Source organism: Ochotona princeps, chromosome 23 (assembly GCF_030435755.1).
Source record: "Ochotona princeps isolate mOchPri1 chromosome 23, mOchPri1.hap1, whole genome shotgun sequence".
Taxonomy (NCBI): Eukaryota; Metazoa; Chordata; class Mammalia; order Lagomorpha; family Ochotonidae; genus Ochotona; species Ochotona princeps.
In genome coordinates, this window is record NC_080854.1 from 17,620,013 (window position 1) to 17,691,647 (window position 71,635).

At 45.0% G+C, this 71,635-nt stretch overlaps 2 protein-coding genes across 7 annotated transcripts; both read right to left on the bottom strand.

Annotated features, from left to right (window-relative positions):
• Window positions 1-16,503: 16,503 nt before the first annotated feature.
• ZNF131 (zinc finger protein 131) lies at window positions 16,504-48,303 on the bottom strand. 6 transcript variants are annotated; one of them, XM_058680213.1, is made up of 8 exons: window positions 47,705-47,840; window positions 47,008-47,146; window positions 46,119-46,220; window positions 38,343-38,487; window positions 25,640-25,997; window positions 25,315-25,537; window positions 19,057-19,187; window positions 16,504-18,280 (listed from the first exon to the last, which is right to left on the bottom strand). In XM_058680213.1, exons 2-8 carry the CDS (start codon window positions 47,129-47,131, stop codon window positions 17,597-17,599), a joined length of 1,767 nt encoding a protein of 588 aa, XP_058536196.1. In that variant the 5' UTR covers window positions 47,132-47,146; window positions 47,705-47,840; the 3' UTR covers window positions 16,504-17,596. The 6 variants fall into 6 exon arrangements, with proteins under 6 accessions (XP_058536196.1, XP_036349693.2, XP_058536195.1 ...); XM_036493800.2 differs by lacking the exon at window positions 47,705-47,840 and adding an exon at window positions 47,427-47,704; XM_058680212.1 differs by lacking the exon at window positions 47,705-47,840 and adding an exon at window positions 48,222-48,303 and having other exon boundaries at window positions 25,315-25,997.
• A 20,854-nt stretch (window positions 48,304-69,157) lies between these two features.
• On the bottom strand, window positions 69,158-69,892 carry LOC101517475 (serine/arginine-rich splicing factor 1-like). The gene has a single exon (XM_036493778.2). The coding sequence runs from the start codon at window positions 69,890-69,892 to the stop codon at window positions 69,158-69,160; it is 735 nt and encodes a 244-aa protein (XP_036349671.2).
• Window positions 69,893-71,635: the final 1,743 nt, after the last annotated feature.

A 71,635-nucleotide genomic window follows, 5' to 3' on the forward strand; every position in this document is an offset into this window, starting at 1 on the left:
CCAAAGAACAAACCAAGGTGCTATCCTGGGCTTTTCTCTCCCTTCACCTGAGCCTTCCATTAATCCATCCCTAAGCTGCCCTGTACTAGGCAGGGCTGGATGACACACTGAGTAGAGATATATAAGCTTTTGAGTACCAACATACCAGGGGAATCAAGGAGGTAGAGAGACACAAGTTTTTAAATGTTTTTGTATGTAGTATGTTTTGAAATGCACCTAAATAATCATCTTGAAAAAAATCACTTTATTTACGTTTAAGATTTGTCTTGCTTGAATTTCATTTCAAATTGCTTGTGGAGGCTTGACAGCTTCCCTGTTTTGCTTTGTGTTGTTTGCGTTTTTGGAGTGGAAAGGGGACTTGGAGAGAGTGAGATGAGAGGGGAGGAAGAAGAGAGATAGAGAGAGCTGGTTTGCTCTGTGAAAGGGTACAACAGCTGGAACTGGGCCAGGACTGAATCCAGAAGTTGAAAGGTCAGCCCAGGTTTCCCAAACGGGTGGTAGGAACCACTTATCTAAGCTGTTACTCCTCAGTGAGAGCATTAGCAGGAAACTGCAGATGGGCACCAGAGCTGAGCATTGAACCCAGCTATGTGATATGAGACATGGGCATCTTAGCCACTATACACACTGTCTCTCCCAAGCTCATCCTGTGCCTAGTTGGCAGAAACAGGCTTCTCACAGGTTTTCCTACGTCTTGCCTTGCCCAGCTCAACTTTATTCCCTTGAAAAATCACCTGTGTCATTGCTTCAAAATGTAGATTCCATCATGCTCTGCTTAAAATCCTTTTTCAGAATATCTACAAGTCACAGTTTGATTGTGGCCTACAAAGCTCTTCAGAATATACTTCTTGGTTTGATTTCTGACCCCAGTTCTCATTTCCACTGCTCCTACTTGTCTGTCTTCCATGTACCCTCTCCTTTAAGCACATCAAAATACTAGAGGTCCCACAGACACCCCAGGAGGGTTTAGATTCAGCGCCTTTGTGGAGGAGTCTCTGAGCCTGGCCTGTTCTCAAACCATTTGCCATGGAGCCTCAAAACTCCACATGCCTCTGAAGCCTTCTCTGATGCTCGTGTGTGGGATGCTCCCGGAGCGTTCTGGGCTCTGTTGCCAATCATGTCTCTAAAGCATTGTTCTTTGTCCTCCTTCTAAGATTGAAAACAGTCATGAGGGTAGTGACGTTCTACTCATCTCCGGCTCTTCAACAGTGCCTGGTGTACGCTAGGTAGTCAGTACTTGTTTAGAAAATAGACAAAGAAATTAATTCAAACCAGCTGTACTTTGTTGCAAAGTACATACTCCAATCATTTTTTTCATTTTCAAGAGATTAATTTTGCTCATTTTCTTAAGTATCGAATGGATAAAATTCTACCTATTATTTAAGCCCGGCTCCAGTTATTCTTTCTCTTCCCTTCCTTTTTCATCTTTTTTCTTTTACCCTGCCATCCAAAAATCTTTAAATCCTGTCTGATGTTTGAGTTATTTGGGTACCAGCTTGCCTTTTCTATTGTAGAATTTTATAGAGCAGGTCCGCGACCTTTTTCATTTCAGGATTCAAGACACCCAGCACCTAAAAAAATGAGATCCTAAATTGCAAGCTGAATTGCATTTATTCCCCTAAATAATACAGATCTTTTATTTAAAAAATAGCCTGTAACTTAAAAGATACAAAAATAAAGATTTCTCTTGTAAACACCATCTTTTCCCTTGTCTCCAAAAAGAAAAAGAAAACCTGTGACAAACAACTGTTGCATGATTTAAAAAAGAAAAGGCAAAATTTTAAAAAACAACCAACCTTAAAAACAAAAGCAAGGCATAAAACCACTTGTAGTCCTCTCTGCTGAAACAAGGAAGTGTTATTTTACAAGCATCCCTCAACAGAGCTTCTCTGGCTGGAAATGTCTGCAGCATCGTGAGTTGAATGAGAGACACCACTGTTGCTTTTGCCCGACGTTTTTAAAGTTCCCAGGGAAGCCTGTCGCAAATGCGGGTGGACATTCCTAGGAAGGTTGTTTGAATTGGAAGCATCAAAATATTTACAGAGCAGCATTTGCTCCAGCCCTGGGACAATAAGAACAACCCATTTGTGGTTTACTCTTGACCACTGCATGCTAAGAGTAAAATAAAGGGCTCCATTTTCTCTCTGTATTTTTATGCTAGTGGCCTCAGGCAGGAATGTGTTTTATTTTAAAGCACGAGGAGTAATCCCTCCTCTGTTTTCAAGACTGTGTTGCTCGCAGAGTCCCCACAGCCCTGCACTTGCCGGTGGCCTCCTCCCTCTTTGGTGCCTCTGTATTTACTCTTCTGCGGGACAGCCAAAACCGACATCAATTACCAGTGCAGTAAATCTCACTGCTACTACACTAGGGGGTCAGGGTTTACCCAGCATTCCAAGGCGTCTCGAGTCCCTTTTACTCCAAAGAGCAAACAGAGTCAAGCAGCAAGTCTTGAAGAAAAGTTCTGAGGCCTGCTTCGATTTATACAACCTGTTCTTGCAGTTTGGCCTCCCCTCCGTTCTTGCCTAGGTAGCTTTACGTAGACAGTTTTTCTGAAGTGCACTTCTTTTCTCATTGCACCTCCAAGCCCCTCCTAGCACATCACCTGCTTGGCATTTCCTTCCCTAGTCATGCAGAGTTCCACACTCCACACTTGGTACTTGCCCTAGACTCCGCTCACATCTTGATGATGGCAGTCCCCCACAGCCTCTCTGGGACTGACCTTCGTCTGTTCATTCGTCCTCCTGTCCTCAAGGCTTCCTGACAGTTAATGCAACCCAGGACATGCTCTGTGCTAAATACATACTAGTATAAAGTTTACAGAGCTTGAAGAATTTGTCTAAACTCAGACACCAGTGAGTGAAAGGGTTGGAACGGGAGTGCGGGTTCCTGCAATCCTCCCTCCAGCTGCATCCATTTGCAATGCAGTGGGACAGGCCACCACTGTGAAGGCTGACTGCTGGGTGGCCAGGGAGGGCAGGAAAATTGGCAAAGAGTCTTTTAATGCTTGATTTCTGACAAAAATCTCTGGGATTGATGACATCAGTAATACGCAATATTCCAATTCAATTACCCTTTATTCTGAACTTTGTGATGAAGTTGTTATACCCACTGCAATTGACACAGTTCTGGACAACACATGGGGACATGACACAATAAGCTCCACCTGCAGCACTGGCATCATACGGACACCGGTTCACGTTCCAGCCACTCCACTTTCAATCCAGTTCCCATTTCTGTCCGGGGAAGGCAGCAGAGGATGACCTGAGTCCTTGAGCCCCTGCACCCACATGGGGGACCTAGATGAATTTCCTGGCTCCTGGCTCTGGGTAGGTCCTGGGGAATTGAAGGGAGACTGCCTGACAGACCTTTTTTTGAAGCTCTGAAGTAGTAAAGGAGCTACCATGGATGACAGGTGCAAAACAGAAGATGGACAGAACCACGAGGGTAACAGCACAATGAGGGTGCGAGCGGAGCTGTTACAGGATCAGTAACAGACTGTGTCAAGTGATTGGCCCTGCAGGGTGCCAACAGATCATCTCAGCACACAAGCTCTGCAATAGGTGAGCTAAGTCTGGCTCTTGGCTTTCTGGAGATTATAACCATCATCTCTGTTAGATCATTGAACACAGAAACTGGGGTGTGTGCGCCGGGGCAGAGTGTCTTTCTTTTCCTTCAATCTTCTCTTCCACCCTTCTAGCATTCCATTTCTTTTCACACTGATCTTTCTTCCATACTGTTTAGGAAATACTTTCTCTCTGTCACAAAAATAAATACATAAATAAACAAATAGAAAAAGATAATTTGTTTAGCTGGCCTTTCTGGTATGCAGCATGCATTGAAACATTTTTTAGATTTATTTTATTAAAAAGGCATGTTTACATAGAGAAGGAGATATGGAGAGAAAGATCTTCCATCCACTGGCTCACTCCCCAAGTGGATGGAGCTGAGCCAATCTGAAGCCAGCCATCAGGAGCCTCTTCTGGGCCACCCACATGGGTGAATATGTTGGTTCATATTCACTTCTCTGCCTTGGAAACTTCCCACACCTCCTGCCTGCACCACTCAGGCAGTCACCACTCGGGAACTTGGCTTGTTATTTATCATGGTTGGGTTCTATGTGTCTTATTAATAAGCCCTATGTAATGTGAACTTGCAATAAACAGCCAAGGCTCAACAGGTAAGGAGAACATGGCACATGTCATCCAAACCAGGACATTTAAAAGAGTAAAATGGTGTGGTGAATTATCACTATGGAACAACAGGTGTAAACCGGGGATGCCCCAACAGATGAGGACAAACAGGTGCCCTACCATTAAGTGACAGGGTAGCAGGTGTTTTTGAAGACTGGCTCACTCAGGAGTTATACTATCTCCCTTCTCCTTTCCCTGCCTTGTTCTGCTATAGGACGAAAGGCAACTCCAATTTTCTTTCTCCCAGATGGGGTGACCATGAGACAAGAGTTTGGCCAGTGAGGGCTAATGAGGGATTTCTCACTGCACATTCTCTCCTGTTGTAAAGGGACAGTTGCAGCTAGCATCGCCCTTTCCCTTTCTTCCTGCATGGAACTGGCTGGAGAGGTAGCAGTCAACTAAAGGTCAAAAAGAGAGAAATGCTAGGACAAAAGCAAGGAGAGCAGCAGAGAAAGATACATAAACCGAGTCAGTGATGTCAGTGGAAACAAAACTGTCAATTGCCTATCCTGACCTCTTCTGCAAGAAAAATAAATCTTTAACTAATTAGAAAAGTTCTTTGGTTAGTCTCAGCCAGAAACATTTCTAAATGAGCCGAAGGACCCAGTAGGTAGAACACAATCTGTACAAAGCAAATGCGTACTTCAATGAAATTCTGTTAGGCAAGGGTAAAAAGCTATAAATTCTACAGAAAAAAAAAAAAAAAGAAAGGAAGACAGTAAGAAAGAAAAAGAATTAGAATGGAATTGAATGTTTCAGCAACACTGGAAGCCAGAAAACAATGAACCAATCTCTTCAGAAGTTTGTGAGAATTAATTACCCATCTAAAATTTTACACCCAGGGACTGGCATGATGGCTCAACTGGCTAATCCTCAGTCTCCAAGCCCCAGCATTCCGTATAGGCATTAGTTTGTGCCCAAGGTGCTCCACTTATGAAAGCAGTAAAGGATGGCCAAAGCCTTGGGATCCTGCACCCCCGTGGGAGACCTAGAAGCTCCTGACTCCTGGCTTCAGATTAGTTTAGTTCTGGCTATTGCGACCATTTGGGGAATGAACCAGCAGATGGAAGATCTTTCTCTCTTTTATCTGTAAAATCTGCCTTTCCAATAATAATAAATAAATCTTTATAAAAAAAAAAAAAAGAAAAGAAAATTCTTGCAACAGCCAGGGCTGGGCCATGCTGAAGGGAAGCAGCTGGACCTCAGTTTGGGTCTCCCCCACAGATGGCAGGGACCCAAGTTCTTCAGCCTTTGTATGCTGCCTCCCAGGGTGTCCAGTAGTAAGAAAATGGATCAGAATTGGAGGATGCAGGCATCTCAATGCTGACAAGCACCTGGCCACCATCACTTTTTTTTTTTTAAAGATTTATTTATTTTGATTGCAAAGTCAGCTGCAATGACCAGAGCTGAGCCAATCCGAAGCCAGGAGCCAGGAGTCTCTTTTGGGTCTCCCACGAGGATGCAGGGTCCCAGCTGCTTTGGGCTGTTCTCAACTGCTTTCCCAGGACACAAGCAGAGAGCTAGATGGGAAGCGGGGCTGCTGGGACAAGAACCGGCACCCATATGGGATCCTGGCAAATTTAAGGTAAGGACTTTAGCCACTAGGCCACTGCGCCGGACCCACTATCACTTTTCTTAGCTGGCTATCCAAAACTGCACAAAGTGAGATAACAAATCACAACAAAAGGGAAATCATAACAGGGAATTTTCACAGCAGGAAAAATAAGGGAAATCTCAGAATGTGAATGTGCATCAGGGCTAGAAGTCGACCGGGACTGCAGACTGGAGACTTCCTTGTGGCGTGCTGGGGGAGGGGCCTGGAGGGCACCAGGGGCCGTCTAGTGCATTTCACTGTGAGGGAAGCACCAAGGAGAGGTGCGTCTCAGATCCATTAGGATATTTAGGAAAGAAACAGCAAAAGCTTCCTGAAAAATTGAGCCAATAAAAAAGCAATTTCTTTTCTCAAAAACATTGCACAAAGAAAGACAAAAAATAAATAAATCACACTTTGCAGTGAACAATAAGCACACATTTGTAACAATGTAAAGTCAGCACTGATTTAATCAAAGTTGCGGTGTGAGTTATAGGAGACACTGAAGGGCTGAGAGTTTCCTAGTGTGTCCTGTGCAAGTCCCTGTGTTCCCTGCAGCTACTTCCCCTCACTGTCTAGCACACAACCCCAGCATCCAATCCCTTTGGAGAAAAATCTGTTACTCAAACAACAGCTGCTAATCTGCAAGAACAATTCCTCTCTCTCCTAAGAAACATCCATGAACATCTCCATCTGAAGCCAGCTGAACTTTGGCTGCTCTGTCTGACATCCTAGGAAACACTTCGCCCACTAGCTACATGCTCAGAAGAGCTTCTCCAGGCTGGGCACTGGATAAATGGTTTTTGCTAATAGTGCATTGGCTGATTTCCTGTCACAAAGTACACTGCAAAAATGGGCAAAGGGGATTGGAAGGAGTGGAGGAGAATCACGCATCATGCCCTCAAGTATGACAAGTTAGCAGTCTGTCTAGAATCGATAAATCAAGAACCAATAACATATGCTAAGTGTTTGGAGTTAGGGAAGTAAATGATGAAATAATAATAGCTGAAGGTGGTCGTATCTGGGGAATGGAATTGTTTTTGTTTTAATCTGTTCTAATTTTAAAAAAAGAGGACTGTTATTCTAATAGCAATGTAAACATAATTTTAAAGTAAAAAAAATTAGAATTTTTGGATACATCATTGAACATAGGTTTCACATTATGGTATTAAGATTTAACTTTGAGAGCCCTTACTGTGGTGTAGTGGGTTAAACCTGCAATACCAGCATCCCACTTGGGTGCCAGTTCAAGTCCTGGCTGTTCCACTTCCAATTCAGCTATCTGCTAATGCACCCAGGAAAGCAGCTGAATATGGCCCAAATGGTTGGGCCCTGTGCCCATGTGCGACACCCAGATGAGGCTCCTGATTCTCTGCACGGTGGCCTAGCAGCTAAAGTCCTCACCTTGAACACACTGGGATCTCATATGGGTACCGGCATCCATCCAGCTCCCTGCTGTGGCCTGGGAAGGCAGTTGAGGACGGCTCAAGGCCTTGCGCTCACTTGGGGAGTGAATCATTGGACGGAGGATCTTCCTCTCTGTCTCTTCTCCTTCTCTCTGTATATTTGACTTTGCAACAAAAATGAGTAAATCTTGGGCCCAGTGTGATAGCGTAGAGGTTAAAGTACCCACTTTGAACACGCCGGGATCCCATGTGGGCACCAGTTTTAATCCTGGCAGCCCTGCTTCCCATCCAGCTCCCTGCTTGGGAAAGCAGTCAAGGATGGCCCAAGGCTTTGAGACCCTGCACCCTCATGGGGGACCAGGAAGAAGCTCCAGGCTCCTGGCTTCGGACTGGCTCAGCTCCAGCTGTTGAGGCTGCTTGGGTAGTGAACCGTTGGACAGAAGTTCTTCCTTTCTGTCTCCCCTCCTCTCTGTATATCTGCCTTTCCAATAAAAATAAGTAAATCTTTGAAAATAAATAAATAAATAAATCTTAAAAAAAATAAAGCGAGGGGTGACAACATCAGGTGCTTGGAGAGTCTTGAAATAAAGATGAATCACAATGCCAGAAACACTCCCTCTGCAGCTCCGCCTCCCAAAGGAATGCTGAAGAAGTCAAGCGACTTTACTGAAAAGAGCAAGCAGGTACCTGGCATCGCTGGAAAAGTTGACTTTGTCCAAGGAAGAGGAAGAGGAAGACTTTTGAGTTTCTTCCACAAACTGTCTTCTTTGCAACTCCTTTTACACTCATGCTTTCCTTCTTGCTCCCTTTCCCTTAATCTATTGAGATGCTTGTTCCTTATTATATAAATTCCGCTATCCCTTACCCTGTCTCTTTTCTCACTTTGGCTTGCTTTCATTAAAGATTTATTTCTTTGTATTAGAAAGGAAGAGTTACAGAGAGAAGGAGAGACAGAGGAAAATCTTCCAACTGCTGGTTTTCTTCCCCGAGTGGCTGCAGTGGCTGGAGCTGAGCTCATCTGAAGCCAGCAGCTTCTTCTGGATCTCCCACATGGGCACAGTGGCCCAAGGACTTGGGTTATCCTTCACTGCTTTCCCAGCTTTCCCAGGCCATAAGCAGGAGCTGAATGGGAAGTGGAGCACCTGGGATGTGAACTGGCACCCCTATGGGACACCGGTGCTTGGAAGTGGACGATTAGCTCATTGAGCCACAGCGCTGGACCCCCTAACTTCTTTTAAGGCTTGACTGATCCTTCTATTTGCAGGCCTGCCAAATGATTTAGATTTTCATCTCCTGCTTTTCAGAGTGATGAGCTGCAGTCACTTGTGTTGGAATACAACTTCCCCATCAATAAAGCTGGCTCCTCTTTTTCAGTGTGCTGAATAATGGCCAAGCTAAGCAGAAACCTTTAAGAGTAAGCACTTTAAGAATATGCGACAAGTTTAATTCAAGTGGTAGGCGAGTCCCTTCAGAAGATTTTCTTCTTCTACAATTTATAACTTCAATCTGGGGAAATTTTTCTAGACTGATAGTAGGAAATAACTGGATATAGATGAAAGTCAATTTTATATGCAACCTATCTTAACAAGTAAAATTCAGTCCATGAATTAAAGTTTTTTAATAATCCCTAAAGGAATATGAGGGCCAGATTTAAAGAGTAAAGTTGGATTTCATATTATGCTTTAATTTGGAAGTTTCTCAAAATGGAAGCATTTCAGCTATTAAGAAAACACTAACCTATTAAGATAAAAATCTTTGATTTTCAAACCACATGCTAGCAACATGTAAAACTGATGTATAGGATTCAAAAGTAAGGAATTACGGGGGTCTAAGAAATTGTGGTTCTGTAAAGACATCAATATTTCCTGGTGAAAGTGTCTGAGATGGTACCACTGTCTGCTCCAAGCACAGCTTCTAACCTAGGATTAGCCAAGAACAGAAAGGGCCCTGAATGCTGAAGAATTTAGGTTTTTTCATACAACCCAGTCTTTATTTTAAATGCAGTTTGATTATTAAAACACACACACTCACACACCCCTCAAACCAAATATCCCACCCGCATTTTTTCTTACACAGAAAGAGGCCTCTCAGAAGGTTTTTCCAGGCTTACCACTTACCAGTGGTCAAGCCAAAAATAAACCCATGATGGCTTTACCAGACAAATTCAACAGCACATCAAACATTAGGCCTTGGAGGGCTGTGCTAGCCTGGCTGCTTCTCCAACTCCCTCTTTCCAAGACCCCCCACTCGCATTTCCCCATCTCCCAATGCTGACCCCCGAATGTAAATGCTAAAGGAAGGGGGGGCTCTGGTCCAAGGCCACGACTCCAGGAACATCAAACACAGCACAGACAGCTTTGCAAGGAACTCTCAGGAGAACGTTTCTGAGAGGGTAGATTTGCCACACAAAGGGAAAGCTCTGAAAAGAGAGAGAGAAAAAAAAAAAAAAAAAAACCAAACAGCTAGCCTTGGGAGTCTTTAAAGAAACAAGCTTTAAAAAAAAAATTTTTTTTTTGTAAGCTCGCTTATTCCCATGGTGATGCGAGGGGTTAGGGGGAATCCCCTCCACAGCAGTTCCTGGTTCCAGCCAGGCTGCCACTCAACAGTGTGGGGCGACTTCTTCAGTTACCATGGCAACCGGAATTAGGAGTGCTTTTGCAACACTAACAGAGCCCATCTTCTGAATCACATTGAAGACTGATGATGCAAGCTTGTGCGATACATATTTCTCAAGCATTTCGTTAAACACATACACAGTGCCATAAACAGAGGCTTGTTTCAAACTTCCACTTGGAATGGATTTTTTTTTTTTTTTGGCGTGTGTGTGGTTTTGTTTGTTTCCCGTGGCATTCAGCGCCAATAGCACTTGTTTAATTTGCAAAGTTGTCTGAATTACACGGGTGAGAGCTCCGAATGAGAATCATTCGCTCTTATTTTGAAGCAGGAGTTGGGGAGGTACGGAGTGGGGGAGGGAGAATGGGTTCCAACATAGAGCCCTCTTGTCTGCTAAACTCGGAGGACTGAATAGGGCAGGCAAAGGGGGAGAGTTCAGGCTTTGCGGTCCTCCGCAGGGCCAAAGGCACCTAGACTGGGCCTCGCTGCCTGCCTAGCATCGGCCTATGCAAGACCCCGCCCCTGGTGGGGTCGCCGGGTTCTCGAGCTCTCTCCTGCTCCTGGAGGGACCTCTGGGAAGAAGAGACGAGGCTCTTGCTTACGCCGCAGCCCCAGGTCCTGGCAAGCGCCGCGCGGTGGGGCGTGATGGGAGCGTTTGTTCCCTCCCGGGTCACAGCGGTGAGACGCCAGCTCCTTACGGCTCTGCAGCCCTGGGCGGGCGACCGCGAAAGAGGTCACCCAGGTCCCAGGCTAGCTGTGGTCCAGGGCGAAGCCTCTCTCTCCCGGCTCACGTGTGGGCGCGCACACACAGAGGACACACGGGGACATGGGGCACACACGCGCAGCCACGGGGCGTCAGCCCCACGCGCCGGTGCGCTCCTCGCCCTGGCTCTGCCGGCACCCCAAAGAGCCCTTCACCATCTGTTCGTAACTCCTTCCCGGGCCCACCCCCGAACCCCGTGGGAATCCGTCCTGTCCTCCCTTCCGCCTCACACGGCTCGAGGAAAGGACACGTCCGCTTCCCGGCCATCCAGGTCTGCAGCCTTGGTCCAGGAAAGGTGGGCGGGTGGCGAGGCTGGCTGCCTCCTCGCGACCCTACGCTTACCTCAGGTGCGCGGCTGCCTCGCGGGCTCCGGGATGCCGCGCCCGGGCCAGGCGCTCCCGGCTGCAGGCACTGGAGCAGGCGCGGTGCGCGGGGGTCCCCGGGGCGCCGGAGCTGTCAGAGGAGACCGACCCCGCCTGCCGGCCTCTGCGCGGGCTGGGCAGCGGGGACCCGAGCGCCCCGCAGCGGTTCCCGAAGGACCAATCGGGAGCTGGGGGCCGGCCCCGGGGAGGGGAAAGAGGGCCGGCCCGGCTAGGCGACGCGGGCCTGGACCTCCCAGGCCGGTTACTATGGCAGCCGGGCGGGAGCGGCGCGGGGGAGGAGCGCGCGGCGGCGGGGACACCCATTGCAGACGCGCGGGAGGGGGTTGGGGCCTGCGGCCCAGAATATCTCTCCTGGGCGAGACAGCAGACGGCGGGGAACATTCCTCCTTGCCACTTCACCCCGGCGAGCTCCAGGGTCAGGGTTTCCTTGTTCTCCGAATGGAAACGAAGTTTACAGCAACACTCCGTGACCGCTCCTCCGGGTGAGTCCCGCAGGGTCCAGCCTCTGCGGAAAGAAGCGCTGGCGTTCGTCCTCTTTAGGTTCCTCGCGTCCATTGGCTCTGGTTCCCCTGATGCCGCTTGGACAGAGGCTCCCGATGGACTCCTGGCTGTGATTCTTTAGGGCTAACTGGTAGATACCAAATGTTGTGCTTCCCAGTTTACAGACAAGGAAGCTTAGGCGGTTGGTGGAGTACGGAGCTGGGAATGTGGTTCACGAAATAGAGGCAGAGAGGGTGTTTGGTGACGTGTAAGCCCTTCATTCTACGGAGGAGGGAACGGTTGAGACAGGTTTCGAGAGGGTCTCACAGCCACGACTGGATGCCCTGACTCGGTTCTGCGACTGATCTTTGCAACTACTCACACTCCTCATCCTGAACAATACTAATAAAGGCAGAAATGCTGAGAAGAAAAACATCCTGTATGAAATCCTGTTGTGGTGGAAATTAGGGAGCCCGAAGACACTAGCTCAGTACCCTCTCCCCTCCCCTTTATTTTGGCTACTTTCACCAAGTCACTGTTCAAACCCACACAATCCAGGAGTCAGGAATTGTCACCCGGAGCTAGAGGACTTGCTTCAGACCCCCAGCTGTGGCATTCTACACTCTGTGCAGCACGTCTGCCCAATCCACGCGCTTACTACTCTGCTGTTTTCCTGGTCCTGTGATTCAAGGGCTTAGGGAGAGCAAGAAGTAAAACCTTGGACAGCTCCATGCTCTGGATGCTGTATTGGCAAGAAAACAAAACCTGTAACGGGTGCCTCCTTAGTTTACCAGAACAGTTATTTATGTTAGATAGTTTATCTTGAAAGGGAGGGCCTCTCAGAGATAAAAGAAAAAAACATTTTTTAAAAAGATTTATTCGTTTTATTACAGCCAGATATACACAGAGGAGGAGAGACAGAGAGGAAGATCTTCCGTCGGATGATTCACTCCCCAAGTGAGCCGCAATGGGCCGGTGCGCGCCGATCCGATGCCGGGAACCTGGAACCTCTTCCAGGTCTCCCACGCGGGTGCAGGGTCCCAATGCATTGGGCCGTCCTCAACTGCTTTCCCAGGCCACAAGCAGGGAGCTGGATGGGAAGTGGAGCTGCCGGGATTAGAACCAGCGCCCATATGGGATCCTGGGGCTTTCAAGGCGAGGACTTTAGCCGCTAGGCCACGCTGCTGGGCCCAAGCAAAAAACATTTTTAATCTTAAGATGTATTTAGGTCCTTGAAAGTCAGTAGTCCCATAGAAAAGGCAAGTCTTTCATGTGATGGTTCACTCCCCAAATGTCCACAACACCCTGGGCTTGGCCAGGCCGAAGCCAGGAGTCTGGAACTTTTCCCAGACCTGCGCAGCTTTCCACTGCTTTCCCAGGCACAACAGCAGGAGCAGGACCCAAAGTGGAGCAGCTGGGTCTCGAACCGGCACCCACGTGGGAGGTAGGGACTTGTCCTGTCATGCCACAGTGTGGGTCCCCAGAGAACTTTTTTGAACCTTCTTTTAAATGATGCCACGTGAATTTTCTTTCTAAAATAAACCACAGGGTAAAACTTGAACTTCGTCTTTTCAAGATATAGAAGACTCCTTGAATTCTCTAACACAGTAATACAAAGATTAAAGCTGCATAGGAAAATTGCCTACAAACCAGGAGCATCAGACACAGCCTGACACGGTCTGTTGTACAGGCCCTCACATCATGCTCCCACAGGGACTCATGCTGTTGTGACTCTAGCGGCTCAGTAGTTTACTGAATATTAGAAGTGCTTTTCATTCACTCACAAGTGATTTAAATTATCTTAATATTCTCCACTGCTACAAGGACCAAATGTCAGAGAAATTTAATGCCAGAAAAAATTTCTTGGAAAACTCCTGAAGATGGAAAACTGAGATGGTGTACGTTGTTTCAAGGTCATTAGGAAGCTTCTGAAGACCGAATTTTCAGTGAATTCTCAGCATATTGGTTAACAGGCTGGGCTCCTGGCTGCTGTGCACATTTGGGGAGTAAACCAGCATGATGGAAGCCCTATTTTCTTCATTCATTCTTCTTATTAAAAAAAAAAAAAAGATTTATTTTATTTGGAAATGAGATATACAGAGGACGAGAGACAGAGTAAGATCTTCCTTCCATTGATTCACTCTTCAAGTGGCAGCAATGGCCAGAGCTGTGCCGATCCAAAGCCAGGAGCCCAGAGCCTCTTCTTTCTGGGTCTTCCACATGGGTGCAGGGTTCCAAGGCTTTGGGCTGTCCTTGACTGCTTTCCCAGGCCACAGGCAAGGAGCTGGATGGGAAATGGGGCCTGACAGGATTAAAACAAGCACCCATATGGGATCCCAGTGTATACAAGGTGAAGACTTTAGCTGCTAGGCTACCATGCTGGGCCCTATTCTTTTTAATTTTAGGTGATGTTTACATAGTCGGTCAGGAGGGTCTAGGGTTAGGAAGAAGTAGGTGTGATCATTGTTTCCAATCTTTCTTCTTCCCATTTCTAGGAGGAGGGGAGAGATAAGCTTCCCTACTGTCGCAGTACCCAAGGATAGGGAAAGGCCACCCAGTATCAACCGAGGGTCACAATGGCACATGTTCCAAAGGTTCTGTCCAGGTGGATGTGCTAGTTTCAAAATGCTGTTGACCTTGATGATCTGTGCATGAGGAATCTTTTACAATGCCCATTGGCTGACACAGTCGACCTTATGGTCTCCATTTGCTCAGATATTTGTTGTCATCGTTTGGCTGGGGTAGTTGTCCATATGTCCTGTTCTCCATTCTCTTGTTATGGTATCAGATGTCCGCTGCAGGCCCCAGTGAGGTACCATGTCCTCCATGATCTGCTGTCCAGCACTGTATTCTGGGGAGAATTGGTTCTGCTATGTAGGATTATGGACCGGGCAACCTGGGCTATGCTGGACCCCTCAATGCTGGGTCTCGCAGATCCAGCCCCCACCACGCAGGCGGGCTCACTGACCTGGATCAGGAGACTGAGGCCCTCCCCACCCCTGAGGCTTGTGGATCCAGCACCCACAGCACAGGAAGGCCCAAGGACCTGGGTCAGGAGACCCAGTATACTGGATCCTCCACCCCCCCCCCCCAGGGGGGAAGCCCTATTTTCCAATGAAAATGGAAAACAAAAACAAAAAACTTTTCGTAAAAGACTTCATTTGAAAGGCAGGATCACAAAGAGGACCCAGATCTACCCGCTGGTTCACTCCCCAAATAGTTGCAATGGTTAGACCTGGGGTGGTCTGAAGCCAGGAACCCAGAGCTTCTTCCATCTCTCTCAGGTGGGTCCTTCTTGGGCCATCTTCCACAGGCGCATCAGCAGCAGGGCATTGAACTGGTGCCCATACGGCCCCACAAATATGCCATGTCACACTTTCCATCTCCCAAATTTCTTGTTCTTTCTATACCCTACCCCCTGTGTTGGCAGGGAGGAAATGAAAATGTTCTTAAACAGATGATTCTAATGCAGCAGAGATTCTGTGCTTTGAGAAACATTTGACAGTGGCTTAAAATTCAGACTTTTGAATCCCAGAACTGACCCTTGCTTTCCAGTACCACCAGTTATGGATGAGTCCCATGACACTGCTTTCAGGCATCTCGCAGCCCATTTCCTCATCTCTACTCCAGGCGTATTGACGAGGACCAGTAAGGTCAAGTTTCTGATAATTAGGAAACTAGATTTTGAGTCTGGGGTCAGTGAGATGGGGGTGTTTGGCTGGGACCCAGAGATGGTCAGAACCCCTCCAGTAAGTGCTTGTTCACTTGCATGTAGAGGCAGTCTTCTCTAGTTTCCTCATGGCAAGTGTGCTGTGTGTTAACCCGTGTCATTCACAGCAGGGGTTCCCCGACAGCTCCAAGGTGAGGGACAGCGTGAGAACTCAGTCATGAGTTAAAGGACAACTGGATAGAGGCTGGAGATGTGTCATCAAAGGCCAATGTGTTCATCAGCCCAGGTTATGAAGACTCCAAGTTGGCGAACATAACCTGCTGAGACTGGTATGCCAAGAGGGCATAGAACCTCTCTCCAATGCTCACCTTACCCAATGCTTCCTCTATGTGGCCGTTTTTGAGTTGTATCCTCTGTAACAAACCTAAGGATAGTGCTTTCTTGAGTTCTAGCAATTACACTTGAGTAAAGGATGTAAGAACCATGACTTTAGTTTTAAGGTGTGGGTGACAACAAACTCCACCTATGGCTGGTGTCTGAAGTGGGGGGATTTTGCAGAACTGAGTAAATGTACCTGTTTATTCTACATCTGGGCCGTGTCAGAATTGAACTGCTGGGCACTGAAAGTGACGTAGAAATTCAGTGTTGGAACAACAGGACACATTCTTCATTGCACCTAGGATTTGTATCTGTGAGGATGAGTGGTGATTTCTACTGCTCAACAATTCTCATGAAAGGAGACCTAGCTTAAAAACCCAGGAAGAATTTAGTGGGAGAGTAACTATTAGTTACCAATATACAGCAAATACACATCAGTTTTTAACAGCTGTTTTTAAAAGTGCGTTGTCAACTATAAAGTGTTATTTAACAAAGGTTTATCATCAGTAGTTTTCCTCTTCTTCATAATCAAATTTACCAGCATTCCAAGTGAACTGATGGTCTGTACTTTTTGAAAACAAAACAAAACAAAAAACAGGTCCTTCAGTCATCTGGAAGGCTTCGCCAAATATGAAAATTCAAATGACAGTTCCAGCCCTTTAATGTGCCTTCATCTCGATCTCTGCATTGGGGTCAGAGCTCTTCCAAGATTTTGTTTAAAAGTGAACCTTGTTTCACTTGGTTTAAGGGCACTTCATGAACTGTTTTCAGCATTCAAAATTCCCTAGATCCTAGTAATCTGTAGATTTGAGATCACTGATTGTTAAAACACCAAAAGCCCACAGATTTACCAGGGGCACAGACAACCTAAGGAAAACCAGAAAGATAAAGATACATGACAAAACACCTGACCATAAATCAACTGCACACTGATCAAAAAAAAAAGTCATGAATACAGAATTTTAACGTTTACTTTAAAAAGAGTAAATATATCCCAGTACTTAACAGGTAAAGAAAATAACATATTGGTTTATTTGTATATGGTTGTTATATTTTATTTTCCAAGTAATACTGATTAAAAATATTTACACACCTACTTTTCAGCCCACAGTTTAGCACTCTTATTTGTATGGCTTTAAAAGTTATAGCACAAGATCTTTACATTAAAGATTGGGGGGAGGGGAAGATTCTATTCAAAACAATGCCTGATATACTATATACATGTTTTTCTCTGTACTTTAAATACATTAATTTTTGAAGGATGCCATTTTTTCATCTGGTGGTAAAATACTAGTGCAACTTTTTATCAAAATAAAGTTTACCACAGATGCAAACAAATTTTCCAATTGAAATGGCCCTGCAGCTGCCAATAAATGAAATTCTCAACCTAACTTAAATGAAAAAGAAATGGTGGTGTTGGTGTAAGCAAAAATACGAAGTGCTATAGATCACTTATACTGCTCCTGTTTATAACACAAACTGTGAAAGAACCAGATATGCTTTATAGAAGTTTTAGTTGGTTTTGAAAGGCACATGGGTGTGGATTTTTTTAACATTCGGTAAGTTTTGCCACCATCATTCTGTTTCTGATGCAAACAGCATCTGTGGCTGCTGGGGCAGACAATGTTCAAACTAAAGAAAGCCGGAGCCAAACGTTGACTGCACAGTAACAATGCACTTTTCTTCATGCAGCTTTGCTTCCTATATATTCAGTTTTCTAACATTCATTAGAATACACAAACTTGTATTCTAATGATTTTATGTATGATTTATAACATGGAAAAAATTTGAAAGAGGACATGACCTGGAAAAAAAGGGAGAACCCTTGCCACAACGAAAATAGATACATTCATACCCAACTATATAATAAGAATATAATTCATTTAAGGTTTTAGAAATATACTTCTCAAAGCTCCCCTTCACTGATGGGAAAGATTCTCCTTTTGTGGCATTAAGTGGGAGGAAAAGAACCAGAATCAGTCTGTTTCAACAGAAACAGCTCAGCACAACAGGAAAAAATTAACTTTGGTCCGCACGTCTGTTAGCTTAAGGACAGTCATACTGCCCATCATCAGTTCAAATGCTTGACATGTAAATTTAAAAAATATATTCATTTGTTATTTCACTCTAAAACGGGCATAGCTGTCGTGTCATCCGCTATGTCTGCAGCTTCGGACTCCACTGTTGTTTTGGTCTCTAAACTCTCGGCATCTCCGTGACCTTCCCTGGCCTCCTCTGCAGTATCTGTGTGGTCAGGCTCACTCACTTCCGGGTTCATGATTTCAGGGGCTACATGATCCAAGTCCGCTTCTAGCAGCTCAGTTTGTACTTCCATCGGCATCTGATTGACCCGTTCAACGTGCAGCTCCTCCACATGTACTTCAGTACCTTCTTCAGTCTGAATCCGACCTACTTCTAGATAACTCACTTGGACTTGGTCTGGAAGCTCAGTGATATGTGAGTCGTGCACCTGGCCATCCTGCAGCAAATCTGGATGGACTTGTTCCACAGTCACTTGTGCTGAATCCACCTGGACTTGAAGCAGTGGTAGCACATGCACTTTCCCAACTTGCTCTATGATAGTCATGGATGCCATAGGTTCCGTTTGCACACGTGTTTCCACTGAAAGGACTTCTTCCGTTACTAGCCGCTCTGAAATATTGTGAGCGTCACTGAGATGCCGTCTTAACTCATTTCCTTGCATAAACCACAAGTCACATAAAGTACAATGGTTGGGTTTATCTCCAGTGTGTATTACCAAGTGATCTTTGAACTGGTCCCAGCTGTTAAACACACTATTACAGACCTAAAATAACCAAACATGATGTTAATATTAATTATATTCAAATTGGAAGTAGTAAGGATGCATTTATTTTGTGCAGAATATATTCATAACAAACTGAAGGTTTGTTCTGAAAATGTTATGAATATAGTATCTGCAATATATTCTAGTATAAAAACCTTTCATAATCCTCTGGATCAGCTGATTATGATGAAGAAATATATTTTGGGAAACACATCAATATTGCCTGAAAGTATCATGAATGTTTTGGGTACACAAAATGACACTGTGCTTTCTGTTAATACCAGCTTTCAGAATATTACAGTATTTGGGATAAAAATACACTAATCATAACTGCTCTATGTTAGTAACTATGGTTTCATGCTGTTACTTAGGAATAATTCCTTTTGAACCGGTATCACCTAAAGTTAGGGGAAAAAAAAAAAAATCCCAAAACCCGTGAGAAAAAAATGAAGAAAATGATGTTCTTTATTCTCATTTCCACATTGAATAAATTCAAGCTATTTAATATTGCACATTAGCAACACAGAACATGGTAGAGTATCAGTTACTCTCGTGACCACCTGCCTGCAGTGTCCTCCCAGTGCCGAGTGCTGTGACAGTAACCTACTCAACACGGCGACTCTGGGGGAAATACTCTTCCTAGTAGCGGATAATGCTTTTGTGGTGTTGTGAAGTCAAAAACTTCTAAGCTAAGCCATCCTGACTTGACTTTCACCCCTCTCCTTTTCCTGTGCATTTTGTTTTCTTTGGGACTACAAAAAAAGAATATGACATACCTGGCATTCATAAAGCTTCTTTCTTCCTTTTTTCGCCCCCACTCCAGTCTGGCATGCAGTGAGGTGACATTTGAGGGTACTATTTCTAGCAAATCGTTCGTGACAATTTGGACATTCAAAAGGTTTTTCCCCTATTAACAGGAAAAAAAATTAAGAAAACAGTAAGAATAAAGAGGAAATCACAACTTCTAATTCAGATGCTCTCACCACATCTAAAAAAAGCTTTTCTATGGTAGAAGAAACAATATTTAGTGATTATAATAACTATGATGAAGAAATAAAATCTGGATGAGTTCTGCACCCGAATGTATACGAGTACTCAGCATAAAGGAAGCAGACACCTGAGCGGAGGCAGCTCTGCAACAGGATGTCCTGGGAGAAGACTGCATGTTCAGTTTTGTGTCTGCCGGCCTGGAAGCACGGAGTGCAGCTGTTGGAGACAGTTACAGAAACAGCTCTGGAGCCAAACAGAGGGTGGATTGCTACATGCAATGGGGCAGGTTGAGTATTTTCAAAGGTGATGAGAACTTCTGGTGTGTCAGAAAATGTTGTGTAATACTACATCAAGATCAGAACCTAGTGAAAATATCGGGTAAAAACAGCAAACAGGTGAGCTATCAAAACAAACAGAAATTGGATAGAAGAAAAACAAAAACAAAAAACTATAGTAGTCAGTGGTATCAGCAGTCAAACTCCTCTGTTGATGAGAGAAAATGAGTAAGAGGTTCGTAACAGAATAGTCAGTACTCCAGTGAGACAGGTGTTTGGCACAGAGGTTAGGACGGCCATTGGGACACATGGACCCCATACTAGAGTGCCTGGGTTTAGCTCCTGCCCCATTTCTGATCCCACCTCTTTGCTAAGGAATATTTCCTTCCCCCACCCTGACTCCCTCAGAGGCAGAAGCAATGGCTCCAGTAGTTGGACATCCCTCCTCCAAGCTGAGACCTATACTGAACCCCTTGCTCCTGGCTTGGGCCTGGCCCAGTCCTCATGGCTGCAGACACTTATGGACTGAACCAGTCAACAGCGCTTTACTGTCTCTAAATTTTTTAAGAGTTGGGGCTGGTGTGATGGTTCAACTGGTTAGTCCTCTGATAGCAAGCGCTAGCATCCCATATAGGTATGGGTTCATGTGTCCAGCCGCTCTATTTCCCATCCTGCTTCTCGCTTATAGCCTGGAAAAGTAGCAGAGGATGGCCCAATGCCGGGGGACCCCGCACCCATGTGGGAGATGCAGAAGCTCCTGGTTCTTGTCTTCAACTGGCTCAGTTCCAGCTGCTGCGACCATTTGGAGGGTTGAACCAGTGGACAGATCTTTGTCTCCTTCTCTCTGTAAATCTGTCATCCTAATAAAAATAAATAAATAAAAAAAGGCATAGATCTAGAGGGGAGCAAATAGGTCTGTAAGCCATGGAACATCATTATCCATCTGCTGAGGAAATGGGCATAGAGAGGGAAAGGGGTAGGAATGCATGTCGAGGAGGACACAGTCTCTGGAGACATCCAAGCACGGGATTCAGGACTGGCTTTGGAGAAAAAGGAAGTCTTCCTCTGGAATAAAAGACAGAGATGTTTGCTGTTGCAGGTGAGTTGGGGTTAAGAAGATGGTTCTGTGTCCTCTGCTAACAGTGCTTGTAGGGGTTAAGAGTCTTCTTGAGTGTTGTAGTGAAGATCTTGTAAGAAGGAAAAGTCAGACAGCAAAGGGCCAACCTAAGGTCTTACGATTAAATATTCTCAAATCGCACTGATTCTAGGATGGAGGGCTTCTTAAATCAGGTAGGGTTCCTGGGAGCAAGCAAAGGTGCTTAGAGTAAAAGAAAAGATGACTCAGGCTGCACACAGTGAAATTCAGGTAAGAACGAGATGTCAACCATGTGTACTAACAAGGTACAAGTGGGTGTAGAATGGCAGGAAGGTTAAGTGAGGTACAGTAGATATGTAGGAAGACAATGAGGGAAGTCGGGGCAAGGATGATGCTTGCAGGTTACAGAACCGAGATTTCTAAGGGGAAAAAAAGCCCAGATCTAGTTACTAGGTTTCATGTTGATATAGAAATTAAAATAAAAATTAAAAAAAAAAAGGGTGAGAGATACCACTCAATAAGATGTCTATGATTTATGGTTTTACTAATGCATACTTTCCATTATCAATGAATCCTACATATAAATTGGCATAGCCTCTTTTAAAGGGCAATTTGATAATACTTGCAAAGATTTAAAATGTAACATTCTTGAAAGTAGCAGTTGTGCTTCTAAAAAAAAAAAAAGGTTGAATAATATTGCAGTATTTTGTATTCCTAAAAGCCCATCAAAAAGACTAATTAGTAATTATGGCACATTGAAACACTGAAATATGGGACAATTACAGTAAAATGAAATGAAACAAAACCAAAAGCTAAATATTCACAAATGATTTACATTTTTTTTAAAAAGATGACTCTAAGATGGGCCTGGTGTGGTAGCCTAGTGGCTTAATTCCTCACCTTGTATCCACAGGGATCCCATATAGCTGCCAGTTCGTATCCTGGTAGCCTTGTTTCCCATCTAGCTCTCTGCTTGTGGTCTGGGAAAGCAGTTGGGGGGGGGGGGGGCAAAGCCTTGCAACCCTGCACCCAGGTGAGACCTGGAAAAGGCTCCTAACTCCCGATTAGCTCAGCTCTGGCCATTGCAGCCACTTGGGGAGTGACTCAGGAGACAAGATCTTTGTCTTTCCTCTTTGTAAATCTGACTTTTCAATAAAAGTAAATACATCTCAAAAAAAAAAAAAAGAAAGAAAAAGAAAGCACTCCTAGATAAACTAAATGGCCTCCCACTATGCCACCACTCCAGCATGCATTGTTCTAAAAGCTTGCATGCTCAAGTGTGCGCGCCTGTGGCTGCTTGGAGATGCAAGGAACGTGTCTGGAAGGCAAGGTAAGAAAATGACAGCAGGAGCAGTTGCTCTGCAGAGTACTCAAGAAGGAAGAGCCTCACTTCTTTGTAGGCCACTTGAGCTGTTCAAAAACTAGCATCACACACTCAGTAAAATCTAGAGGTAGCAATAAATTGACTATTTCCGATGTAGGAAATATGTTTTATGTGTCACAATCTCCTTATTTATGCAGAGAAGAAGTATGATGGTGAAGTGATCAGTCAAGCTGATCTTGCTGGAAAATGCCAGAACTGGAACCAGAACCGAGTCCTCACTGCCAGACCTGTCTCTTATGATTCCACACTATCTTGGAAACTAGGAAACTTTCACATCACCTCCAGTTTCTCTGTCACAGTAAGAAAAGTGGAGTCAGGCTTGGAGCTTTACACCTTGACCTATCACCAAATCCCTGCTGACTTTGCCTGTTTACCTACCATTGCTCAAATCTCTATCCCTTTTACACAATCTTCCTTAACCTTCCAACAGACTCCATATTACAGCTGGCAACTTTCATCTTATGCTCTCTTGCCAGTCACCGCTTTAGATTTTAAATCGGATTAGATCTCTTCCTAACTTAAACTCTTCTAAAATGACCCAGAGTTCAAGATAAAAACACTTGTGAAAATAACTACACGATCATGGCTTTCTCACCACTCTCCCTCTTAAATCATTTCCAGACACTACATATGCCCAGGAGCATGCCATGTGGTCAATCCTTCCAGCTTCTTCAGCCACATTAAATCCAGAGGACAGGTAACAGCTAAACGTTCACCAATTAAGATACTACAAAATAGTGCATGCTTTAAGAACATTTACGAGGGGCTAGCTAGTGTCATGGCATGTTAGGTGAAGCCAACTGCTTGTGATACTGGAATCCCTTATGAACATGGATTAATGCCTTGGCTGCTCCACTTCCAGTGCAGCTCTCTGCTAATGACCTGCGAAAAGCAGTGGAAGATGGCTCAAGAGCGTGGGCTGCTGCACCGGATGGGCAACCCAGACAAGTTCCTGGTTCTTGGCTTCTGCTCCACTTAGCTCTTGTCATTGCAGCCACCTTGGGAGTGAATTAGTGAGTGGGAGATCTCTTTCTCTCTTAAATAAATCCTTTTTGTTTTAAAGTAAGAGGACATAGGAACAAAACCATTATGCTAACGAAAAGATGTAGGGCCCAGCACGGAGGCCTGGGGACTAAAGTCCTCATCTTGAGTGCACTGGGAACCCATTTGGGCATTGGTTCTAATCCCGGCAACCCCACTTCCCATCCAGCTCCTGCTTGTGGCCTGGGAAAGCAGGAGCTGGATGGTCCAAAGCCTTGAGACCTTGCACCTGTGTGGGAGACATGGAGGAAGCTCCTGGCTCCTGATCAGCTCAGCTCTGGCTGTTTCAGTCACTTGGGGAATGAATCATCGGACAGAAGATCTTCCTCTCTGTCTCTCCTCCTCTCTGTATATCTGACTTTCCAAAGAAAATAAATAAATAAATCTTAGGAAAAAAAAAGATGTAAAGAAACTGAGGAGTGTACTGGTTTGAGGGCAATTAAACAGGAACAAGATTGTTTCTTTTCTTCACCTTTGTTAAGGGAAAAATGATCCAGGTTTCATTAAACTCTTTAAAACTGCTTACTTACGTTCTTAGTGAATTCCGTAAGTTGTTAATCACAATTCCAACTATCTTGTCACTAGCTGATACAGTAACAAATAATAAAAGGTCAATTTGTCGTCTGTGCTAAACTGTTCCTTTAATGGCCACTGTATAATCTGTAACAAACTTTAATTTCTCTCTCATGATTTTGAAGGGAAAGAAAGAAGAGAACATAGGGTACCGCAGCCCTGCATTGTTGTCCACTCTCAAATAAAAAACACAGGATCTGAACAACTCCACAGTGATCCATGTTTTCTATTTTCAAACAAGTGAAAGTTACCTGCCATGTTTGGCTAAAAGAGACAACCAGTATTCCTGGGCTGAAAGATCTGGTGTGAAAACAGAAAACTGCCGCAGCGTGTCACTGGTTTACTGACTCTCTTGCAAAACTAACCCAGACTGCTAAAATATGTATGTTTCAGAAGTACAAAAAAAAAAAAAAAAAAAAAAAAAAATCAACCTTAGGGTGTTTCCAAATATAAAACAGGTTTGACACCAGCAAGTATGTTTTGGAAAAGATTTCATGTTAGTTACCCAAACTAATGCCTTAAAGCTCTTTAACTCTGTGAACTTCAAGTTTGAGAAGTCTGACAGCACTGTGTAGTAACTGCTTTACACTCTTGTTACAACAGGTTAGGATGACCATCCAGAGTGTCAGGGCATCGGTGGGAACTACTGTGTCTGGCCAGAGACCGAGCAAAGAATGCTTCGGGGTGAGAGGGAATTGGACAGGGAAAAGCAGGCAGGAGGAGGTGCAGAACTCTGAGGGGCAGGGGTCCTGGGCTGGGTTTCCAAGAACAACTCTCACATGCAATGGCTCCTTGCTGAAGAACACTATAAACACTGAACCCTCTTCCTGCCCACCAATCCTGACAAGTTTGCCACTGAAGAGGTGAAGGGAGATGAACATGTATTTTGCCAATATGGCTGCTGGACCAGAATGGTTAATCTAATCTAATAGTTCTCTTCCTAACTTAAACTATTCTAAAATGACCCAGAGTTCAGATGCATACCAAGAAGTGTAAGTATGTCAGAGACTCCATGCACAGCTTATTTACGTAATGTTAAGAAATATGAACTATGGGCCTAACACGATAGCCTCGTGGCTAAATCCTCGTTCTGCATCCACCAGAATCCCATATGGGTTCCGGGTTTGTATCCCAGCTGTGCCACTTCCCATCCAGCTCCCTACAAGTGCCCTGGGAAAGCAGTAGAAGATGGCTCAAGACCTTGGGACCCTGCATGGGAGACCCAGAAGATGCTCCTGTCTCTGGACTGGTTCAGCTCCAGCCACTCCAGTCACTTGGGGAGTGAACCAGCAGATGGAAGCTCTTTCTCTCTGTATCTGCCTCTCTTTGTATATCTGCCTTTCTAATAAAAATAAAATTATACACACACACGAACCAAACAGTAAAGCCTCAAGTACAATTAGGATTTAAAAACTCATGATCATTTCTAAATCAAACTATTTAATGTATTCATAAAAATTGGCACAGCATTGAGTGGCAATTGCTTTTGCGATGCTGTTTTACATTTAAAGAATCATTATTTTAACAAGATATTACTGAAAAAAAAAAAAAAAACCCATAGTGAATACTTAGACTGCACATCAGAAAATAGGTGGTTTGTAGTCCTATTTTTAAGAAAAAGGATTTGTGAGGAGAATGTGGAAAAGTCAGTTTTAGCCAAGTATTTGTTCATTACCTGTATGTTTTCGAAGATGTTCTTTAAAATGTCCAAAGTGGTCAAACTGTTTCTCACAGTACTGACATATGTGAATCTTTTTCCCAGTCCTTTGCTTCTTACTGACCCCACCTTCTTCAAGGTGGTAACAATTTAGATGCTGTTTCCACGCACTCTCCCGAAGATACCTTTTATTGCATATCTCACACTTGAAACTCTCAGTGGAGTGTGATTTCATGTGTTCCTTAAAATGGTAAAACAATTTAAATGAACGGTTACATTTCTCACAATGGAACAAGTCCTTCACATGTGACAGCTGAAGTTCCACAATTTCAATACCTTCTACCTGTTTGCTTATGGGGTCAGAGGCACAGCCATCTTCTCTCAGCTGCCCTTTCCTATCACCTTGGCGGTACTTGCTGGTAATGTCTGCCAACAGTGCTAGAGCGGAGTCATCAGAGGAAGCTGTGTTCTGGATGTACTTGATGGACTGCTTGGCCGAAGCCACCTCCTCCAGTGTTTCGATGCCTTCCTCTTCCACCTCGATAGTGCCCTCGGCAATCTCCACCTCAATTTCCACAGGTTCTGATTCTGCAGATGGCAATGACTCAGTGATAACATTTGAAGTTTCTGCAATCTTCCTTTTTTTTGCCTCACTTTTTCCTGTGGTATTCTCCTCTAATGGAGCTGAATTTTCTTTGTTTCTGAAACACATAATGTGTGTATTTTAAAAATCTGTAGGATAAAAATCCTAAAAGGCTTTTCTGAAGAAACTGATAGGCCAATAAAACTGAGAGGGAAAAACAGAAAAACAAAATTGGGCAGCTTATACTATCTGATTCTAAGACTTATTGTAAAGCTGTAAAAATTAAGGTGATGACATTTGGCAAAATATAAATACAACACAATAAATTAAGCACATTCACACTTATACCTTGAACTTATTTCCATTAAAAAAAAAGTTCCTAAGCAATTCAAGGCAGAAAGATAGTGTTTAACAATAGTCCTGGGACTGGTGTGTATATAAAATAAGCCTTACCTCAATTTATACACAAAAAAGTAGACCAGATTTAAATCTAAGAACTATTAAAGAAGAAAACCGATGGCAGTGATTATTGAAAACTTTTCTAAAACAGCTTACAAAAAGCAGAGACTTGCAGTGGCTAGAGACAACAGGAATACATGTTCCTTGAGACACCCAATTTGTGATACTCTAAGGAACAATGACAGCCTTTAAGAACCCAAATTACCTAGCAACAAAGCAAAGCCAAGGATGCAGCTGCAGAAGGACTGCACACATCCATGGATGGGCACTGGAATAGTGGCCTGCTTCCCATCCAGTCTCTGTTAGGAAAGGGAGGGACTTCCCTGACAACTTGGTGGGCAGCTGGCTGAACAACTAACACTGAACTCCATTAGGGGGAGAGAGAGACAATGTTCTGCTTCTTACTGCTAACAATCACATCCACTTAACCAGAGTGTGAAAGCAGGGAAACTCACAATTGTTATGGACAGAAACTGGTTGAGTTATAAGAATTTGGCTGGACCTCACACAGGGTGAGTAACAACTAACTGGGCTACCTATCCACAGCCTATCATGCCCATTCTTATCAAATTACATGTGACAGTTAAAGGTCTTTAAACCGTCCACTTGCTGCTTCACTCTCTAAATGGCCACAAAGATTTGAGCTAAATTAGGCAGAGGACAGGAGACAGAAGCGCCTTCCTAGTCTCCCACGTACTTGGGCCATTTTGTGTGGCTTTCCCAGGTGCATTAGCAGAGAGCCGGGTCAGAAGCAGGGCAGCCCAAACTTGATATGGTGCTGGTGCTCCGATAATGGGACACTGGCCTTAACTAAGGTACAGCCCAAGCCTTTTTTTTTTTTTAATGTGGAATCTGGCTGCTACAAGGATGTTCGACCTTCCTAGAGAAATGTCCTTGGAGAAACCCTAGATGGGCATTAAGAGAGCCTTCCTGTCCAACTGGGTGTACAATGAAGATAAATAGGAGTCACTGGGGAATAAGAAAATGATCCAAATATAAAATCCTGTAGCTGCAGGCCTGCTGAGACTGCTCCCACTCTAACTTTTCTGTTAAAAAAAAAAAAAAATCTTGTTGCCCTTCGGGTGGGCTGAATACATTGAAGTTTCATTCAAAAACTGGTATTTGGGGCTGGTGCACTAGCATAGTATGCTAAGCCTCTGCCCGTGGCGCTGACATACTATGTGGAAACTGGTTCAAGCCCTGGCTGCTCTGCTTCTGATCCAACTTCCTGGTTACAGCCAGGAAAAGCAACAGAAGACCGCCTGAGACTTCAGGCCTCTGCACTCACATGGGAGAACTGGAAGAAGCTCCTGATTTCAGATCAACCCAGCATATGGAAGATCTAAATAAATCTTACAAGCAAACACCACAGCCTGACATCTGTACTGCCTGAAACAGAAGTAAATGTGGGGTCCAGCGGCGTGGCCTAGCAGCTAAAGTCCTCGCCTTGAACGCCCCGGGATCCCATATGGGCGCTGGTTCTAATCCCGGCAGCTCCACTTCCCATCCAGCTGCCTGCTTGTGGCCTGGGAAAGCAGTCGAGGACGGCCCAATGCATTGGGACCCTGCACCCGTGTGGGAGACCCGGAAGAGGTTCCAGGTTCCCGGCTTCGGATCGGCGCGCACCGGCCCGTTGCAGCTCACTTGGGGAATGAATCATCGGACGGAAGATCTTCCTCTCTGTCTCTCCTCCTCTCTGTATATCTGGCTGTAATAAAATGAATAAATTAAAAAAAAAAAAAAAGAAGAAGTAAATGTGCCCTGCTTATTGCAAGCCCCTTTCTCCTTCCAGAGCTTCTCCTCCATCCCCCTTCCCGTCTACCTTGATTTCATCTACATCAAGGCGAAAACACAAGTAGGGATGGAGCCAAAGTGTCCCTGCTCTCCAGGGGGTTAAAGGTATAACACATATCCTCCAAATATGCTTCGGTAAACTTAGGAACAAAGAGGACTGAAACTTCTACTGCTCTGGTAAACTGAGGCATACTACCCACCATCCTATCTAGTCCTGTGGGGAAAGGAAATGATTCGTTGTGGTAGGGCTCTAGAAACAGATGCCTCACAGACACTCGGAGGTTTCTTAGCCTAATGTTTCATTTGTAGATGAGTAAAATATCCAATAAGTGTCACTTTTCTGATGGAAATGGTATTTTAGAAATCTCTGAGCTATCCCACTTCTGGGAATATGAAAGAAAATGAAATCTGCATGTAAGAAAGTGACCTATAATCCAATATTTACAGCAGCACAATCTAGAGCAGCAAAGACATGGGAAACAACTCAGATGCCCGTTGAAAAGGAATGGATAAAGAATCTCTGGTGTATGTATGAAATACTACCCAGCCATTAAGAATGAAAATTCTATAATTTGCAACAAAAAAATGGTCTGAAACAGAGACCATTAGGCTCACTGAAATAAGCCAATCCCAAAAGGACAAATACCATGTCCTCTCTGATATAAGGCAATCTTTATGCAAAATACAAGATAAACAGATATCGGTAAAACATGTATATAACATATTTACCTAGAGGAACTGTATAATGAAAACTAGCATGCCAAGAAGTGAACATATGTTGCAGTGTGCATCTCTACTAGTAAATAAAAGGAAGACTCCCAATGAAGTGGTTAAATATATATTGACAATAGGATGCTGAACTGTCTACCACTGTCTGTGTGTACTATGTCATGATACACTTAAGTACCAGAATGATGGATTTCTGACTGTTGGTGAAGGACTATACCAGTGTAATAATGTTAAGAGAAAACTGTGCATGGGGGGGAAGGAATAGGAAGGGTAAGAGGGGAAATCCCTCAGCCTATGGAACTTTATCATGAAAAATAAAAATAACGACACAAAAATCTCTGGTTTGTGGCTGCCATCATGGTGTAGTAGGCTAAGCCTGAGCCTGCAGTGCTGTCATCCCATATGGATGCTGATTCATGTCCCATTTGAGTCCAGCTGCTCCACTTCCTATCCAACTTCCTGCTGATGTGCCTAGAAATGCAGCAAAAGATGGTCCAGGTTTTTGGGACCCCAGTAACCTCATGAGACCTGGAAGCTCCTGGCTTCTGGACAGATCCAGCTCTGACCATTAGGCAAGTGAACAAGTAGACGGAAGAATATGTGTGATCTGAAACTCTGCTTTCAAAATAAAAATAAATTTGGAGAATCAAGATGGCAGAATAGGGTAAGGACACATTTAAACAGACAGAAACATTAGCCAGTGTGAAGCAGAGAGCACATTCTAGGAAATAGGAGAGGACACAACGACAGCAGAGGGGTACCTATAGATTGACAGACATGGGAAAGCAGTGGACACAATGGTGTGGATTTTAGTGACCGATACCCCAGTAGCATTAAACAAGTGGCTATCTGAATTACATTAGCAACCGAAACTCCACCTTCCACAAGGTGGGAACGGATTTTCACTGGGAGCTCAGGAGGTGAATCCATACAAAGAACTTCCCATCCTGCTGGTCTGTTTAATTTGACCAGGGGCAGAGACAGAGCCGCAGGTCCCAGACAATGAGGGAACAGGGTGGATCTTACAACCCAGTCAGCCCCCTAGAGCCTAATCGGGAGCCATCTTGTCTAGAGAGACAGGCTATGGGCCAGGACTGAGGCATGCACTGAGCTGGGAGTGAACTAATTCTGTCTCAGTGAACTGCAACAATGTGGTGTCCTACAGGTTACACCCAAGATAAGTGGGTAGCCCCCAGGCAGATTTGACTGCCAGCAGATCAAAACTCAAGTAGTGACACATCAGGCGCCATTTTGTACAATGTGGCAAAGGCTTTAAGACTGCAAGGTCAATGGTGAGCTGCACATGTGCTGAGCTGGGATTGAATTCACTGAGCTCAATGCATTGCACTGGTCCCACAGGGAAAGTAATACCAACTTTGGCATACTATGAATCAAAATAGGTCCGTGTGGCCTAAGACCTAACAGCCAGCAGGTCCCAGCAAGATCAGCACCACCAACAACCTCGCTGTATAGGACACCTGGTGTCTCCCTAATCCTGGAAATTACTCTAACAGGAAGTGGGAAAAGGTAGCACAGACAACAAAGAAAAAAGTTAAAAGAAAAGAATATGCCTCTTCCAAACCTGCCCTACAAATGATACTAAAAGATGTTCTCTTGAAAGAGAAGAGGAATAGTACCCAGCAAAACCAAAGGCAAACGTGCAGAACATCCCTGCAAAATAACAGGAAACTAAATCAATGAACAACCCATTGCTAAAATGCCTGGACCAAATTACCACCATTCATATTAGCCCTGAACGTAAATGGATTAAACTCATCAATCAAATGTCATGGATAAGTAGACTGGATTAAAAAGCAAAACTCATCTACTTGTTGCCTACAGGAGATCAGTTATATCTCATGAATTTTGATTTTTTTTTTTTAGTTCTGTCTCTTTGAAAACACTTTCTTTCTCATTAAATTCTTCACTGACTCATAGATCATACAGTAGCATCGTTTTCAAGAAAATTCTTTTTCATTTCCTCAGCAATACAACAGTGATTCAGTAGCTTGTTATTTAACTTCAAGTAGTTTTTAATTCCTTTTTTCTTCCTCTTGTTTTGTGGCTTTTTATTTAAAGGGACGTATAGTAACTGTGTAATGGAGACTATCATATCAAGTAGCATGTTATGTAACTTCACGACATTGTAAATTTTTTTTTCTTCCTGTTGTTGGTTTTGTATTATGGCTTTTCATTTAAGGGGATGTATAGTAACTTGTAATGCAGAATATCATATCCAGATGTGAGGACAGAATGCAGTATGCATCTCTACTTCCAGATCAAAGACAAATTCACAATGAAACTGTTGAATATATCTTGACAATAGGATGCTGGACTGTTTGCTATTGTCCATGCCCACAATGATGCCTATCCCTGTCTATGAAGAATTATACTATAGTAATAATATAAGGGAACTCTTTGGAGGGGAGGGGGAAGGGGTTCGGGGAGGGCGTAAAGAAATCCCAGGGCCTATGGAACTGTCTCATAAAAGTATAATGATAGTGCTAATAATTTTTTAACATGCCTTAAAAAAAAAAAGGAATGAGAGACATCATAGGAAAAAAAGATAAAAAGTAAAGTAGATTTAAAAGTTCCACTATCTGGGAGTCTGTCCATCCATATAAGAGAGCTAGACTGAATTCTTTGCTCCTGGCTTCTCCTGACTGTTGCAGCTAGTTAGGGAATGAATCAGTGGATTCAAGATCAGTCTCTTGTACTCTGTCTTGTGAATATATTTTAAAAATCTTAAATATATATTTCTTAATGAAAATCAGCGGCCTTTTGGTTTTACAAGAACAAGTGACAGCTCCTTAACTGCTGTCAAAGCAAAACTACCACATCATTTGGCCTTCTAGTCTATCAACTCCTGGCTCCCGACTTCGGCTCAGTGCAGCATCGGCCGTTGCGGCCACTTGGGGAGTGAATCTTCAGATGGAAGATCCTTCTCTCTGTATATGACTTTGCAGTAAAAATAAATAAATATATTTTTTAAAAAGTCTCATTTATTTCTCTATGAATGTTCTAAGTCCTCTCACAGCTCCAGTAAAATGAATGTCAGTCAGGTCTGTCTGCAGCTTATCAAGAGAGATTCCTTTTCTAAAGTTCAGGCTTCCTTGGCTATGACACAAATCACTGTCAAGTATCACATAGCTGGTCACTGCATCATACCTGAGACTGGGTAGAGGAAGAAACTGGGCATAAACTTGGAACTCATGCTGTTTCCTGGGCTGTAAATAAAGGACTGGGAACTATTTTTTTCTGCCAAGACCATTTGGATATTTACAACACTATTTGCAGGCAATAAAAATTACCATTTAAAACTATCCTGTCACAGATTTGTGTCCGTCTTGCAATTGTGTTGTAGGGTGACCAGACTAAATGACTTCACAGGCTTTTTATTACACGCATGCAAACCAGATATTCCCCAGTCCTGCAGTGAATAACTGAGACCTTTCTGACTCAGTAGTGCCTTTTGGTAGCATTCATGACAATCTGGGGCTGGCATATGTATGACTCAACTGGTTACTTCTCTACCTGCAAGTGTTGGTATTTCATATGGGCTCTGGTTCATGAACTGGCTGCTCCACTTCCCATTCAGCTCCCTGCTTGTGGCCTCGGAATGCAGCAGCAGATGACCCAAAGCCTTGGGACAAACTGGTTTCAGACTGGCTCAGCTCCAGCCATTATGGCCATCTACAAAATGAATCAGCAGACGGAAGATCTTTCTGTCTCTCCTCCTCTCTGTAATCTGCCTTTCCAGTAAAAAAATATATATATATATCTTAAACAAAAACCTAACCTACTAGCTTGCAGTAAGATAAAAATCTCATAAAATACTTCATATTCTTGATGATAACCCAATTTTTAAAATGGCAAAAGATATGGACACCCTGCCAAAGAAAATAAACAGATGGTAAAAAGCTTACGAAAAGATGCTCAACACTATTAGTCATAGAGAAATGTAGATTTAAGCCCCTGCACACCCACCAGAATAACTTAAAATGAGAAGGCCCAAGCATATCAAGTATCAGCCACACTGGATGGAAGATCTTCCTCTGTTTCTCCTCCTCTGCTTATCTGCCTTTCCAAGAAAGAAATAAATCTTTTTAAAAAATCCAAAAATCCTTGATGGTGAATACAAGATGTAAATTTGAACAGTCTTTGTTATAGGTGGGAATATAAACAACAGAAACACTTTTAAGGAACAGCCAAACTATTTTCCAACAACTCAACTTACACCAAACCACCTTAAAATTCAGCTATATCCCAATTCTAGATGTTTAATAGGAGGAATGAAAGGACATGTCCATTCAATTTCTGGTGGGTAGCAAAAACAGTTATTTCAACAGTCAAGAACTTAAAAATCCATCACAAAGATAAATAACTTGTAGGATAGACACACTATGTACTCCTACTCAGCAATGAAAAGGAACACGCACCCCACCAGCACATGGACGGATCTGAGCAAAAGTCAAACAAAAGATCGCTACTGTAGGAGTCCATGTAGATGATATTCCAAACAAGACAAAACTATAGTGAAACAAATCAGATCTGGACTGATAATCAGGATAAACTATAAAATGTCATGAGAAAATCTCTGAGGTAGAAATGTTCCCTCTCTTATCATGATTGTGGTAGTGGTTACAACACTGTATACATAATCAAAATTCAAACGCTACACTAAAATGAATGAATGAATGGTATTTTATGTAAATTATGAACAGGGTATGGGGGAAAAATTCACATGGCAACTATTACTCCCTAACAAGTAACAGGAGATGTCTCTCACAGTTCTAAATACTAAAGGTGCAATTCCAGCAAAGCCAATAAAGCCCTAGTGTTTACTTCAGTGTCACTCAACAAATTTTGTCTATACTCCAAATTCTTACTGCAAATGTGAGAAGAGCACCTTCCACATTTTCTGCATCTGTGAGATTTACACAATAATCTCAACAGAGCTGCCTTAAGCAGTCAATTTGATGACAACTAAGTTAATTTGTAATTCCTAAATTGTCTACCCTGTTAAGTCGTTATGTCGTTCTCTGGAACTATAAAGCCCCCAATTACTGCCTTTACAGTTACTCCTGTGATGATACATATTTTCTCCATAAACATGAAATAATGCCTTATTTTGGAAAGCTCCAATTCCCATTCCCTAACATTTTGCTTTAACATCAATTCACCGTGTAATCATATGGAGACATTTTAAATGACAAGTTCAATTTGTCTGGTATCAGTAATACAAAGAACCTTACATATAATAACTTAAATGAAACCAAACCATGATTACTGCTTAGGCACTCATATAAAGAGGTATACTTATTTGCAGGCCTGGTACGATACCCTAGCGGCTAAAGTCCTTGCCTTGCATGCGCAGGGATCCCAAATGGGTGCCAGTTCTAATCCTGGCAGCCCTGCTTCCCATCCAACTCCCTGCTTGTGGCCTGGGGAAGCAGCTGAGGAAGGCCCTGAGTCTTGGGCTTTGGCTCAGCTCCGGCCACTGCAGCTGCTTGGGGAGTGAATCACCAGATGGAAGATCTTCCCATCTCTCCTCCTCTCTGTGTATCTAACTTTCCAATAAAAAATGAAATAAATCTTAAAATATATATGTGTGTGTGTGTGTATATATATATATATATATATAAAATAAAAAATACTTATTTGCAAAGTGATGAAATGACACACACACAAAAAAGTGTGGTTCCTGTTATTTTGAAGTATAAGTGTTAAGGTAAAATATAAACTACTTCTTAACCAGTCTTCTTTACTTATTTTAGTTATGACTATGACCTGGTAAACCCAGATATACAGGAGTAACTCTCAAACAGGAGTAACTAAAGAACAAAAGTGCAACTACCAGCCTTCTACAATTTGCAGAGTGGAATAATGCAGCTTATCTTTAGAGCTGGTGCAAGACAAGAGAATTAGAGGCTCGTAAAGGAGGAAAGCAGAGAAACCTGGCAATTCATCATTCCAAGACTCCGTTTGAGTGGTAGCACTTCAAATCCATTCAAATGGTATCTAAAGATGAAAAACAGGTAATCCCTGGCTCAAAGAGGTTAGTCAACTGGAAAACTGTGGTAACAAATAAACTGGCCTTAACAAAGAAAATAAATGATAAAATGAAAATACAATTTCAGAAGTACGTAAGTCAATCTGTGTGGAATAATCATTCAGAGAGCTTCAGAAAGCAGAGGGCTGGCTCTCCAGCCATGAACAGAAGATGAGTGGGACTATGCCAATACACAGGCAGGAAGTCATCCCAAGCAAAGAACAGAGTGCATGCACTTCAACATCATGTAATGGTATTGGCACTGCTGTGAGGGCTTCACACATACTAACTAAAACATATACCCAAAACAAGAAAAAAAATATTTGGAGATTTGATCTGACAGATTTTCTTAAATATTCCAGCCACAAGGTTTTATTCTTAAAAACAAACAAACAAAAAACACCAAGAGTGAACGTTCATCATTGCAGTTACTGAAATGGCGTTACCAGCTGGGGCTCCAAAGCTGATAAAAAACATGAAGGAAAAATCTGGGGAATAATGTGCTTGTGATGGACTTTGAAAAAATACAGATTCTAGAAAACCTAGAAGGAAATAAATGCACTCAATGCTGCGTGAATGCCCAGGAAATTCCTTAGAGGGTCCAAAGCTCTCACTCTGTTTGACTTTGACGTTCTATGTATAAAGGGTAAGGCAGCGTGGTTTGATGGAATACTGGTGGTGTGTTCCAATAAAGACCTTCTCAACAAAGGTATTGAACTTGAATTCACTTGTTCAATGCATTTAATGAAATGTCACATCATCAAGCTGATTAGTTAGCAAACAGAGCAGACTTCAATATTCACATACACATACAGAATGTCAACCCCGTGAGTGCAGAAAGTGAAGGACCTGAGCCACCCTCTGCTCTTTCCTAGTTACATTTAGCTAGGAGCCGGGTAAGAAATGAAGCAGCCAGGGCTCGAACCCGTGCCCATACAGGATGCCAGTACAGCAGGTTGAGGATTAACAAACTAAACCATAGCACTGGCCAAGATCCTATTTTTAAAAAATAAATGTTAGATTTATTTTTTTTTGGAAAGGCAACTTTATAGAGAGTAGGAGACAGAAAGAACTTGCATCTGCTAATTTACTCCCCAAGTGGCCGCAATGATTGGAGCTGAGCAGATCCAAAGCCAGGAGCCGGGAGCTTCTTTTGGGTCTCCCATGCAAGTGCAGAGTCCCAAGGCTTTGGGCCATCCTCTGCTGTTTTCCAAGGCCACAAGCAGGGAGCTGGATGGGAAGTAGAGCATCCAAGACACGAACCGGTGCCCATGGGATCTGGGCGTGCAAGGTGAGGACTTTAGCCACTAGGATACTGCGCTGGGCCCAAGACCCTACTCTTTAACAAAAAATCTGCTAATGGGAACAGGCATTTTACTTAGTGGTTAAGATACCATATCCTACATGAGAATGCCTGGGTGCAAGTTTCAGCTCCGACTCTCCAGCAACCCTGGGGAACAGCAGCGATGCCTCAGGTAATTGGGTTCTTGATGCCCACAGGAAAATCTGGACTGGGCTCTCTGGATCCTAGCTTTGTCCTTGTGGCAGTCCCAGCCCCAGCCCCAGCCCCAGCCATTATTTGCATTTGGAGAGTGAGGCAGGACAAAGTAGCTCTATTTCTGATTCTCAAATTAAAAATGTCTATATATAAATATATTCAAAGGTTCTAAATAGGCCAAGAAAAGCAACAATACCCAGTTATTAGCTCTAATGCTCAAATGATTATACACATGAACTCAATTATATGCCTCCAAAATCGAACCCAGGCCACTATTCGTTATGTTTCACAGTTCCGTTGCTAAGAACCTCCCCACAGTGAGATAAACTATCACGAGCAGAAAAAAAGCTCAGCAACATTTTCCAGAAGAGTTTCAATCAAGATTTAATCCTATTTACAGGCAACTCCTAAGTCTAGCTCCATTCTGACAAGGGAAAGCTTAATCAGGTACATATGCTCAACGCGCACCTCTATTTTCTCCATGTTCAAAATATTCTCCAGAGTCCTGATTTTGACAAGGAAACACCTATCCATTCACAATGTGCACTGAACACCTGCTGGGTGCCAGGTGCTGGACATCGAAGAATATATGACAATGACCAGTTCTTGTCAGAAAAGTTAAAATTTGAATTATCAAACTGGTTAAAAGAAACGATATCTATAGATAGTTACAATTGTTTCTTTTTTCTCTTCCAATGAAAGTATGTCAGTGAGTTGCACTATTCATTTGTCATTTTACCAAATTGTACTTTATTTCAATGACTTACACTGTAGGCCACTATTAAAAAAAAATGCCAGTACCAGTAGATAAAAGCAGTAGTTGAGAGTACTATGTGTACACCGGGTTACACACTATCCCTCAAAAACATTCCCATGCAGAAAGCAGCCACTATCCACCTTCACGAATAAGGACAAGGCTGACAGGAAGCTGAACAACTTCATCACAGCTACACAGCGGTGAAGTTCAGAGACAATGAGTCCAAACCTGTTCTTGGTCACTGTATTACAGTCACTATTCATTAAGCGAGGATGGTCAGCTTTGTTCATTATACACTTTAATATCTTCCTAACACTTCCTAGGATAAAGTTTAACAGAAATGTTTCCTTAGCAATTGATCTGTTACCCATCTTACAACAACAAATTCTGTAATGAAATAATTTTCATTTCCTCTGCACAAGGTGCTTCAGAACTCAGCTAGACAGAGTCCAGCTAGCATTCTATCATCTTTAAGATGATTGAGCATCCTTCATCTGGCCTATTTCATTTCACCATTTTTCTTATTTTTAAACAATGCCATGTTAATCTTTGTAAGCCTAATCCTTTGTAGAATAAAATTTAGTATAGATAATCAGCAGCTTGAATCCAACAGTTAACGCGAGACTTGGAGATCCCCTTAAAGAATAGCTTTATTAAATAACAAAACGCTTCTTTAATCTTAGCATAGTTTTTACATAGGATAAAAAATAAAAAATGAAAAAACAGCAAGTATCCTCAAAGATTTTTATAGATCTTTGGTTTTCAGATCAGTTCTCTGTGACATGACACAAACTGTAAATTCTTGACTAACAGGATGAGAATGACCATTTGTCCCTCACTGAAGAAATAGGGCTGAGGGCTGTGGCACAGCACAGTAAGTCACCACTTGTAATGCTCACATCCTATAAGAATCCTGGCTCACTTACTGGCCAGTCGACCAATCCAATCTCTTTTTAATGTGCCTGGAAGACAGTGGATTTATGGCCAGGGACCTGGATCTCTGCGACTGCAGAGAGAAATCCACGTGGAATTCCAAGCCCCTGGCTCTGGTGTGACCCAGGCCTGGCCGGCATGCACATAGAGAGTGAACCAGCACGCGAAAGGTCTTCGGTCTCTCCCTCATCACTCTGCCTTTCAGACAAGCAAGTAACTCTTAAAAGAAAAAAGTAATTACCTGACTTCAAGGGCTTTGATAGCTTCTAGCATCTGTAGAAATTCTGCTGCTTTCCATACATCATTGGCTTCCTCCTCTCCTTGTATCATTAATTTTGCTGTATAAGTGAACTCAATTAAATGACGAAAGGCCATTTTACTAACACCTGCAAAGAAGACATACTTTAGCATGCATTCATATTAATTTAATGCCTATAACATTTAGCTAAAAAAAAAAAACAATCCAGTACTGGGTACTTGATCAGTATGTCATTTTGAAAATTATTTCCAAATTCATTAACTATAAAATAATACAGTAACCAAATTCTAGCATGACCTATCAAAATACTTTTAAAAACAAATCTGAGATCCTCTGAATAAATTAAGTGTATATTATTGCTGATTATGGGTACACTTTGTTGACTAATAACTGCCTATTTCTCTTACGCCTGACTCCTAATAAACCTTATTCTATCCCATGATTTTATGAGCATTATTTATATCGTAGTGGGAATATACAATACTAATCTTTCTGGCTTATTTCACTTAGAAGACTATCTTCAAATTTCATTTTGTAGCCAGGGCTAGGCAGCTGAGCTATTATGCTGATTTCCAAATTTTCTAATTTGACATAGCAACACCACTTTGTCTATTTTTTGATGCCTGAACTTTTGATGTTCCACCTAGGAAATCACAACTTATGTCTAAGGTCTTTTCCCAGGCCACAAGCAGGGAGCTGGATGGGAAGTGGGGCTGCTGAGATTAGAACTGGTGTCCATTTGGGATTCCAGCGTGGTAAGGCGAGGTCTTTAGCCGCTAGGCTACCATGCTGGGCCTGAGAGACATCTTTCATCTACTGGTTCATTCCCTCAAATGCTCAAAACAGTCAAAAGGTAGGCCAGGCTCAACTCAGGAACAAAAACTCAATCCTTACCCTAGATGAGCGGCACAGACCCGAGTACTGCTGCCTCCCACTAGCAGAAAGCTCCATCAGAAGTGGAACTTGAACCAGGCACCCTGATAGGTAGGCATCCCAAGTGGCATCTTTAATCAGAGGTACTGACCCACAATTGTGTGTGTGTGCGCGTGAGAGAGTGAGACAGTGAGAGTGAGAGAGAGAAAGATCTTTAAAGTCTTCCTTTTGTTTCAGGGTAATGCTGGGGTCAAATGAACTCTGAAGGCTCACGTTTAAGGGGAAGAATTAAAAAAATGTGTCAATTTTTTAATTGTTTGGCTGTTGGCCGAATTCACTTTGATGCCACCTGATCCCAGGCTTTTCTTTGCAGGGTTTCCAATAACTGCTTCAATTCAACAGTAATTAGGGTCTGTTGAGACTTTGTTTCTTCACGTTTTAAAAATGAAACAACTTACCTTTCCCTGCTTTCTACTCTGTATGTGTTGATACTTCTAATTCACAGACAGATGTAAGCTACTTGTGGGAACTGATTTGTGCCTCCTACAAGGCAGGCACAATTCTATGATTTCAACTGTTTTATAAAGCTTGTATAAAATTTAATTTCAAAGAGACTCTTTGTGCATGTTAACACTATACATTCTTTTTTTTTAAATGAACATGGGAAACTTTTTATTTTAAAGATTTATTTTTATTACAAAGTCAGATATACAGAGAGGAGGAGAGATAGAAAGGAAGATCTTCCATTCGATGATTCACTCCCCAAGTGAGTGCCACGGCCCGTGCTGTACCGATCCAAAGCCAGAAGCCAGGAACTTCCTCCAGGTCTCCCATGCAGATGTAGGGTCCCAATGCATTGGGCCGTCCTCGACTGCATTCCCAGGCCACAAGCAGGCAGCTGGATGGGAAGTGGAGCTGCCGGGATTAGAACCGGCGCCCATATGGGATCCGGGCGCGTTCAAGGAGGGGACCTTAGCCGCTAGGCCACACCGCCGGGCCCAACACTATACATTCTTTCACTTTGCTGATGCAAGGCTATAAAACATTCACAACTAAACTATTTTTACATACTTCAGACCAAGCAATGAGCTCAAAATGTCTGAAGTCAACTGGAATATTAAGACAACTCAAATTCCAACATAATGCAACCAAATATGGTAGAAATAACCCGACTTATGGATAATATGAAAGGGTAGTTTCATTTGGTTAGCCCCATTTTGTTTCCCTCCCTGTTGCTGTCTTTGGATGTTATTCTGTATTATATTGCAGCAGCTTGAGGGAAAAACAATCAGATTTTGCTGTGTTTTCATAGTTCTAACCAGAAATTAAAGAGTGCAACAGGGCCAGCACTGCAATATAGTGAGCCAGGATTCAGTCTGCAGCACCAATATCCCACACAGGTGCCAATCTGAGTCCCTGCTGCTCCACATTCAATCCATTTCCCTGCTAATGTGCCTGGGAAAACAGCAGTAGATGGCCCAAATGCTTGGACCTTTGTGCCCATGTGGGAGACCTGGAGGAAACTCCTCGCTTCAGACTTGCCCAATTCCTAACAGGCTCAACTGTGGCGACTGCGGCCATCTGGGGAGTAAACTAGCAAATGAAGACCTGTTTTTCCCTCTCAAACTCTTTCAGCTAAAATAAACTTAAAAGGCAAAAACAAACAAAAAAGTAAAACAATGCATAAATATTTCCTAAACAATTTGATTTTTAATCATACATGCATGTATAATGCTAATTTCATAAGAGGTATGGCTTTAAATATTTTTCATGTATTAACTCAATCCACAGGAAAAGTATATAAGAAAGTTATAAAGTGACAGAAGTAGGGTCATATTCAGAAGACCTTTCTCCTAAGTCTGTGATAAAGCTTTTAGACAGGAATGCAATGATGAAGATTTTACATTTTCCCTTCCTGCCAGGAAAATGAATATTCAACCTCAGTGATCACAGATCAAAGATCAAAGATCTCTTAGCCTAACTGAAAAGTCCCCATGATTTTTTTTTTATTTTTTTGATACACACAGCCCCTTTTAGATTATCCTCAGAGGCCAGGGTGAATGAACTACTGCTTATTCTATCAATCTCTACTTGGAATCTTATTAAAGTTTCTACTGGAACTGCTTTGCTAAACTCTTGCAGATAGGACTCATGTTGCTTTACCTATAAACTTATAATATTGCCAGGGATCTCGAGTGCATTTAGAATGCACTGGGGCAAGCCTTGTGGCATTGGGGGCTAAGGCCAACCGTGACACAGGTATCCCATGTAGGTACTGATCTTAATCTGTGCTGCTACACTTCTGAGACAGTTGCCTGCTAAATGCACCTAGGAAAGCAGCAACAGATGGCCCAAGTACTTGGGCCCATGAACTCATGCTGGAAGACCTGGAAGTAGCTCCTCGTGTGTAGTGAACCAGCGGATGGAAGGTCACTTCCTCTCCCTCTTCCACACTGTTTTTGAAATAAAAAAAAATAAATAAATAAAAATATTTAATTGCCTAATTCCTTTGCTTTCTTGGACAAATCCAAAAGGCCTACTGGCAGTCTTTCAAGACCTCTTTTATTTGGATAAAATGGCAAATGCCAGATAATGTGTTCATCATGTGCCAGGACTGTGATGTAACTTAAAAAATTACTGTATTGGTCCCTTACATACTGGACTACAGATATTTTTCTTATTTAACAACCAGTACTATTAACACTCAGAAAAACAAAGTCTGGTTGCAGCCAGGATAAGGTTTTCAGAAAAAACAGTTTATCTCTCAGCAAAGTTTCCATCCACTGGTTCATTCCCCAAAAGCCTGCAACAGTTTGGGCTCAATCCCTGCAAAGCCAGAAGCCAGAACTCAATCCAGGGCTCCCACACCAACAGCAGGAACCCAATTACCTGAGATGTTGCCCCCGAGGTGTTCATGAGCAGGAAGCTGGCAACTGCAGCAGAGCAAGGACTCAACCCCAGGTACTCAACAGGGATATGCGTGTCCCAATCTGCAGATGAATTACTAGGCCAAACACCTGTCCTGTAAATTTCTTTGAAAGGAGTAGCAGGCAGTCAATGCTGTGTTAAGGTAAAGCTGCCGACAGAGAGGCCCATGGGCGCTAGTTCAAGTTCCAGCTGTTCCCCGTCTGATCCAGCAACCTGCTCAGGGCCTTGAAAGACACAGTGGAAGATAGCTGTTTGGGAACCTGATGTGAGTATGTAGGTGAAGCTCCTGGCTCCTGGTTTCAGCCTGGCCCAGCCAGCTCCCTGCTATTGCGGCCATCTGGGGAGTAAACCAGTGCATGGAAGATCTCTGTCTCTCCCTCTCTTTGTAACTTTTACTTTTAAATGAGTAAGCAAATCTTAAAAACAAACAAAAATAGTTTTTTAAAAGTTTACTATTTCTAGTCATCCATCTGTATGTTTGTCACTTATCACTCATGCTTTTTAATCTATTTATGTGAACAGACTTAGTCACAGATGACAACACCCAATGTTTAGTACCGAATCTCACATTGCTTCAATACATTTTATACTGAACAGGTCTTGTGCTCACTTCACAGCAGGGACAGTCATACACTCCTTTCTGCCCCAGCAGTCCCTCCAGCCTTTCACTGCTGCTGCTGCTCAAGGTCCTTCATCTTCACCTGCCACTGCGGGGAGATCTAAAACTTACTCCAGCAGCAGTGCAGGTGACCTTCTCGAATCTGCTCTCACTTTTTTATTACCCATCTCACAAATGAACACTTCACTTCCTCTCCCTTGTCACCACACGGCACCAATGACAGATCATTTTGACTCTGCCACTCTTATCGCTGCTCAGGCATATACACTGTATTTATATTGCCCATAGCTTCTCAAATCTTATAACCAAAAGTTTGTCCAGAAATCTGGCAGTAAAATTGGCTGGAACTATGTTATTCATCCCATTCAGAATACAAACATGATATACTGCACCTGGTGTGGTAATATTGTAAGCTAATGTGGTACTGGCTTCCCATATGGGCGCCTGTTTGAGTCCCAGCTACTCGACTTTAGATCAAACATTCTTGCTAATGGCAAGACTCGGAAGAAGTTCTTGGTTCCCAGCTTCTGATGGGCTGAGCTCTGGACGCTGTGGCCATTTGGGAGAGTGAACCAGAAGGAATATGCTTGTGTTTCTCCCTCTCTCTTTTGTTCTCTCAAGTACAGATAAATAAACCTTAAGCGCGCGCGCACACACACACTCTGAAGTATTAGTAACTGGTTACAGGATGTTACCCCTAGACATTACTGAAGTATATAGAAAAATTTTGAAACCCGGGAAATTGAGAAAAGTTTGTGGAAAACATTATAAAAAAAACTATGTAGGGCCCGGCGGCGTGGCCTAGCAGCTAAAGTCCTCACCTTGAATGCCCCGGGATCCCATATGGGCACCGGTTCTAATCCCGGCAGCTCCACTTCCCATCCAGCTGCCTGCTTGTGGCCTGGGAAAGCAGTAGAGGACGGCCCAATGCATTGGGACACTGCACCCGTGTGGGAGACCCGGAAGAAGTTCCTGGTTCCTGGCTTCGGATCGGTACAGCACTGGCCGTTGTGCTCACTTGGGGAGTGAATCATCGAATGGAAGATCTTCCTCTCTGTCTCTCCTCTCTGTATATCTGACTTTGTAAGCCGGAGAAGCTCCTGGCTTTGGGTTGGCTCACCTGCAGCCATGGTGGCCATTTGGGGAGTGGTCAGAGGTATTTGGAGACAGAAAAGGCCAGCATGGTTTTTTTCCCCCTTTTACTCTAGTCAGAAGCAGGTTCCTCTCTGAAATGTTCTTTTTCCAAAGCAAGCTAAACTTTCCCTTTTCCTGCCTAAGTAACAATCTTCCAAAAGAAATCTCTACAACTCTTTCTGCATTTTTATTTGAAAGGAGCATTCCATCCTCTGGTTCACTCCTTAAGGGCCACAACGGAACCTGCAATCAATCAAGCAAGCATTCCCGGATTTGGGTAAGCCAGGAGCCAAGATCTTCTGGGTCTCCCACATGGATGCTGGGTCCCGAGGACATGAACCATCCTCTGCTGCTTTCCTAGGTCATAAGCAAGGAGCTGCATGGGAACTGGGATTCCAACCAGCGTCCATACGCCAGTGTGGCAGTCAGAGGATTAGCTTGCTATACTACTACCAGGCCTGCATTTACCTGGTGCTTTCCCACAATTAAATGTATGGGATCCTTAGGTTTCTCATTTTTGGAGTGCAATACAAAACATGTAACAGATACTCAACCTAAGTTCCTGTTGATCTCAAGTTTGATAATGCACCAAACACCTGAGGCATTCTGAACATTACTTCAATTAATTGCAAGCCTATTAACTGCAAATGAGATAAACATGTGATTGAGGTAAGGTAACAGCCTCAGGTGAATGAACGGATGGAGTCTTGCTAAAACCCAGCACCCTCTGGCAGCTGGACTCTCACTTTAACAATCTAGCTGTAGACGTAACAGTTGGAATACTAAGCTGAAATATAACAAAATAAAGATATTCTTAACTCTTTGTTTTTCCTTTACTCCCCTAGGCATCAAATTTTTCCAAGGGAATAGTGTTTCCAGGCAACCTGTTCATAACAAAGATATGTATACACAGCAAAAAGAGATGCAAACCAAAACAGAAGAACTCGAGAAGCTGCTAAAATTCTGTATACTCGCCGGCAAACAGAATCATTTCCCACTCGTTTGGATTTTGATGGTGGTGATGTGAAGAGCATTTAGTGAATTTGAACTCAATTTGTTATTAGCTGAGCAATGTTTCTTGACATGTACACTAGAAAATACACCACTAACTTTTTCAAAAATTGCTCAAGTCTTGGATGAGAGACATAAAATATAGAGCACAGTGTCTTCCATTTGGCAATCATTGTCAAAAATAGTCAACCAAGTATAGAAATCACTTTTGGTTCAAGTAATACCTAGTGGATAATTCATTCTGCCCCAGCCAGACTCGGCTTAATCTAGGATTTCTTCTGCATGCACCGTCAGTTCACCTCCCCTGGGCTCTTCCATGTTACAGCAGCCCGAGTCACATTGGGCCTTGTCATGTGCACCTGGTACTTCTGCCACCGCAGGCCTCCACTGCACCCTTCAGCACACCCAGCAACCTGAACCGCAAGCCCACTCAGCAAAGATGATCATTTACTTGTAGTGCATGATTTCAAGACAGGCATCACTGGTTTCAGCAATGGAAATAATTCCTTACCACTCAGCCACTAGGAAAGAATGAAATTCTACCAGTTGGCAACAAAATAGTCCCAACTAAAGAACATTATGCTCAGTGAAATAACCCAATCATAAATGGACAAATCTCATGTTCTGATATAACCTTCATGCAAAATACACTGATACACGTAACAAGTACATACGTATATACACCTGGAAAAACTCTGTAAGGGAGACTAGCGGACTAAGAAGTGAAGATACAGTATCTTTACTCCCCAGAAAAAGAAGGACTCCCAATGAAACTGTTACATGTATCCTGACAACAGGATGCTGGACTGTCTAAGCATTGTCTGCACCCATAACTCATGTCAGGACACACTTAGATAAGTAGAATGATGGACCTGTGACTGTTGCTGAAGGACTATACTATGGGGAAAACAGTAGTGGGGCAGGGGAAATAAGGAGGGTGAAAGGGCAAATCCCTGAGCCCATAAAACTAATCATAAAAAAATAAAAATTAAAAAATTCCTTTGGACACCAGCATCAACCTTGTAAGGCTTTTCTCTGGTAGATAGTTCTACCAAGCACTTTACTGAGACTAAAAACGCTCAGATAGCCAAAGAACAATTTACCTAGACAACCAACAGGAATACTGACTCCCACTTCCCATTCTATCTTCACAAACTTAAGAGCCTACTATGTTTACCAAGTATCGCACTTACCTTCTATCTCCACCAAAGGTTCCTGAGTAAACTCCTGAAAGAATTTGTAGAAGAACTTACTGCAAGCAGCCAAAACAGCCTTGTGAGCCTTAAAATGGTGTCCTATATTAACAACAACAAAAAAATAAACATAAGCACAAATATCAAACATAAAACTATAAGCCAAAAAATTACATTGTCAGATAGACCTTTCTTCATAATTTCTAGACAAATTATTGGGCTATAATAAGAGTACTCCTGGCAAGTAACTTGGCAGATGGCAGCCTCAGGCAGACACACAGCCAAACCTTCACTTCAAAGGCTTGCTTTCTACGCAGTCTTACAAAGGCCAGTTTGGGTCAGGAGTCTAACACTGTCCGTTATCTTCAATTAGTGAGGGGCATTAATGTGCTGCTACACACAAAAATAACATAAAAGGTGAAACAGTATTTGGCAAGAAAAAAGGAAAAAAAATAAAAGAGGAACCAGGCAGGTTTTACCTGCATTAATTTGATAACTCCTAATTCCAACAAAGTCCCCACTTTCTTGGGGTGGGGGTGGTGCTCAGGAATCTGCCACATTCCCTTCCCCACCCTCCCAAGCCACTAGGGAAGCTAGAAAGGAAGTCGGCCAAGCGTTGAGACAGCCTCCCCCCACCCCCTGCACTGCAGGGCCCGGAGTAAGCCGGACAGGCTGAGAGCAGGTAAGAAATGTGACCCACACCCCCTATGCCGTGGAGCGCAGGCCAAGCAGCCGTTCGCTGCAGGAAGCGGTGGCTGACAAGTGTCCTCCAGTCTCGGCACGCACACGCGCCTGCCTGGGGCCTGCCTGGGACTCCGGCAGGGAGCCCACGGGCGGCGGTGGTGCAAGGAGAAGAGAACCGAAGCCCCGGATGGACGCGCCTACCCACCGTCGACAATCAGCGTGATGTCAGTAAACCGGTCCTGCTCTCGCTGCTCATTCAATCGGTCCAGGATCATTTTATGATGTTCAGGGAACTCCTGAAGGCATTCCATCGTCTCTTCGGCCTCCATGGCCGTCGCGATGCTCTACAAAAGAGGAGCATGATAATGTACACCCATGAGCTCGGGCGGACAAACAAAAACCCCACAGAAGCATAAAATTCAGAAAAACAAAACAAAAAACCCCATAACCAACCACAACACAAAACCCCAGCAACGTGAAAAGCAATGGGCGGTGGGGTGGGGTGGGGGGTGGGGAAGGGTGAAGGAAGAGAAGAGGAAGGCGAGGGAGGAAAAGGCAAGGCGAGCCGGAGGGCCGCCGCGCGTTGGGGGCCGGAGCGGCGGCCGCGGGACTCCCGAGCCTGACCTAATCCGAGTCGGGAGACGCGAGCTGGAGAGCGGGCTGGGCACGGCGCCGGAGGCTCCGGACGCCGGGGCGCGCCAGGCCGGCGAGGGACGGCACCCGAGCGGCCGCAGCGGCTCCCCGCTTCTCAACGGCCCGCCGAGCCCCTTCCGCCCAGCCCCGGTTCCCGCCGCCCCCCGGGGACGCGGCCCGGCCCCCGCGGCCCACAACGACGCCGCGGGTCGCCTCTCCCTCCCCCGCCCTCCCTCTTCTCCCCCGCCCCAACCGGGGCCGCCACTCACACACGGGGGAAGGAGGAGCAGCCCCGAGCCTGCGCGTCAGCCCCGACGTCGACGTACTGCGTCACCGCGTCGCGGGCTCCGCGGGGCTGACGCGGCCGCCTTCCGAGCGCCGACGGGAAGAAGGGCGGCTGGCCACGCCCCCCACGGCCCCGGCGGCCCCGCTCGGTGGCGGGGCGGAGTCACAGCCCAGCCCGGGGAGCCGGCGTCGGCCCGAAGGGAGCCAGGCCGCGCGCGCCGCCGTCGCCGCCGCCGGAGGAAGACGGGGCAGCTGCGCGGGGAGTGCTGGGTGCCCCCACAGGACCGAGCTGCCCGGAGAACGCGGGCAGCCGACACGGCCGCCTCTCCACAGCTTCCGCCTCGCCTGCGGCCTTCACGCTGCTTCTGCGGCCGGGGCGGGAAGAGCACGAGCGCGGGCTACACTCGCTCACCGGGGCCCCTCGGCGCTTATAACGCGAGGCCCGGCAGCCACGCCCCACCCCGCCCACTTTCCTCCCAGCCCGCGGTCGGCCCGCCTCACCTAGCTCGCGGTCCGCCCTCCAGCCGCTCTTCCCGCGCTCGCCCCCGCCGAGGCATCCTGGGCCCCCGCACCTCTCCGTCCGCCCGGCCAGCCGCAGCCGCTCGGACCCCCGCGCTCCCCGCGTCGGCCAGGGCGCTCCGTGTGCGTGCGCTCGCCCGGACACCCCGGCCGCCGCGGCGCCGGCTGCGACAGCCACGGGCGCGAGCACGTCCGGGCCGCCGGGGGACCTTCCTCCCCAGTGCCCGCCCCCGGCCGCGCGGGGCCCGCGGCACGTGTCGGCACGGCCCGGGATCGGCTCGGAGTGACTGCGGCTGCCCCCGCCGGCGCCCGGGATCCGCACAGCCGCACGTGACCGGCTCATTCATTCTTCCACAGTCAGGCATGCTCTTTTTTTTCTTTCCCTTGAGGATGATGCAACAGGACAGAGCTCTGATAGCTACGGATAAGCGTGAAGGTGAAGTCCACAGTGTGGTAGGCGCTCTTTCAGGGACTGGGAAATTAGTGAGGAAGGTGATTATTAGAGATTTCTACGTTCTTAGATCTGCTGCAGTAGATACGTTGAGCAGGAGCTGCCCTTGTGCTGAGGGTTAAGATTTAAACAGCACCTTGTATGAAGTCTGTGTGTTCTTAGCTGGGCGGCATGTGCAGAAACACTAAGATCTTTTTTTTGTAATTTTTCTTTCTCATGATGCATTCCAGAGACTCGGGGATTCTCCCTCCCGCCCTTCATCTTTGCCCTGCCCCCTCCCGTACTGTTTTCCCTTACAACAGTACTTTATACTAGCCACAAGTCTTTCACATATAAAAGGAAAGATACCTTTAAAAGAAAAAAAACTAAGATGACTTCTCCTTGAAGTTAAGCCTCTGCCTAACAACAGCAGCATCCCGTGTGGGTGTTTCGGTTGCTCCACTTCCCATCCAGCTCCCTGCTCGCGGCCTGGGAAAGAAGTGGAGAATGGTCCAAAACCTTGGGACTCTGCACCCAACGTGGGAGACTTGAGGAAGTTACTGGCTTCAGATTGGCTCAGCTCTGGTTGTTGCGGCCATTTTGGGAGTGAACCAGTGGATGGCAGATCTTTCCTTCAGTGTCTCTCCTCTCTGTAAATCTGCTTATCCAATAAGAATAAATATATGAAAAAATGATACTATCATTACCATTTTTCCTGTCACACAGTATTTTAAAGACAAAGTTGCCCATAAAAATAGCCTTTTTAAGAATTCCAGTCAGGAGGACTGCTTTTCTTGTAGAACAATCAAATTGAATCAAATGAATGAGGAAGACTTTTTCTTTTAAAGATTTATTTATTTATTTTGGTAAGGAAGATATACAGAGGAGGGGACAAAGAAAGGAAGATCTTAAGTCTGCTGACTCACTCCCCAAATGGCACAAGGGCGGGAGCCTGGAATCTAATCCACACAGGTGCAGGGTCCCAAAGCTTTGGGCCATCCTCGACTACTTTCTCAGGCCACAAGCAGGAAGCTGAATAGGAAGCCGGGCTGCTGGGATTAGAACCAGAGCCCATGTGGGATCCTGGCACATTCAAAATGAGGACTTTAGCCGCTAGATCACCGCACCGGGCCCAAGAAATCTCCGTATTTTAAAAAATTATATTATTTAAACATTTATTTATTTTACGTGGAATAGTTACAGTGGGGGGGTGGTTGCAGGAAGAGAGATCTTCCATACAATGGCTCACTCCCCAAATGTCCACAATGGCTGGAACTGGGCTGATCCAAAGCCAGGAACCAGGAGCTGCTGCGATTCCCACGATGGATGCCGTAGTCCAAGCCTTGGGTCATCCTCCGCTGCTTTCCCAGGCCATTAGGGAGCCGGATCAGAAGTGGAGCAGCCAAGACTCAAATCAGCACCTATGAGGTGTGCCAGTGCTTCTGGCCAAGGCCCAGACCACTGTGCCATGGTACCAGTACCCAGGTAGTTCTTGATAGAATTCAATTGTTTCTAGGCTTTTAAACTTTGTTTTAGGCTTCCCTTATGGTGTGGCAGCAAGAGCTCATCAGAATGATAAAGAATAAAGAAGGTTGAAGCCAGTCTTTCTCTATCACAATCTCACAAGTGTTACCCATTGCTTTTGCCATGTTCTGTAGTAACAAGTCACTAGGTCCAGCCCAAACTCAAAGAAGGATAATGACCAAGTGGCACAAATGACTTGAGACAGGATCATGAAAAAATCACTGGGGGCCAGCACTGTTGTGTAGCTTGTAAAGCTGACACGTAATGCGGTGGCTGGCTGTTCTACCTCCAATCCAGCTCCCTGCTAATGTGCCTGGGAAAGCAAAGGAACATTAACTCGGACTGCTGCCACCATTGTGGAAGAATCAGATGAAGCTTTGAGCTGGGGTACTGACTCTGACCTTCCTTGCCCTGGTCATTTTCATTCTCTCCTTCAAATAAAGAAATGCCTTAAAACAAGGGGATGGGGCCGGCAGTGTGGTGTCATGGGTAAGAGCTACCATCTGGTGTGCGGCATCTCATGGGTGCTGGTTCAAGACCCAGCTACTCCGTTTCTGATTCAACTCTTGGCTAATAACCCGGGAGAGCCCCAGAAGATGACCCGAGTCCTTGAGCCCCTGTACCTACATGGGGGACCCCATGAAATTCCTGGTTCCTGGCTTTGGTCTGGCCCAGTTCAGGACATTGCAGCCATTTACGAAGTAAACTAATAGAAAAGAGTTGTTGCTGTCTCTCTCCTTATAAATCTGCCTTTTAAATAAAATAATTAATCTTAAAAAAAAAAAGACATGAAAGTAATCTCAGAAGTTCTATATTTTCTTTTTTGAAAAATTATTTTATGACATAGTTCGAAAGGCTCTGGGATTTCTCATCTCCCCTTCTAAGTCCCCTCCCCCAACTATTTTCCCTTACATTCTTAAAACAGTATAGACCTGGGCCTGGTGCAATAACCTATGGCTAAATCCTTGTCTTGCGTGCTCTGAAATTCCATATGGCCACCAGCTTGTATCCCAGCTGCTCCATTTCATACTCCACTCCCTGCTTGTTGCCTAGGAAGACAGTAGAGGGTGGCCCAAAGCCTTGGGACCCTTCACCTGCGTGGGAAACCTGGAAGACACCCCTGGCTCCTGGCTTTAGATTGGCTCAGCTCTTGCTGTTGTGGCTACTCAGGGAGTAAACCAGTGGAAGGAAGATCTTTTCCTCTGTATCTCCTTCACTCTGTATATCTGCCTTTCCAATAAAAATAAATTAAAAAAAAAGTATAGTCCTTCATAAACAATCTGAAGTCCATCATTCCGCTACGTAAGTGTATCCTGACATTGCGGGCATGGACAGTGGCAGAGAGTCTGGCATCCTATTGTCAAGATATATTTAAAGATTTCATATTCAAGGTAGTGTCTTTTTTTTTTTCCGTTGGAGTCCATCTCTGATTTGGAAGTAGAGATGCATACTGCTTTGTTTGTTCCCATCTGGATAAGTTGTATGCTTTAAAACAACAGAAAAACTTTGGAGTTTATCTTGGACACAACACCAACAGGATATGCAGTGACATCACCAGCATCTGGTAGTAATTGATGAGCTGGAATTTCAGTGATGGCAGTCTGCCAGACACTGTGACTTCTTCCAGAAGCGTTCAGAAATCAGTAGCTAAAAAGTTAGTGTTCAAAGACACTTCTCTTGGTATAAATGTGCCAGTATGACAGGCAGGCCTATATGGAATACATTCTTCAAAACAATCAAAAGTGGCTGATAATTTGGTTACCTTAGTGGCATCCTATCATATGTTTCCAGAGAATATCAGGATAGTATGACAGTTAACAACACTGTGTTCAAAGAGCCTGAGTTGAAATCTTAGTTCTGTTAGACAGCTGAATGCTTTAGGCTAATGGTTTAACTTCATTAAGCTTTCGTGTTCTAAACTTTCAAATGATTCTGTAGTGGAAACAAATGGGGTAGCACATGGGAAGCATGTACGTGAGTACCTGGTTGATTACAGCTTTCAGAAAATAGTCATTATTGCTATGTTCCACCTGCTAGACTTTCAAAAAAGTATTTATGGAACGACAAATGAGTGTATCTTTTTTTTTTTTTATTGTTTGAGTGGCAGTGAGACACATAGGGAACTCTCACCAGCTGATTCACCCCTGAAGCACCCCTCATAGAAACTCCATCCACAAGTAGATCACAGGAGCCCAAGTCCTCGAGCCATTACCGCTGGCTCCCAGGGTGCACAGCAACAGGAAGCTGGAGTTAGCAGCAGAGCTGGCTGCCAGCTCTACAGATGCAGGCATCTGGAGTAGTGTGTTTTTTTTTTTTTTTTTTAATTACTTTATTTTCATTGGGAAAGAGATTTATGGAAAAAAAAAAAAAAAAGGAGAGAGACGGGGAGACGGATCGTCCATCTGCTGGTTCACTGCTGAAATGGCCAATCCATAACTCGGAGCCAGGATTTCCCTTACCCCTGTTCCAGTCCCAGCCCCCTCCCACTGAGTTCTCCTAAATTATTACAAAAATTTAGTTCTTCATAAGTAGTCATATGTCCATCATTGCAAGCATGAACAATGGCAGAGAGTCCAGCATCCTGTTGTCAAGATATAGTAAACAGTTTCATTGTAAGTCCATCTTTGATCTGGAAGTAGAGATGCATACTGCATTGTATCCTCACATCTGGATATGATATTCTCCATTACACAGTTACTGTACATCCCCTTAAATGAAAAGCCGTAATGCAAAATCAAGAGGAAGAAATAAAGAAATTTACAATGCCATAAAGGTAAATAACATGTTACTGGATATGTTAGTCTCCATTACAAAGTTACTGTCAATAACAGGAAGAAAAAAAATTTGCAATGCACAATGCTATAATTTAAATAACATGCTACTGAATGACTAATCGTTCAGGAAGAAATGAAAAAAGAAGATTGAGAACCTTCTTGAAGAAAATGATGTTCCTGTATGATCTATGAGTCAGTGAAGAACTTAATGAAAATGAATTTTGAAAAGGTGAAACTAAAAACAAGAACATCAAAATCCTTGAGTTATAGAATCAAAATCCTGATATTTGTTGATGAGAAGGGTTTTGTTTTTTAATTCAGTCTACTTATCTTTGACATTTGATTAATTTGTTTAATCCATTTACATTCAGGGTTAATATGAATGGGTGGCAATTTGGTCCAGGCATTTTAGCAATGGGTTGTTCATTGATTTAGTCTTCTGTTATTTTGCAGGGATGTACTGCACATTTGCCTTTGGTTTGGTGGGTGCTATTCCTCTTCTCTTTCAAGAGAACATCTAAAAAAAAAAAAAAAGGGGGGGGGCCCGGCGGCGTGGCCTAGCAGCTAAAGTCCTCGCCTTGAATGCCCGGGATCCCAAATGGGCACTGGTTCTAGTCCTGGCAACTCCACTTCCCATCCAGCTCCCTGCTTGTGGCCTGGGAAAGCAGTTGAGGACGGCCCAAAGCGTTGGGACCCTGCACCCGCGTGGGAGACCTGGAGGAGGTTCCTGGCTCCTGGCTTCAGATTGGAGCTAGCACAGGCCATTGTGGTCACTTGGGGAGTGAATCACAGCATGGAAGATATTTCTGTCTCTCCTCCTCTCTGCATATATCTGACTTTGCAATAAAATTAATTAATTATTGATAAAAAAAGGAAAGTTAAAAGAATATGCCTCTTCCAAACCTGCCCTACAAATGATACTAAAAGATGTTCTCTTTTTTTTTTTTTAAAGATTTATTTCTTTTATGACAAAGTCAGATATACAGATAGGAGGAGAGACAGAGAGGAAAATCTTCCGTCGGATGATTCACTCCCCAAGTGACCACAATGGCCTGTGCTGCTCCAATCTGAAGCCAGGAGCCAGGAACCTCCTCCAGGTCTCCCACGTGGGTGCAAGGTCCTAAGGCTTTGGGCCTCCTGGACTGCTTTCCCAGGCCACAAGCAAGGAGCTGGATGGGAAGTGGAGCTGCCGGGATTAGAAGAGGCATCGTTATGGGATCCTGTTGCGTGCAAAGTGAGAACTTAAGCTGCTAGGCTATCGCGCTGGGACCGACTAGTCTACTTTCAACCCAGCTACATACTAATGTGCCTTGGAAGCAGTGGATGGGGCCCAAGTGCTCATGTCCTACCGCCCACAGAGGACACTGGGCAGAGTTCCTGGCTTCTGGCTTCAGCCTGCCCCACCCTGGGTGTTTTGGCCATTTCGACAGTGAATCAGTGAATAGAAGCTCATCCAACCTCTCTTCTGTCACTCTACCTTTCAGATAAAGAAAGAAATTCTAAAAAAAAAAGAAAAATAAGAAAAGGAATGTAAGGCTGCGACTTATGCGAAGATAGTAAAAGCACTTTCTTTAGTTCTCCTACTAAGTGTTAGATCGCCGACCACTCGTGAAGGAACATAGTAGGCAAGTGTAAAATATAGATAGATGGTCTTTTTTCAAAGAAACTCTGCCTTGGGCCTTTCTTCCCCATGTGGAGGAATACAGACGTGAGGAAGGGAGCTACAGAGGAACAGGAAAAGACAAGCAAAGACACATGCAGGGGTTTAAGCCCCTTCTGACATGGAAGCAGATGTGGTGTCCCTCCGGTCCTTGTCTGGGGAGGAAAGATGGCTAATGTCCGTCACTGCTGCAGCAGTGCCTCCACTGCCGCGGGGGCGCGCCCGATTTCTGCTGTCCTTTCCGGGTTTCAATCTGAGATCAGAGTGACATACTGGGCTCAAAGCTAGCTCCGCCCTCCTCTCGTAAGCACAGCAACCATCAATAAGAACAATCCAAATCCCTGGACATCACAGCTAGAAAAACAAATATAAGAAAATTCTTAAACGGGAAGGGAACAAAACTGTTTAAGGACCTTGAAGCCATCCAGTGCTAGGGTTTCCTTTAGGCCTGATGTATCTGAACTTGGAACCAAAAAAGATGGCAAACAAGAAATGCCAATGAGCACACACAAGAAAAACCCCAACAAGTGTTTGTTCTCTCTAGTTAAAAAAAAAAATGAGCAAAGGGTTGCGGGGTGGGGAGTGGAGGTTGGGTGGTGGGGAGGCAGCATGATGGCTCAATTGGCCATCCACCTCCAAGTGTTGGTATCCCATGTGGTCTCTGGTTTGTGTCCTGCCTGCTCCACTTCCTGTCAAGCCCCCTGCTGTGGCCTGGAAAGCTGTGGAAGATAACCCAAGTCCTTGAGACCCTGTACCCTCATGGGAGACCCAGAAGAACCTCCTGGCTCCTGGTTTTGGATCGACAGCTCTGGCCATTGCAGCCATTTTTGGAGTGAACCCATGTTTGGAAGATCTTTCTCTCTGTCTCTTCTCTATAAATTTGCATTCCAAATAAAAATAAATTGTAAAAAACAAAACGAAACAAAACAACAACAAAATCCATCAAAAGGACATGACAGAAAATTTTCCAAAAAATGCGCTTCTACCAACAAACAGCACAGGGGAATGATGTGATCTCGGACCATCCACACCTGCCAGGGCTCCGTGAGACACCTACCTTTACCCCCTTTCAGGCAATGGTGAGGCACCCTGGCTGGCACCTAACCCCAGCAGTGCTGTCAGAGAAGCCCAGACACGATCCCAAGACTTTCATGACACCCAGAAGTAACAAGACCCTCGTCTTCTGGGTCCTGGGTGATGTCAGAGGAGGACAGAGTCATGACTTTTCCAGTTACCCAGCAGTAAGAGTGTGCAGTGTCAGTGAATCGTGCAGGTCTCAAGAACACCTACTGATATCCTATAATAATGACACATTCCTTCCTCCTTTGAGGGCAAAAGGGCCCAGGTGCAAACCCTGGACTTCTCCATCTGGCAGTAGGAAAGCCGGAAACCACCCCCTGAAGAATCATAAAAAAGAACCAATGAAAATAAAATGTGCAAATCCTACCCAGAGTCAGATAACTTGCGAAAATACTAAGGTGTTGTGTATTAAAAATCACTCACTCTACCAAAGAAGAACCAAGAGACTTTCAAGCTAAATGTTCAGGACAGTAAATATATGTTGGCACCACAATTAGATAATAGATGAGTCAGCAAAAATTAATTCCATGACAAATTATTAAATGCTTAATATTAAATTCTTAAAAAAAAACTTCACCAAAGTAATGGAAAATATAATGAATCAAGTGGAAATTTTAGAAATCAAAGTTTTAGGGGTTGCCACGCTGTGGCATTTTAGATCGGCCCTCTGCTTGCAGTGTCAGCATCTGGATGTTGGTTTGGGTCCTGGCTGCTCCATGTCCGACCTGTTATTGTGTCTCTGTCCCTGAGATGGGAGTTTTCTTGAAGACTGTGTCTTGTCTGTGGCCTCTGAGAAACCCAGAAGGCTGCTTTGCTTTTGAGAGATCCCTGGTTTGTTTACAATACAAATCAAGGCATCCTAAAACAATTTCCAAACTGTGTGGCCTATCTCAATAGTTTCAGTGCATGAATTACTGCTTTTTCAGAAATCAAAATACAATACAATTATGCTTTAGAAGATCTGGTTTGTTATTTTTGGAAGGAATGTGTTCATTCATGACACTCCATCAGAACACGGGCTGAAGTGATAACTCGCAATCTTCCAGTTCTGTGGTTGAACCTCTGTATTTGCCGTGTTTCCCGTCGTGTTTCTTGAGTCAAGTACATCTTCCCTAATTCCTGGGTTAGCCCTGGTCATGGTTATCTTTGGATTTTTGTTGACATTTGTTTTTAAGGCTAAAATTCTCCTTTGACAATTTGGCGTTCTTAAGTATCAGAAAATGCGTTTGCTCTTCCTTTGCCAGATCTTGAGATACATTCTGCATTTTAAAATGAATCGACTGTTTTATTTACATGTGACAGACAGGTAGGCTGAGAGCGAGCCTGCAGTTTTGAGTAACTCTCCAACGCCCTAGAGCTGCAGCAGGTTGACGCCAGGAGCCTGGAACTCAGTCCAGGCCTCCCCTATGGGCAGATTGAAGCCATCCTTTGCTGTGTGCTAGACACAGGCAGCAAGGAGGTAGACAGGCACGTTGGTTGGTTTGCTCCCTGAGCTTTCCTTTCTCTTTACTAACAGCAGATGCTGCTGCGCGTATCACATCGAAACGGATTTGGTTTCATTTTGTTCTTGGGCAGCAAGATCACTTCTTCCTGCCTGGGGAGCAACCAGTAGATAGATCCTCTGAGGATGCAGTTTGTCACATGACCCTGGACCAACCCAATGCCCCTGCAGCCCGGCGTGCTGCTGCCCTCTGGTGGTCGGTGCCTACCTCAGCCAGTGTGGCACCTGCTCCTTTTCTCTGAACACTTCTGGCCAAGAGATGATGAACCTCGGACACCAGCCAGAAGGTGGAAACCAAAAAGGACACGCACAGTCCCTCAAACCCAAGTCTGCAAAGAGGAATGCTTGGAGTCGGCAGCAACAGAGTGGGCAGGGATGGTGGTCTGTCCGCGGAGATGCAGGACCGGAGGGATGGTCTTGTGCCACTTTCCTGAATCTAGGCATGCAAAAGGGGAGCATCTGAGGGCAGAGTGGCATTCCTGGCTAAGACCTCAGAGCCAAGCAGACATTTCTGTTTTTTGCAAAGGAATCTGGGCTGTGGTAGCTGTTTCTCACTATAAATGTGTGAGGCAATAGCCCCCGGAAAGCCACACAGCTCTCAGAGCCAGGCCATGGAGTAGCTTCCTGCCTGCTGTGTGCGCCAGGCCTGGGACTCTGCCCAGGATGGTGAGGAGCCCATGTGGCTGCCTGCCCTGAAAGATCCCCACTTTGGGCCCTTTGCGCTCCCACTCTATCCCAGGCTGGGGGAGCCTTGGGGGTGCCCCGACGACTTGACCCTGAAGCTGCTGTGTTGTCCCTGTGGGCTCCTTGGAGCTTCCTGCCCGCGACACCAGGCATGGTGCAGAGGCCCACAGAGCTGCCAGCTGCCCATGGATGCCCACGAGGCACAGCAAGAGGAGCCCAAGCAACCAGCAGAAGCTCACCAGCCACCTGATCAAGCCTCTGCTGCCAACGAATACTCTGCTGGACTACCACCACCTTGCCTCCACCCAGCACAAGCCGGCGAACCCCCCAACGGAGCACAGCCAATGACCAAGGAGCCCAGTGAGCCAAAGATGCCTCCTCAGCAGCCTCCTTTCCCCCTGCCTCCTGAGACGCTGACCACGAATGGACACTCCCCTGGCACTGCAACCAGCCAGCACGCACAAGAGGACTTGAAACACTGAGAACACGGCCCACAGGAGACTTCAGAACCCCGACAGCATCAGCTCCTCTGCCTTTGGGACCAGCACACCTGAAATCTTCCACCATCAGCCTCATTGCCTGTACCACAGGGACGTCCGGGCTAGGGCCTGGTTCTGTCCTCCTCCATGAATGCTGGCATCTCGTGGCTTGGTCAGCCTCCACTGGGCTTGGTGAGAGCCCATGTGTCTTTGGTGGTCTCCATCAATAGTTCCTGCATATCTGGTTCCCAGCAGCGCTTCTGTCCATATAGGACAGGGGCAGTGGGTCTGGCTCCAAGGCTGGCATAAGACTCACGGTGCAGGGCTCTGGCTTCCGAGGTCACCTCTGCGCAGGACTGGGGACACTGGCATGAGTGGCTGCCCAGTGCATCGAAGTTGTCCAGGGCCCAGGCCCAGGCCTGTTCTGCGTTCAGGCCAGGAGGCATGTGGGGCTCCGGACTGGCCCACGGCTCTTCCAAGGAGAAAGGAAGGAGCATCATTGCTGCTGCCTCCCCAGCAGGACAAGCCTGGTCCTCCTGGCTGGCTAGGAGAGAGTGCAAGTGAGGCAGCCCCAAAGGGACTGCACCTTTTAGCACACCCTGCATGTAGGGTGGGGATGCAGATCCCATCACAGTGATGGGACTGAGGCCTCAAGTGGGTGTGGGACTGCCTTGGGATTGGAGCAGGTGAGGAGAGGGCGGGAAGGGAGTGGCCTGGGTGGGTGGGAAGATGCAGGTGCAGGTCACGCCCTCACTGTAGGGTCAGTCTCTGCTGTTTCTGAGGAGCTGCTGCTGGTTGCTGCATTTCCCTCTGCAGATGGAGGCTTCAGAGAGGGACTCATCAGTTCTGCTGACAGGCCTGTTCCCAGTGGAGCTGAACCTGTCAACTGAGCTCATGCTTTCTGAATAGCCCATCTCTCCCACAGTCATGTGCCTCTGACATTTACCACTGCTTGTTACTGTGAGTCAACACAGTAGTAGCCAACCTTAGAAATGTGATGGCTGCCTTCCAGACTGAGATGCCTTGAGCATTAGGGGATAAGAAGTCCCTTCAGGTGTCACCCTGTGATGCACATGCCTGACAAACCCAAGGACTCAGCCAGCTCCCATGGCTAGCCCAGACACGTTAGCAGCAACCGGATGAGACGTGGAACAGCTGAATATGAACTTAAGCTCTTGTGAGTTGATGACAGCACAGCAGGTAACACTCTATGCACTATACTCAATAATAAATATTCTTGGTAAATCACCTAACTTTATTGAAGCGCAGACATTATGATACATGACAATTTACATACCTAAACAATTCTAAAAACATTACATTACCTTAGTTGATTAATAGCATCATTACATTTAGCTCAAGGCTTTCTGAGAAACTCCACACAGGCAGGAAACAGTGCTTTCTTTCGCAGAGACCCAGATGGGAGAGCGAACGCTTCCTCCTCTCCCCTGGCCCAGGAGGGCCTGGCATTACCAGATGATGTGACCCAGCTCCCAAAACTCATCTCTCAAGCCCTGCCTTGGGTCCGGGCTCTGAGCCTCCTCTTCCCCACTAAGAACCCCACAGTACAGCAATCGGGACTGTAGTCTCTGAGGTCTCAGGCTGCCCAGGCAGGAGCTGAATGGAGTTGTGCCATCCCGGATCCACAGTGAACGAATCCACCTCCAGCAGCCGGGGCACTTGCTGTGGGGGCTCTCAGGAGCAGGAGGAGGGCGGTGTTCAGAGGCTTCTCTGCCCTCAGAAGACAGGGGATCCTGTTCTGAGTCTCCTGAGAAAGGTGAAGGAGCCAAGGCAGGCTGCAGGTGCTGAAGTGCTTCTGGCTCTGTGCTGGTGCCAGTCTTCCTGGGAGACTCTGTTGGCTTCTGCTGGGTGGCAAATGGCAAACCCGGGTCACGTGGCTCTGTGCCCATCTTGTGTCTCAAGGAGCTGTGTTCTCTTGGAAGGGATGAGGTCTGTAACAATGTCCCACGGCGAGTTCTGGGGAGTGTGGAGGGTAGGTCGAACTCTGGGCTGTTCCAGGAGAGCTCACTGAGGTCGAAACAGAAAGGCCATGGCCAATGCCCAGCATAGGCTGACCTGGGCACTGGCGAATTCCAGGACCTCAGGGACTCTGGGTCAGGGGATTTTCTTCTCTCAGCCATGCAGAGGGTAGAGTGTGGCTCCCTCCAGGTGCGACTGCTCCAAAAACGCTGAATGGCTGGGATGCAGACGTAGGCCATCTGTTCTCCTTTTATACAGTTCAGGTGTACCGGTCGTCCTATCAGAAAACGGGTTTGACAGAGGCAAATTCTTTTAACTTTTCTTTACTGTGGAAAAATTTTATTTCCTTTTCAAAGACAAAGGAGAGTTTGCTGGATATGTTATCCTGGGCTGACAATTTTTTGCTTTTAGGATCTGAAATATATCATTCCATTCTCTTCTGGCCTGTAGAATTTCCCATGAGAGATCTCCTGTGAGTTTAATTGGCATTCCTTTATATGTCAATTGATGTTTTTCACATGCACATTTAAGGATCTTTTCCTTATGTTCAACTGAAGAGAGCTTGGTTTTCATGTGTCATGGTAAAGACTGCTTTTGGTCAAGTCTGTTGGGAGTTCTGTGATCCTTCTGGATGTTGTTTTCCAATTGTTTCTCTAGATTAGGGAAATTTTCCTTCATTAATTCATTAAAATCACCTTTAATCCCAGCTTCACTTTCTGCACCTTCTGGGATTCCCATAAGTTTTATATTAGGGCTCCTAATAGTGCATTTCAATTCTTGAATATTTTTTTAACCTGACCCAGCTCTGCTTCCAACTTTTTGTTTGTTTCCCCCTGTTGACAGGAAATATCTTCCAATTCTGAGGTTCTCTCCTCTCTCTCTCTCTCTCTTTTTTTTTTTTTTTTTGAGGTCCTTTCATTTCAACCGGGTAGGAATGTGAGCAGGGTTAGTGGGGGAGAGAACTAGAAGGGACACATTTGCTATGGTGGCAGGATGGGGGCTGACAGGGCAGGGGAGGGGACAGGATGGCAGAGGACAAGCCAGAGCCAGGTTAGAAGGGAAGGGAAGAGAGAAGAGAGGGGGGGACGGAGAAGGGAGGGCTTGTGTGGGCTGTGTGCTGCCAATTCTGAGATTCATTCTGCTGCTTCCTTCATTCTATTTTGGAGACTCCTCACTGTACTTTTTTTTCTAAGATTTATTTTTATTGCAAAGTCAGATATACAGAGAGGAGGAGAGACAGAGAAATCTTTTGTCCATTGATTCATTATTGAAGTGGCCGCAAATGGCCAAAGCTGAGCTGATCTGAAATCAGAAGCCCAGAGCCTCTTCCGGGTCTCCAAGATGGGTGCAGGATTCCCAAGGCTTTGGGTTCTCCTCGACTGCTCTCACAGGCCAGAAACAGAGATCTGGATGGGAATCCAGCCACCAGGATAAGAACCAGCGCTCATATTGGATCCCAGCACAGGGTAAGCGAGAAATGTAGGTGCTAGCCTAAGGCACTGGGCCCCCCAATATACTTTTAATTTGCTCCTCTCTATTCTTTATTTCTGGTGTATCAGCTTTCTTTTGATTTATTTCCTGTGTGACATAGTCCTTAAATTCCTTGAATTCATGTATTACATGCTTCTCATTGTTGATAAGAAGCTTTATAACAAGTGATTTGAATTCTATACCTCCCATTTTCTTGATGAATTCCTCTGTTCTGAGGTTGGGAAAGGCTTTTGCTCCTTTGCAGGAGAGTATTCAGTAACGTTCATTGTGCCTCTGTCTCTTCTTTTCTCTTGGTGATTTTACTACTGGTTAACAGATTCTCCTTGGAGAAGGTTTCTCAGCTGCACAGACTAATAGATCATACAGCAGCATCGTTTTCTTCAAGAAAATTCTTGATTTTCTTTTTAATTTCTTCAGAGATACATTAGTTATATTAGACCTGTGTCACAAGGTTGTTGCCAGCCATGGAGCCAGAGCCACAGCTGTGTTCCATTATGGACAGAAGCACTGCTGGGAACCAGATATACAGATGCAGGCGAAGGACATCACGGAGGACTCCTTAGACATCTCACCGGGCCAGTGGAGGCTGACCAAGCCACGAGATGGCAGCACCCAAGGAGGAGGACAGAACCAGGCCCAGAGCAAGCCCCCGAGCCCCACTGGCAACCCCTCAAAGGAGCTGAAAACTGAGGACCCAGGAAAGGAAGAGACCAAAAGCCTGGATCAGAGCCCACGGCAAGCCCCTCATCAAACCTGGTCCTGGAAGGAGCCGAAGGCCCCGAGGTAGAGCCCTGCATACTGTCCCTGTGGACTCCGTGCTGGAACTGTGTCCTGCACGCCCAGGATCTCAGAATAGGGCAGGAGATCTCTCCTCACAGGGTGCTTGCCCTCAAGATGACTCACAGACTGCACCACAAGAAAGTCTTTCTTTATGGAGGTAATAAATTGGTGAGGAACATGGCATCCTGTAGTTGTCATGCTTCTTGGAATTGCATGTGATGAATAAATCTTTTCTCTTATGCTCTGTATTAATAATTTTAGGGGGTTGGAATCAGGAATGGAAGCTGAATATAAGTTATGGTGGTGGAAAGGGATACAGAGTCAACAGTGCTTCTCCCAGAGGAAAACCTGTACGTCTATGGTCCAATGTGTGAATGCCATTTGTTTGTGGAGATGCTCAATATCAGAACTAGGCACCCCTGGGTTAGAGAGCCTGGGAGCAGTAGAGGAATGGGAGGGGACAGGGGACCCCGGAAAAGGACTCACAGTGACCCTTGACACTTCTGCAGAGGAATTCTGTGTCTCCCAGAGCCCCAGAGAGGAGAGCTGCTGCTTGTCACATCCCTGGACCTCCACACTCCAGGCGGCCAGTGACGCTGCTCCCAGACAAAGCACACATCAGCTCCATTCCCATCCACAAACACCCTCCAAACAACAGAGCACACAGGTATCTGGTATGAAAGGGAAATTTTATTCAAGGGAAAAAAAGCCTGATAAGTAGTACATTGGGCAAGAGCCTCTGAAGGTCCAGGTTACACGGAGAACCAGCATCATAGGGGATTCATTTCCTTGCAAGTGCCTGTGTCCTGCTCAACCAGAAATCAAGGCTGACAGCTTTATGTCTCAGTTTCGAGAGCCCGAAGCTGAATGTACCCTTCCATCTCAGATACACATCCTGAAATCTATCGCCGGCAGTCAGGGTGTTTCCCATGGTGGCTCCAAGAGCAGGCAGAGGGCAACACTGGAAGGCGGCTCTGCCCTCAGAAGGCTTTCAATCTTTTCCTGTGTCGCTAAGGAGGGGTGTTGGGACCAGGGCAGGCTGAGAGTGCCGGCCTGCAACCGAGAGTGCTGACCTTTGCAGGAAACACAGGGGGCTTGTGCTGGGTGACAGATGGTGGGCTTGGGCACGGGGATCTGTTCCCATCCTGAATCTGAAGATGCAGTGTGCACTGGGAAGGGCCCAGGTGTTTGTTGATTCCCTGTGGTGAGTCCTAGGGAAGGTAGAAGGCCAGTTGAACACGGGGATGTACTAGAGAACTCACTGAGGTCGAAGTAGGAAGACAGAGGACAGGGGTGCACATTGGCTGACCTTGGCACTTGTAGATTCCAGGACCACAGTTAAGTCCGGGCTATGGATTTCATGAAGAAGGGAGAGTGTGCCTCTATGGAGGATGGATCCCTAAAAGAGATACTGAATGGGTCGGATGCAGGCATGGCTACCTGCTCCTCCTTTTTTTTTTTTTTTAAGTTTTCCTGCTTTTATACTACTTATGTTAAATAGATGTATACAACTTATTTCATTACAATCTTCATATACATAGGAAGCTAAAAGGCACACATAAAGAATTTTTGTTGTCACACAACCTGAAAGTACTCAAGTTGTAAAGATCAGAACATGTTTCAAAGACAAAAAGTTTTTTTTAAAAAAAAAATGGAAATTCTAGAAGTCCCATTAAATTAAAATACTATGAATAAGAGGCTAGAAGAGCACTCAAAATTTATTAAGTGTTTAAAACTTTGGGGAAAAAAGCATTTTAGTGTGAATCAATTGAATCTACCAGACAACATCCTTAAAAAGTTTACTATCTCTAAAACAAATCTCAGATCCCAAACAATTAGGAGTCAGAAAATCGGCCTTAGCTTTTTTTTTTTTTTAAGATTTTTTATTTTATTACAGTCAGATATACAGAGAGGAGGAGAGACAGAGAGGAAAATCTTCCATCCGATGATTCACTCCCCAAGTGAGCTGCAAGGGGCCGGTGTGCGCTGATCCGAAGCTGGGAACCAGGAACCTCTTCCGGGTCTCCCACGCTGGTGCAGGGTCCCAATGCATTGGGCCGTCCTCTATTGCTTTCCCAGGCCACAAGCAGGGAGCTGGATGGGAAGTGGAGCTGCTGGGATTAGAACCAGCGCCCAAATGGGATCCTGGGGCTTTCAAGGAGAGGACTTTAGCCACTAGGCCACGCCGCCGGGCCTTAGCTTTTCATATGCAGTAGAATGTGGGCTGAACAGTAAGCTGAGTTATTCAATGTGATGCTATGAAAATTGATTGTTTCTTAAAAGACTTAATTTTTTCCTACTAGGAAAATAAAATAGTTTCCCTAAAATAATTTATTGATACAAAAAGTAAAATGGAGGAAATATCAAGGCAGTTTTTGTAGTCCTGAAAAGGTATGACTTTTTTTTTTTTTAATTTATGTCTAAGACTAAAAACAGCAGGAAAAAGGGCAGTTAGTCTAGCCTGGCTGCTTTTAGCTTCTTATCACATTAACTAAAAAGCATGCTCAAGGGCCCAGAGCGGTAGCCTAGTGGCTGAAGTCCTCGCCTTGCACGCACCTGGATCCCATATAGGTGCCAGGGCTAATCCTGGAGGCCCCCTTTCCCATCCAGCTCCCTGCCTGTGGCCTGGGAAAGCAGTCGAGGACGGCCCAAACCCTGGGGCCCTGCTCCCGCATTGTAGACCCAGAAGAGGCTCTGGGCTCCTGGCTTTGAATCAGTGCAGCTCTGGCTGTTGTTGCTGCTTGGGGAGTGAATCAGCAGATGGAAGATCTTCCTCTCTACCTCTCCTTTTCTCTGTATCTGACTTTCTAATAAAAATAAAATAAATCTTTTCTTAAAAGGTACTCTTGAGTTCTATTTTCACCATAAACCTATAGAGTCAATCAGGTGTAATTATTTCAAAATGAGATTAGAACTTAGCTTAAGACTCAACTCTGAAGGAAGACTACTTTGGTCCGATTAATGAAACACTCAACATAAAATGATTTTATACTTGCTTAATCTAGTGTTCATTAACTTTTCATAATCATGGTTATCAATAGCCTGAGTACTCTACTTAATGTAAAGCAGTACTAGAAATTAAGCATGCCACATGGAATTCTGCCTCTTGGCCATTGCATTTGAATTCTTACACAGGAACAGCTAGTGCACTACACTATGCGCTTGATCCTAGTTCTCAACATCCGTTCACTTGCTGAGATCGCATAAGCTTCACTAAAAGGGACTCACTGAGTAACTTTTTGGGCATCACTATTGGAGTTCACTTTCACTACCAAAGTTACTGAAGGTTTTCTCTAGCTTTAAAATTACCTTAAGTTCAGCTTCCCGCAAGAATCAGCACCCAAAGGAAATGTTAAGATTTAGTTATTTCTAACAAAGAATCCATCATGCTTATTGGAATGTATAGTGGTGGAGTAATGGAGACTACCATACGCAGAAGTGAAGATACAATGCAACATGCGTCTGCTTCCAAACAAAAGATGGACTCCAACAAAAGTGTTGGATATGGGCCCGGCGGCGTGGCCTAGCGGCTCAAGTCCTCGCCTTGGAAGCCCTGGGATCCCATATGGGCGCCGGTTCTAATCCCAGCAGCTCCACTTCCCATCCAGCTCCCTGCTTGTGGCCTGGGAAAGCAGTTGAGGATGGCCCAATGCATTGGGACACTGCACCCGCGTGGGAGACCCGGAAGAGGTTCTAGGTTCCCGGCATCGGATCGGCGCGTACCGGCCCGTTGCGGCTCACTTGGGGAGTGAAACAACGGACGGAAGATCTTCCTCTCTGTCTCTCCTCCTCTCTGTATATCTGTCTGTAATAAAATGAATAAATCTTTAAAAAAAAAAGTGTTGGATATATGTAGACAATGGGATGATGGACTGTCTTGACATTGTGCTAGCAATGTCAGGACACACTTAAATAGCAGACTGAAGGAATTGTAACTCCTTATAAAAAGCCATAACTACAAGCTAGTCATCACTGTTTTGGTAGAGCGCCAAAATCCTGGGAGAGAAAACCAAGATTGGATTCATTTTTACAAAAAAAAATATGCTATCAGCTGCTCACACATTTAATGTTTCTGTGCCCTGTTCACATTTCAAAAAACAGATACCTTTGTTCTATTATCAATTATTGTGCTTTTGGTATTCTCAAGGGCTATTTCCAAGCTAACATTTATTTACTACCCATCAACCAGTTTCGCACTCAAGTCCATCACGTTCTTATTCACCCATAGGCAAAGAACTGAGTTCTTTCTTCGAAGATTAGCTACCCATTTGCTCATTACATATAAATAACTGCATTATCTCATCTTTTATCTTAGGGTTTTTACAGTCAATAGTGAGAGTTAAAACCATTTATTAGTAATTGCCTTTCAAGAAGCCTTAATTTACTAAACAAACTCAAGAATCAAGAGCCTTATCAATTCAAAGTATTGATAGACTAGTCAACCCAGTTAGGTTCTTACATGAAGAGGAAAAAAGACAACCAGGCATAGTTCTTTTTTAAAAAATGTTTATTTTCTTTCAAAGAATAACAGCACTAGTCAATTGGAAACTACTTTATTTCAACTCCAATTGTGTTTTATTTAAAGTTGGAAGTGACTGACTGATTACTATTTTAAACAACCAGTCCCTTTGCCCCTTGAATGTTTACCATCTACTCGTGCTGAATCCTTCCAAGGAGATTGTCCCAGCGTATTATCTCCATGCGCTTGCTCTGCTGCTTGTATAAAAAAATGCAAAACACAATTCCATCCTGCATCTCAATGGCCCCAATCATCAAAAAAAAAAAAAGGGAAAAAAATGTCTTCGCAATAACCAATTAAGTTGAATTAAAAAAAAAAAAGCCCACGAATATGGTTTGGTTGGGGCAGACACCAATGTTCCTGGACATCTGATCCCACTCCATAAATCCTTGTAATTCATCCTCCATATCCTATCCAGATTATGATTTGAATCCAATGATCCAGCTCCATGCATTCGGATCCAGTGAGCCCTCTCCAGTCCAAACCTTTAGAAGCAGCAAAGCCAAAACAGAGGAGGCAAAAGGTTAGACACTTTCATCAAAAAGGGTTTCTGGGGAATGAGGAGTTAATGTCTGTCATCACTTTAACGGATGTACATCAATAGCCATCAAAGTCCCCAAAACAAGTTTCTGAATGGTGATCAGATAAACTTTAGACATTTAACCATCTTAGAGACTAATTGAAGCAGCATCTTCTATTTACAGTCCAACAGATAATGCCAGCATTAGTTTAACAGCACATTACAGATTTTGTGCTTGCAAAGTTATGTAGTTGTAAAATTAATTGGTATTGCTACCCACCTAAGCCTAAATTAGATGTAACACTCCCATTTGCAATCTAACTTGTAAATTAAAGTGTTTCAAACGTGAGTCAAGTATGAATACTATTTTAAGGGAAAGGTGAAGCTAGACTATCTACACCAAAATGCTGGAACTCAACATTTGCTTTCATTTTGCCTTTAAAAACTCTGTCTCATTGGAATCAAAGACACCCTCTACCTACATGTACACCAACAGGTCACACATAACAGCTGTAACTAAGTTCTGTGACACATTAACCAATTCTTTCCACATTAGTCCCTATTAAAACAAACCAAGAAACAGGGAGCGGGTGAGGGGAGCAAAATGAATTGTTAACAAATGGGCAATACAATTATGCCATAATTGCCAAGGTAAAGAACAGTGCAATTGTAGCCAATGGTAACTGCATTAAGAAGCAGTTTGCAAGTATTTTGAGCTAAATATATTCAGTTTTAACGCTTGTATTTTCATCCCAGTTTCATCTGGGACAATAGCACTTGGAGTCATACCGTTGCCTCCAGTGTTGATCTGATCCTCCTCAATCCTGTTTGACCATCCCAAAATAGTTGAGATGTGCTCCACAATCCAATTCCAAAGCATCCTTAATCCATCTCTTCAGATGTCTGCAGAGAGACACATGGAAAGCAAGATAAGCAAAAGAACGTCCCCAGGTAAGATAACCACAAACAGCCCCAACATCCCAGTTCACCCAACCAGAACAAAAGACGTCGCAATGTTGCAGTCTGAAGGGCATGGAAAATTAACTAAGTTTAAGCAATCCTGTCTATGACATCCTTAAAATACAATTTATCAGAAACAGGAAGGGAATGTAGTTGTTAGGAGCAAGGGGATTTTACACAAGAATGCGATTCAACACCACCCATTCGCACTAAAACTGTTTGAATTGAGAAAAGAAAGGAAGGAAGGAAGGAAGGAAGGAAGGAAGGAAGGAAGGAAGGGAGGGAGGGAGGGAGGGAGGGAGGGAGGGAGGGAGGGAGGGAGAGAGAGAGAGAGAGAGAGAGAGAGAGAGAGAGAGAGAGAGAGAGAGAGAGAGAAAGAAAGAAAGAAAGAAAGAAAGAAAGAAAGAAAGAAAGAAAGAAAGAAAGAAAGAAAGAAAGAAAGAAAGAAAGAAAGAAAGAAAGAAAAAGATTGTACCTAGTAAAGGAAAATTGTATACAACATGGGTTCTACTAAAAGAGTCACCAACCGAAGCATCTTATGTACGAGAGCGAGATCTGCTATGGCGGTGAGAATGGCGCGGTGATCCTCTGCTTCTGCCTGAGGAGGAACTGCGACTCCTGCTGCGGCTTCTGCTGCGGCTTCTGCTGCCAGGACGAGATCTGCTTCGAGATGGAGATCTGCCAGAACTGGGACTTCTGGGCCCATCCGCTTTAACCCGGATGTAGGCAGCTTCTCCCACGTGAGATCTAAACTTAGTGTTGTCCAGTTTTCGAACTGCGTAGGTCATATCTTCTTTCCGTACAAACTCCACGACACCGGTGCCATCTCCGTGGACTTCGGCATAACATATATCACCTGCCTCACGCATGTGATCCTTTAGATCCTGCCAGCTTCCAGTGTGGGGCAGTCCAGAGACCACCACGCGATGGTCAGACCGCCGGGATGGGGGGCCGTAGCGGTCTCGGGGCGCTCGGCCCCATCCACCTGCACGGCGGCCGCTCCGTGCAAACTCCACCCGGAGACGGTACCCATCGAAATCGTAGCCGTCGCGCTCATACACCGCGTCCTCCGCGTCCCGCGGGTCCTCAAACTCGACGAAGGCGAAGGGCGGTCCCCAGCGGTGATTCTTGAGGTCGATGTCACGGATAGCGCCGTATTTGTAAAACACATCCTCGACGTCCTTCGTTCTGATGTCTGGGGGCAAGTTTCCCACGTAGACGGTGCAGTCGTAGTTCCTTGCAGGGCCGCGACTCATATCACCTCTCGACATGGTGAGGAAGGCGAGTGTGCACACGAACAAGAAGACCTTTCCACCAAGCCTAGCCAGAGGCAGAGCCAGCTGAAGGCAGCACTGTGTCTCCTGAGGTCTGTTCTCTGTTTATATAGCTCAGGTCTCCCGGAAGTCCTATCAGAAAACAAACACTGGGCGGGTCTTTAATCGTATTAGTCAATGACCTAAGATGATGGGATAGACACAACGCTATCATCCGAGATGAGTTAAGCTAGACTCTCTTTGCTTGAGTCTCCTCAAACTAGATGTACTCCATACACACTTGGAGTGAATTGCGATACTTAGAAAGTTTCCACTTGTAGGATTAGTGATTGTTGATTTACAAAAAAAGGCACACTGACAGCAGAGGACTATTGAACCCATGGAGGGATGGGGGAAGGGAAGGAGGGAGAAAGAGCTCAACCATCACTGCCCCAGTTTCTCCATGTCCCTAGCAGCCAGTGCTGGGCCAGGCTGAGCTGGGAAGCAGGCACCCCAACAAGGACTCACAAAGAAGTGGCAGTGATCCAAGTCAGAGCCCACTGCCTTTCCCCAGTGTGTTAGGAGGAAGCTGGATCAGGAGCCTGCCTAGGAGAGATTCAGCCAGCACTGGGGCACTTCCCAGTGGGATGCAGGCATCATCACAGTTTAGCCCTCTGGAACACAACCCCTGTCTAGATGTGTTGGTTGAGAGGAGCTAAAATGAAACATGCTGTATTGGAGTGCTAGAGGGTATAAGGACAATTTAGGAGTGATGCCAGAAGCGAAACGGGGAGGGGAGAGAATACTGAGAATGTTTGTTCAATATGCCAGAGAGATTGCCAAGAGGCCTCACCAGAGTGGCCTGAGGGGGGCAAGGGACACCCCGAGAAGGACTCAGAGATGGGGCTGCAGGTGCCTGAGCACCTGTGTCTCAGGCTCAGTCTGCAAATGCAACAGCGGTTCCATTCCCTTCTCTATGTCCTCAAGATCTCCCACAGACACCCAGTGTGCTTTGGAACCCTTCCTGCCTGCTGTGTCCCAACCTGGGAAGTCATGGAAGGTCGGGCACTGCCTGGATCCTGGTGCTCAGCTGCCCTGACCCTTGCAGCCCGTATTGCCCCACAGACAAACACACACACAGGAGCAAGATGCCGTTTCCATCCATTTTATTGAGGCAGTGACAGAAAGTGTTCCAGAAGCACAATGGCAAGTGGCAAGCGTGGTGCTCTACCGACATGGTCACTGTGACACTGTGATGCTGCAGGGGATGAGGCAGATGGTGGAAGATTTCAGGTGTGCTGGTCCCAAAGGCAGAGGAGCTGATGCTGTCGGGGTTCTGCAGACTCCTGTGGGCCGTGTCCTCAGTGTTTCAAGTCCTCTTGTGCGTGCTGGCTGGTTGCAGTGCCAGGGGCGTGTCCATTTGTGGTCAGCGTCTCAGGAGGCAGGGGGAAAGGAAGCTGTTGAGGAGGCATTTTTGGCTCACTGGGCTCCTTGGTCATTGGCTGTGCTCCGTTGGGGGGTTCGCCGGCTTGTGCTGGGTGGAGGCAAGGTGGTGGTAGTCCAGCAGAGTATTCGTTGGCAGCAGAGGCTTGATCAGGTGGCTGGTGAGCTTCTGCTGGTTGCTTGGGTTCCTCTTGCTGTGCCTCGTGGGCATCCATGGGCAGCTGGCAGCTCTGTGGGCCTCTGCACCATGCCTGGTGTCGCGGGCAGGAAGCTCCAAGGAGCCCACAGGGACAACATAGCAGCTTCAGGGTCAAGTCG

Bases quoted from the DNA above. Each gene is read 5' to 3' on its own strand.
- ZNF131 (XM_058680212.1), bottom strand. From the start codon at position 47,131: ATGGAGGCCGAAGAGACGATGGAATGCCTTCAGGAGTTCCCTGAACAT. The intron at 46,221-47,007 runs GTGGGTAGGCGC...TTGTTAATATAG, and splicing joins CATCACGCTGATTGTCGACG to GACACCATTTTAAGGCTCAC. The intron at 19,188-25,314 runs GTAATGAACAAA...TCCTGTTAATAG, and splicing joins ACATCTTCGAAAACATACAG to GGGAAAAACCTTTTGAATGT.
- LOC101517475 (XM_036493778.2), bottom strand. From the start codon at position 69,892: ATGTCGAGAGGTGATATGAGTCGCGGCCCTGCAAGGAACTACGACTGC.